The 64,042-nt window shown below is 45.0% G+C and overlaps 2 protein-coding genes across 2 annotated transcripts; one reads left to right on the forward strand and one right to left on the reverse strand.

Moving 5' to 3' along the window:
* Window positions 1-3,619: 3,619 nt before the first annotated feature.
* On the reverse strand, window positions 3,620-22,868 carry LOC149466170 (uncharacterized). Its single transcript, XM_089672808.1, has 8 exons — window positions 22,801-22,868; window positions 19,095-19,173; window positions 18,835-18,953; window positions 18,260-18,359; window positions 14,550-14,645; window positions 10,065-10,168; window positions 9,252-9,363; window positions 3,620-4,916 (listed from the first exon to the last, which is right to left on the reverse strand). The coding sequence occupies exons 2-8, from the start codon at window positions 19,123-19,125 to the stop codon at window positions 3,820-3,822; spliced, it is 1,659 nt and encodes a 552-aa protein (XP_089528934.1). The 5' UTR covers window positions 19,126-19,173; window positions 22,801-22,868; the 3' UTR covers window positions 3,620-3,819.
* A 1,154-nt stretch (window positions 22,869-24,022) lies between these two features.
* LOC149466171 (uncharacterized) lies at window positions 24,023-53,591 on the forward strand. Its single transcript, XM_089672739.1, has 10 exons — window positions 24,023-24,079; window positions 27,804-27,884; window positions 27,994-28,855; window positions 30,085-30,182; window positions 31,514-31,616; window positions 32,082-32,198; window positions 34,458-34,574; window positions 43,067-43,161; window positions 47,386-47,485; window positions 51,727-53,591. Exons 2-10 carry the CDS (start codon window positions 27,867-27,869, stop codon window positions 53,094-53,096), a joined length of 2,880 nt encoding a protein of 959 aa, XP_089528865.1. The 5' UTR covers window positions 24,023-24,079; window positions 27,804-27,866; the 3' UTR covers window positions 53,097-53,591.
* The last annotated feature ends 10,451 nt before the right edge of the window (window positions 53,592-64,042 follow it).

The following is a 64,042-nucleotide window of genomic DNA, read 5'->3' on the forward strand; positions in this document are numbered from 1 at the left end:
TGCAGTTGTCCTGTCCCCTTAGCAGAAAAACACCCCCAAAGCAGAATGTTTCCACCACCATGTTTGACAGTTGGGATGGTGTACTTGGGGTCATAGGCAGCATTCCTCCTCCTCCAAACACGGCGAGTTGAGTTGATGCCAAAGAGCTTGATTTTGGTCTCATCACTTCCAACCAGTCCTCCTCTGCTTCATTCAGATGTTCAGTGGCAAACTTCAGACGGGCCTGGACATGTGCTTTCTTGAGCAGAGGGACCTTGCGGGCACTGCAGGATTTCAATCCTTGTCGGCGTAGTGTGTTACCAATTGTATTCTTGGTGACTGTGGTCCCAGCTGCCTGGAGATCATTGACAAGATCCTCACCTGTAGTTCAGGGATGATTCCTCACTGTTCTCATGATCATTGATACTCCACGAGGTGAGATCTTCCATGGTGCACCAGACCTAGGCAGACTGACCGTTGTTTTGTGTTTCTTCCATTTGCGAATGATTGCACCAACTGTTGTCACCTTCTTACCAAGCTGCTTGGCGATAGTTTGGTAGCCCAGTCCAGCCTTGTGTAGGTCTACAATCTTGTCCCTGACATCCTTGGACAGCTCTTTGGTCTTTGCCATGGTGGAGAGTTTGGAATCTGATTGTTTGATTGCTCCTGTGGACAGGTGTCTTTTATACAGGTAACAAAATGAGATTAGCAGCACTCCCTTTAAGAGACTGCTTCTAATCTCAGCTTGTTACCTGTATGAAAGACACCTGGTAGCCAGAAATCCTGCTGAATGACAGGGGATCAAATACTTATTTCCCTCATGAACATGCAAATCAGTCATCATTTGTTAGACATGCATTTCTGCTGAATTTTTTGTTGCTATTCTGTCTCTCAGTGTTACAATACATCGAACATTCGATTTTTAGACCGATCATTTCTTTGTGAGTGGGCAAACATTCAAAATCAGCAGGGGATCAAATACGCATTTCCTTCACTGTAGGTATACATTTTTTATTTTTTTTGCTGAACTAAAAATCCTCTTTTTACAATCAAGTGATTGCAAAGAAATTTTCCTTTTTTTTTTTTTTTCTAAATAAGTTGCTGATCGCCGCCATTACTAGTATATAAAAAAAAAAAAGTCCAGTATCTATACTGCCATTTGTCAACACTATAACTTTCATGTAAACCAATTAATTTACACGTATTGGGATTTTTTTTTTAGCAAAGACACGGAGCAGAATACATTTTGGCCTAAATTTATGAAGAAATTAGAATTTTACAATTTTTTCATTCGATATGTTTTATAGCAAAAAGTCAAAAATATGTTTTTTTTTGTTTAAAAATTGTCTGTATTTTTGTTTATAGTGCAAAAAATAAAAACTGCAGAGGTGATCAAATACCACTGAAAGAAAGCTCTATTTGTGGGAGAAACAGGATGTAAATTTAATTTGGGTGCAGAGTTGCATGACTGCGCAATTGTCAGTTAAAATAACACAGCACCGTATCGCAAAAAATGGCCTGGTCAGGAACCCCCTTTCTGACCAGGCCATTTTTTTTTCGATACGGCGCTGTGTTACTTTAACTGACAATTGCGTGGTCATGCAACGCTGCACCCAAATTAAATTTACATCCTCTGGAGGGCAAGGGGTCAATAGCAAAAGTATATCAAAAATATATTTTTTTTCTCAAAATTGTTTATAGCGCAAAAAATTAAAAAACGCACAGGTGATCAAATAGCACAGCAAGTAATCTCTATTTGTGTGCAGCGTTGCATGACCGCGCAATTGTGAGTTACAGTAATGCAGCACCGTGTCGCAAACAATGGCCTGGTCATGGGGGGGGGAATCCTCTGGAGGGCGAGGGGTTAAAGTGTTTTTTGGGTTTTTTTTTTCTTACAAATAACAGATATGACATACTTACCTGCTCTGTGTAGTGGTTTTGCACAGAGCAGCCTGGACCCTCCTCTTCTTGGTTCCCCCGCCTAGTGCTCCTGGCCCCTCCCTCCTGTTGGGTGCCCCAACAGCAAACAGCTTGCTATGGGGGCACCGTGTGTCCGTGGCCCGGTACCGCCCCCTCCTAGTACAAGTTAGCACAAGAAATAAAACCAAAACCAGCGCTCAGGTCCATAAACTCCCCAGGGACACAGTCACAGTCACTCGCTGAGGTGCAGCCCTCTAAAGATCTAGAAATCTTGATAACACTTGAAAAAAGCAAAAAAGAACACACTCACCTCGTGCATTACCGTGATAAAAAAGAATTTAGTGAAAGTGACAAAAGTATATACTCCCAAAAGCAAGGAACCAACGTGACAGTCCCAGTAAATGGTTGTCATGCGACAGGGTACTCTAACGCGTTTTGGGAGACTTTGAGCTCTGAGGAAGGGAGTCCGTCTCCCAAAAATTTTTTTTTTTTTATTACGGTAATGCACAAGGAGAGTGCGCCCTTTTTTTCCCACCACCCCCTCCTGATTGGCTCACTGGCTGTGATTGACAGCAGCGGAAGCCCATCAGGAGGGAGAGTTCCTAGAGAACCAAGAGCTCTCCTGGACATCGCTGGATCAACAGGGGGCTCAGGTAAGTGTTAGGGGGGCTGCTGCACACAGGTTTTTTTTACCTTAGAATGCAGGAAGATAGAAAACCCTGAGACTTTAGAAACCATTTTAAAACACAAGTTTATTATTGGCGCACTTAGTTGGCGCCCCTTGTGTTCCTTTTCCAAATGTGTCAACAGAAATGACAGTTTGGGGGTCCTATACCGGCATTGTCAAGCTTTGTGATAATATGCTCCTCAACTGAACTGACAGGTGATTGGATACAGCACTCGGCCACTGCCCTCCCACATGGAAGAAAAATATATTTGAAATGCTACAGTTTTGGCCATATTCAATATATTTCAATAAATACACACACACTACATATACACATATATATATAGAAAATATAACAAAATAACACACACACACAATGTTGAAATGCGTTTTTATTACAGAATATATGAAAAATATTTTTAAAAATACATTTCAAATTTTCTCTGTCTTTAAAAATACAAATCTACATTTGTGAAATGCATTTATAAAATTACTTTTTTATAAGTTAAAAAAAAATCCAAAGAATATATTAAAAAAATATATATATTTTTTTAAAAATGTATATTTTTTAAATATATTCTTCAGATTTTTTGTAATATATAAAAAAAAGTCATTTTAACATATATTTTTACATATATTTGTAAATGCATTCCAAAAATGTATGTAAAAATTTGTCAAAATGACTTTTTTAGAAGTAAAAAAAAAAAAAATCTGAAGAATAGATTCAAAAAAATATATAATTGTAAAAATAAATATTTTTTTAAATCTATTCTTCAGATTTTTTTTTTAACAAATCATAAGGTAATTTTAAAATTTTTTTTACATAGATTTGTAAATGCATTCCAAAAATGTAGATTTGTATTTTTAAAGACATACAGTATATTTGAAATATATTTTTAAAAATATTTTTCATGTGTTTTGTAATAAAAATGCATTTCAACATGCAATATATATATATATAAAAAATTATATATATATATATATATATATATATATATATATATATATATATATATATATATATATATATATATATATATATATATACACACATACATATTTATTTAAATATATTGAATATGACCAAAATTGTAGCATTTAAAATATATTTTTCTTCCATGTGGGTTGTTCCTTTTCCTGACACATTGACACATCTCTGTCTGAATTATGAAGTAATAGGGTGCCAACAGCATGTTCTTCAGAGCCTGACCCTAGTCCGGATGGCTTTTATTAATCAGGCTGTCCAGGGTCACTCAACTGCCACACCCTGAGAGAGGAGCCGCTGTTCCATTGTGCGAGCCGAGATGGCAGATGAGCGAATATTTCTTGGAAAACTGTTTCCCACACTCAGAGCACGAATATGGCTTCTCCCCTGTGTGGACTCTCTCATGTCTCACCAAAGTGGCCCTATCAGTAAAACACCTCCCACACTCAGAACAGGAATAGGGCTTCTCCCCCGTGTGAATCCTTTCGTGCGTTACCAAAACCGATTTCTGCGTGAAGCACTTCCCGCACACGGAACATGCAAATGGTTTTTCCCCGGTGTGACTTGTCTTGTGTTTCACGAGGTGAGACTTTTGAGTGAAACACTTCCCGCACTCAGAGCAGGAGAAGGGGTGATCGCCCGTGTGAAGCCTCTGGTGCTCTACCAGATACGACTTTTGCGCAAAGCTTTTGCCGCACTCGGAACACGGATACGGACGGTCACCCGTGTGGGATCTCTGGTGTCTGACGAGATTTGTTCCAGAGGAGAAACACTTGCCGCATTCCGAACACGGATATGGTTTCTCCCCCGTGTGAATTTTTTCATGTTTGGTAAGAGTCACCTTCATGGAGAAACACTTCCCGCACACAGAACACGAAAACGGTTTTGCCCCCGTGTGAACACTCTCGTGTCTGATGAGACCCGATTTCTGAGTAAAACATTTCCCGCATTCAGGACAGGAGTACGGCTTCTCCCCTGTGTGGATTCTTTGGTGTCTGATGAGAATTTTCTTGCAAGAAAAGCATTTTCCGCACTCAGGACACGAAAAAGGCCTCTCCCCCGTGTGAGACCTCTGATGTGCGGTGAGAGTTCCTCTCCGGGTGAAACATTTCCCACACTCCGAACACTGGAATGTTTCTCCCCCTCCATAAGTGGTGTGTTGGTTACCCACAGACGAATGGTCATGAAAACTCCCCCCTTGTATGGAGGGATTGGATGGTGGATCTGCACGGCTAGGTATCGGATGGACCTTCACGGTAATTGGGTTATCTTCTGAAGACTCAGACGTGATGTCATCCTCTCCTACTTCACAGTCTGCAGACGTGATTGGTCCTTTTCCCATGTTGTACCTTCTGTATCGTCCATCTAGAGGAAACATGTTAAAGGCAATGTGAATATTTAACTGCTTCCCGTCCGCCCTATAGCAGAAATACTGCTACAGGGCGGCATGGGTACGCAAAATCACGAATATATACGTGATTTTGCATTTCCAGGTAGAGGGTGCGCGCGCTCTACCTGTGCCGCCATTCGCGGCCTTGGCTGTCAATCATTTTGACACGGAGCAGAATACATTTTGGCCTAAATTTATGACGAAATTTTACTGGACATGTTTAACCACAGCAATCGGTGAGGACACAGTGGGCACAGGATCGCGGTGCCGCGCGCTCCTAGGCAGCGCTCACAGGCAGTGAATGTGGAAGCCGTTTATAGACACCCACCCGCTCCTGCACTGCTCCCGTCTGGCCGTTTATGTACGTGGGACGGAAGGAAGCAGTGCAGGAGTGGGTGGCTGTTTCTAAACGGCCTCCGCATTCACTGCCTGGGAGCCCGTGGCACCACGATCCGGTGCTCGCTGTACGGGACCTCTATGTGATCCAATCAGTGATCACATGAACAGTAGTAAACAAGATGTCACTTCCTGACATCATTGCTTACTACGTGTAAAATCTGTGAATGATCACAGAGATCACATGGTACAGGGCTATTCACAACAGCCTTGTACCATGTGACAAGCTGTGACCAATCACAGCTCTCACAGTATTTCTCAATGGCTGCAAGAATGTAGCCAGAGAGAAGGAGAAATTAGTGCTTTTACAGGCTTTATGGCTGTAATAGCAATCAGTGTAAAAAAAGAAAACAAAATCTTCATCACCCCCCACAAGTAGTACAGTGTCACTATGGTGACACTGCACTGCTAGGGTGACGGTATGTTAAAAATAAATAAATAAATAATAAATAAAAAATTTAAAAAAAGTAAACTTTTTTTTGAAAAATTATAATTTTTGGTTCTGAACTAATTTGGGTTCTTTTTTTTTTACTAAAAAGATAGATGAATACATTTTGGCCAAGATTTATGAAGAAAAATTATTTATTTGCTAAATTTTACAAGAAAAACACTTTTTTTTTTCAAAATGTTTGGACCTTTTCATTTACAGTCAGGTCCATAAATATTGGGACATGGACACAATTCTAACATTTTTGGCTCTATACATCACCACAATGGATTTGAAATGAAAAAAACAAGATGTGCTTTAACTGCAGACTGTCAGCTTTAATTTGAGGGTATTTACATCCAAATCAGGTGAACGGTGTAGGAATTACAACAGTTTGCATATGTGCCTCCCACTTGTTAAGGGACCAAAAGTAATAGGACAGAATAATAATCATAAATCAAACTTTCACTTTTAATACTTGGTTGCAAATCCTTTGCAGTCAATTACAGCCTGAAGTGTGGAACGCATAGACATCACCAGACGCTGGGTTTCATCCCTGGTGATGCTCTGCCAGGCCTCTACTGCAACTGTCTTCAGTTCCTGCTTGTTCTTGGGGCATTTTCCCTTCAGTTTTGTCTTCAGCAAGTGAAATGCATGCTCAATCGGATTCAGGTCAGGTGATTGACTTGGCCATTGCATAACATTCCATTTCTTTCCCTTAAAAAACTCTTTGGTTGCTTTTGCAGTATGCTTTGGGTCATTGTCCATCTGCACTGTGAAGCAGCGTCCAATGAGTTGTGAAGCATTTGGCTGAATATGAGCAGATAATATTGCCCGAAACACTTCAGAATTCATCCTGCTGCTTTTGTCAGCAATCACATCATCAATAAATACAAGAGAACCAGTTCCATTGGCAGCCATACATGCCCACGCCATGACACTACCACCACCATGCTTCACTGATGAGGTGGTATGCTTAGGATCATGAGCAGTTCCTTTCCTTCTCCATACTCTTCTCTTCCCATCACTCTGGTACAAGTTGATCTTGGTCTCATCTGTCCATAGGATGTTGTTCCAGAACTGTGAAGGCTTTTTTACATGTCGTTTGGCAAACTCTAATCTGGCCTTCCTGTTTTTGAGGCTCACCAATGGTTTACATCTTGTGGTGAACCCTCTGTATTCACTCTGGTGAACTCTTCTCTTGATTGTTGACTTTGACACACATACTGAACAATATGGTAGTGTGACCAGAGCACCCCTACCGAAGAAAAGGAGGTTACTAAAGGATCCAAGCAGAGTAATATGGGTTCAAAAATTACAGACAATATTTTATTTGATCACATAGATCATAAGAAGGTTAAACATAAGCATGGTGAACATATCAAACAAATATGATATGTTCACCGTGCTTATGTTTAACCTCCTTATGATCTATGTGATCAAATAAAATATTGTCTGTAATTTTTGAACCCATATTACTTTGCTTGGATCCTTTAGTAACCTCCTTTTCTTCGGTAGGGGTGCTCTGGTCACACTACCATATTGTTCAATATGTATTTCTTGGGTTTATGGATCCACACTTACAAGTTAAGTGAGTTGGAGATATGATTATGACACTAATATTCGTGTCAATATAGGTGGCCCCTTTTTTCATTTTATTTTTTTGACACACATACACCTACCTCCTGGAGAGTGTTCTTGATCTGGCCAACTGTTGTGAAGGGTGTTTTCTTCTCCAGGGAAAGAATTCTTCGGTCATCCACCACAGTTGTTTTCCGTGGTCTTCCGGGTATTTTGGTGTTGCTGAGCTCACCGGTGCGTTCCTTCTTTTTAAGAATGTTCCAAACAGTTGTTTTGGCCACGCCTAATGTTTTTGCTATCTCTCTGATGGGTTTGTTTTGTTTTTTCAGCCTAATGATGGCTTGCATCACTGATAGTGACAGCTCTTTGGATCTCATCTTGAGAGTTGACAGCAACAGATTCCAAATGCAAATAGCACACTTGAAATGAACTCTGGACCTTTTATCTGCTCATTGTAATTGGGATAATGAAGGAATAACACACACCTGGCCATGGAACAGCTGAGAAGCCAATTGTCCCATTACTTTTGGTCCCTTAACAAGTGGTAGGCACATATGCAAACTGTTGTAATTCCTACACCGTTCAACCGATTTGGATGTAAATACCTTCAAATTAAAGCTGACAGTCTGCAGTTAAAGCACATCTTGTTCGTTTCATTTAAAGACCATTGTGGTGGTGTATAGAGCCAAAAATGTTAAAATTGTGTCGATGTCCCAATATTTATGGACCTGACTGTATATAGCAAAAAAATAAAGATCCCAGTGGTGAATAAATACCACCAAAATAAAGTTTTATCTGTCTCAAAAAAATGCAAAAAAATGCATATGGGTACAGTGTTGCATGACCGCACAATTGTCATTCAAAGTGTGATAGCACTGAAAGCTGAAAATTGGCCTCGACAGGAAGGGGGTGAAAGTCTCTGGACTTGAAGTGGTTAGTATATATATATATATATTTCAATATATTTGTAAATATATTATTTGTGTGTGTGTATGTATATATATATATATATATATACACATACATATATATATATATATATATATATATATACATACATACATACATACACACACACATATATACAAATAATAATATATTCACAAATATATTGGAATACACATATATATATATATATATATATATATATATATACACACATACATATATATATATATACACACATACATATATATATTTCAATATGTTTGTGAATATATTATTAAAAATATATTCAGAACACACGCTGTGATATATATCAAAGTGTAATTTGGAATGCATTTACAAGTATATTTAAAAATGTATTTTTTTTAGATGTTCAAAAATATCTGGAAAATTATTTTGAAAAATATATTTTTAAACATAAAATATATTTTAATTTACAATTTTGGAATACATGTGAAAATATATTCTCGTAGGCCAATATATTGTAAATATATGTTGCATGTTTAATTTTTTTTTTGAAATACATTGAAAATATATTTCTCTTCCATACGGGCAGGAAGGGGGGGAAATCCTCTAGAAGGCGAGGGGTTAAAGTGTATCTGCCAGTCCCCTATAAATACCCAAAGCATTGAGGATAGAGTAAAGCATGCCAACCACTGGGCTGAACACCACAAAAAAAACCCAGTGCCCTCATGCACAGAATCCTCCCCACTGAGTCATTGTATTCTGACAGCAGGGAGACTTCCTCGTCATCAGAATACACGGATCAGCTCTGCTGGCTATAGCCTGCAGTGCTGATCAGGCAGACAAATACATTCAAGGCTGGTCTCTCTCTACCGATCGACTTCTGCACAACCAGTCTTCCCATACATAGATCAAAATTTGGCTGAACCGGCTGAATTTCAATCCTTGTATGGCCGGCATAAGCAAGCTGAACCCCCCATTCTCCCTTCGTAGTCACCTGTGCCAATTTCTGAAGGACCTTCCTCCTTACACGGCTCATCCCCGGTCACGCAGGTCTCCTTTGCTTCTTCTGCTTCTTCTTTCACTTCCACTTTAACAAGATTTTCTTCCTGAGTAACAAAAAACAATCCAAACAGTCGATTCGACTAAGACCACACGGCGTGATAATGACTTTTCATTGCAGGGAAATAAAATCTACCAGATCGCCACTGACAGGACAGAACTCTGCTTTGTTTTCTGTGTCCAGTCACTCTTCTCGTTGATGAATGGGTGCTGGCACTTGTCCATTGACTGGTACTTGTTGATCGGCTTCTGCTGCATCCAATCACAGCAGAAGTGGCGCTCCAGAGGCACGCGTGCACCCCCTACAGCGGGAGTGCAAAACCACATTTATATATAGACGTGATATTACACAGGACGTTCACCCTGTAGCAGGAAATCTGCTATAGGGAGGACGGAAAGTGGTTAACTCAGAACTTTACCCATATCGACTCGATGTAAAAAAAAAATGTTCTTTAGCAAGGAACAGACATTCCACATGAATAATTCTGCTGACAAAATTAGTGTGCGCTGTAAATTGCCTTCAGCATGCTTCCGGCTTCTTCTTGCCATTTTGCTGAAGCCTAAAGCCCCTGAGCAGCAGTAAATCTTAAGGCTGCATGCAGATCGGACTCTAGTGGCTCTGATTTAAAGGACAGTGCCAAAAATAGGGAACACCTGAGAATGTGAGATAGTAGAGGTGCTAATTTATTATATTTCACATAGCTGTACCTGCAAAACGGGCCTCTCTACAAACTTCCATGCCAACTACCTGATAGTCCTGGAATGGCTCATGGTCCTTCTTCATGGATGCCCGGGAATACAAAGGACTGCTACATCCAGCTGCTTCACTGGGGTTTCTGTTATTATGTCCACCTGAAAGAAGCACACAGACAGACACGTGATATGTCATTACAGATTATGGGCTCAATCCACTAAGCTGCAGTCTAGGTTCACACGTAGGCATTTTTTCCGTTGCATTTTGTGGAAACGCACAGCAGTCCATTTACCATGAATTCCTATGGGACAGGTTCACATCTCTGCGTTTTCACCCAATGCGTTTTTTTGGAAAGGGTCGGGGACTTTTTTTAAATGCAAAATATTGCATTTTTGTTTCTATAGACTTCAATGGAGACGCTGCAGAACAGCACGGAGTAACTTTATCTGGGCCCAGAAACCTCCCAGGTTATCTCAGAAATTGTTGAGGCTCTCAAAGTTGCAACTTCTCTCTCCCTTTCTCCCTCTGTCTCCCCCCCCCACCCTCTCTCTGTCTTCCCTCTCTTCTCTCCCTCTCTCTCCTCCCCCCCCCCTCTCTGTCTTCCCTCTTCTCTCTCTCTCCCTTCCCTCTCCCTTTCTCCCTCTGTCTCTCCCCCACCCTCTCTCTGTCTTCCCTTTCTTCTCTCTCTCTCCCTGTCTCCCCCCCCCACCCTCTCTCTGTCTTCTCTCTCTCTCCCTTCCCTCTCCCTTTCTCCCTCTGTCTCCCCCCACCCTCTTTCTATCTTCACTCTCTTCTCTCTCTCTCCCTTTCTCCCTCTGTCTCTCCCCTTCCTGTCTTCCCTCTCTTTCCTCTCTCCCTTCCCCCCCTCTCTTCCCTCTTTCTCTTCCCTCTCTCGCTCTCTCTCGCTCTCTCTTCCTCCCTCTTGCTCTCTCTAGCTCCCTCTTGCTCTCTCTTCCCTCTCTCGCTCTCTCTTCCCTCTCTCGCTCTCTCTTCCCTCTCTCGCTCTCTCTTCCCTCTCTTTTTTGATGAAGCAGTCCATATTTTTGTTTTTGATGAAGCAGTCCATATTTCTATTTATTTTTAATTTTATTTATTTCAGGAACTTATATATTTAAATTTTTTTTTTTTTTTAATATTTTCTTTTTTTTTTACATATATATATTGTATACTCACACCAGTCCCCGCCCCCAAGGAACGTACAATCGAAGGTCACTAATTTACATTCATACATACACATACTAGGGTCATTTTAGCCAGGAGCTAATTCACCTCCCAGCATGTCTTTGTAGTGTTGGAGGAAACCGGAGTACCCGGAGGAAACCCACGCAGGCACATGGAGCACATGCAAACTTCAGGCAGGTGGTGCCATGGCTGGGATTTGAACCAACGACCCGAGTACTGTCAGGAGGAAGGGCTAACCACTCAGCCACTTTCCCCCCCTTCCAGTCTGGACACTTTCCCCCCCTTCCAGTCCGGACACTTACCCCCTGCTTCCAGTCCGGACACTTTCCCCCTGCTTCCAGTCCGGACACTTTCACCCCCTCCCTGTCCAGGCCAATTTTCAGCTTTCAGTGCTGTCACACTTTGAATGACAATTGCACGGTCATGCAACACTGTACCCATATGAATTGATTAGCATTTTTTTTTGAGACAGATAAAACTTTATTTTGGTGGTATTTATTCACCACTGGGATGTTTATTATTTTGACTATATAAATGAAAAAGTCCAAAAGTTTTGAAAAAAATTTTTTTCTTATAAAATGTTACAAATAATCTTTCTTCATAAATCTTGGCCAAAATGTATTCCATTATCTTTATAGTAAAAAAAAAATAAAAAAATAACCCAAATTAGTTTAGAGCGAAAAATTATAATTTTTCAAACAATTTTTTTAATTTTTATTATTTTTTATATTATTTATGTTTTTTTTTTTACAGACTGTCACCCTAGCAGTACAGTGTCAGCATAGTGACACTGTACTACTTGTGGGGGGGGGGGGGGGGGGGGGTGATGAAGATTTTTTTTACACGGATTGCTTTTACACCGATAAAGGCTGTAAAATCAATCATTTCTCCTTCTCTCTGGCTGCATTCCTGCAGCCATTGAGAAATACTGTGAGAGCTGCGATTGGTCACAGCTTGTCACATGGTACAAGGCTGTTGTGAATAGCCCTGTACCAGGTGACCACTGTGATCATTCACAGATTTCACACGTAGTAAGCAATGATGTCAGGAAGTGACATCTTGCTTACTACTGTACATGTGATCACTGATTGGCCAATCAGTGATCACATGATCGGGACCTCACATAGAGGTCCTGTAGAGCAATCTCTGTTCTGCTGTGTTGCGGTGCCCAGGAAGTGCGCACAGGCAGTGAATGTGGGGGACGTTTATAAAAGGAAATAAAGTTTCTTAACCCCACATATGCTGGAATTCACCCCCTGCACACAGTCCCACTATGCACAGTATGCCAAGGGGTCCCAGAAACAGTCCCTCCAGCCCTAATTGCATATCCCCCCTAGACAGGTATGTCCCACATTACCCATGGAGAAAATTAAATTACATAAACACAAGAAAACAATGGATTCCTTCCCGGCACCGAGCAGCCTGGACACTGGAGGTGATTAAACAAAGTGAGAGCTGATCACCTAAACCTAATTACAGCAAACAATAGTTGATGCCGGGAAACCTGGAACAGGAAATAAAGTTTCTTAACCCCACATATGCTGGAATCCCCCCCCCCCCTGCACATAACACATCACTACAGGACAATAGTCCCACTATGCACAGTATGCCAAGGGGTCCCAGAAACAGTCCTTCCAGCCCTAATGCCATGGAAAGGGTAGCTGGTATAATTCACGGCCAGCCAGGTACCCAGGAAAGTGATATAACCCTCTTGAGGGGGGGGGGGGGAGAGAGAAAGGGTTCCCCAACAGGAGGCCTCCTTAGTCCTGGGTCCAAAGTCCAAGTGGTAAGGAGGCTGGCCCCCAGGCCCCTCTGGGAGCCCAAGTCATGGTGGTTTTCGTGACAGTGTTGAACTTACAAGGTGCAGAGACACACCAGGAGCCCAGCAGTACAGCTTATTCGGACGTGAGCTATCACAAAGGGGACAGCCAATCACGGGCCATGGAGGCGTTTCCCACCCTGTGCGCACTCCCTGGAAGCGTGCGGCACCGCAATCCTCCGGACACAGAGGAACACCGATCGCTGTACGGGACCTTTGTGTGAAGTCCCGATCATGTGATCACTGATTGGCCAATCAGTGATCACATGAACAGTAGTAAGCAAGATGTCACGTCCTGACATCATTGCTTACTACGTGTGAAATCTGTGAATGATCACAGAGATCACATGGTACAGGGCCATTCACAACAGCCTTGTACCACGTGACAAGCTGTGACCAATCACAGCTCACACAGTAGTTCTCAATGGCTGCAAGAATGCAGCCAGAAAGAAGGTGAAATTATTGCTTTTACAGCCTTTATGGGTGTAACAGCAATCAGTGTAAATAAAAAAAAAATCTTCATCACCCCCCACAAGTAGTACAGTGTCACCATGGTGACACTGTACTGCTAGGGTGACGGTATGTTAAAAAAACAAACAAAAAAAAACACAAATAATATAAAAAAAATAAATAAAAATGTTTAAAAGAAATTTTGAAAAACTATAATTTATGGCTTTAAACCAATTTGTTTTTTTTTTTTTTTTACTAAAAAGATAACTGAATACATTTTGGCCAAAATTTATGAAGAAAGATTTGCAAAATTTTATGTAGGTAAAAAAAACCCAAAGAAACAAAAAAAATAAATAATAATATAAAAAATAAAATAAAAATGTTTAAAATTATTTTTGAAAAACTATAATTTTTGGCTGTAAACCAATTTGGGTTTTATTTTTTTTACTAAAAAGATAACTGAATACATTTTGGCCAAGTTTATGAAGTAAGATTATTTATTTGCAAAATTTTATAAGAAAAACACTTTTTTCTTTCAAAATGTTTGGACTTTTTCATTAATATAGCAAAAAAAAAAAAAAATCCCAGTGGTGAATAATGCCACCAAAAAAAAGTTTTATCTGTCTCAAAAAAATGCTAAAAAATTCATATGGGTACAGTGTTGCATGATCGTGCAATTGTCATTCAAAGTGTGATAGCGCTGAAAGCTGAAAATTGGCCTGGACTGGAAGGGGGTGAAAGTGTCCGGACTTGAAGTGGTTAAGGGGCGTGTATATGTGTAGCTGTGGGGTAGAGAACGCCGCCGCTTCCTATGATTAGCAGTCCGCTTTGACCGCTAGGGCGGATTCAAACCAACCTGAGTCCATCCCTGTCCAGCAGAACACAACGACAGCTGAAGGTATCCGATGTGTCCCTATGGCCAATCCCATCCAACTACTGAAGATGCAAACGTTCAATAATGATTGATTGAAAAAAAACACAGCAGAAGCCTGGCAGCCATGGAGGAATACAACCTGATCACAATGGTACAGAGCAACACAACCAATACTAGGAGAACCTGTCAATCATTTCTAGTGTTCATTCCTCACCTGTGCTGATCGCTATAGGAATTTCCTCCTCTTTAATCCTCACACGTCCTTCTTCCTTCTCCTTAACTCCGACGTCTCTTTGAGTGCCTTCAAGATCTGTGAATAAAGTTGAGAGTGAAGCCCCCTGTACTGAGATGTATGAGAGACCCCAGATCGTGTGTGTGGGAGGAGACTGGTCATATCTCAATGACATGATGTGAGGAGGAGAGCCGGAGTCTAATAGAGGCTGATGGCTCCTGACCCCCCCACTGGGCACATACTGTCCCCCCATTACTGTCTACTGACAGAGGAGGAGGGCAGAAGAAGAGATTGTTGTAGTGACTGAACGAGGAGGATCTGGGACTCTTCTCTGGATTTAGTGTTTTTTACACTGGGGCTCAACAAATTCCAGGCGACTGAAAATCGCATCCTGGCGCCTGGGCTTTTGTCAGTTCCCGCTGTGATCTCGCACAGGGGACGGTCGCCAGGCAGAGGACAGATCACGGCACTGTAGGAGAGGGGTATAGTCGGAGGAGGTGGGGCACGGCAGGATTGATGTAATCTTCTCATGGAATGGAGAAGGAGGAGGTGGCGGCGTGAGAGACTGGAGAAGCTGGGGGGGGGGGGGGAGGGGAGAACATCTCTGATGATACCCTGCCATACACTGGACATATAGACCTCCCTGGGACACTGGGGGGGGGGGGGGGGTAATGAGGGGCTCAGGTGTTGAAGGGATGCTGCTACTGGGAAATAGCAATAGCCAGATATCGGGGAATAGCATAGGTGTGTGTTGGATGGGGTGGGGGAGGTGTTAGGTTGGAGGCAGAGATGTGCTAGATGGGGCGGTTGAAAGTATAGATGTGCTAGAGGGGGGTGGGGGGTTCGGAATCGGAGGCATAGGTGTGCTGCATGAAGATGGGAGAAGGATTGGAGGCATAGGTGTGCTGCATGAAGATGGGAGAAGGATTGGAGGCATAGGTGTGCTGCATGAAGATGGGAGAAGGATTGGAGGCATAGGTGTGCTGCATGAAGATGGGGGGGGATTGAAGGCATAGGTGTGCTGCATGAAGATGGGGGAAGGATTGGAGGCATAGGTGTGCTGCATGAAGATGGGGGGGGGATTGAAGGCATAGGTGTGCTGCATGAAGATGGGGGGGGGGATTGGAGGCATAGGTATGCTGCATGAAGATGGGGGGGGGATTGAAGGCATAGGTGTGCTGCATGAAGATGGGGGGGGGGGGATTGGAGGCATAGGTATGCTGCATGAAGATGGGGGGGGGATTAAAGGCATAGGTGTGCTGCATGAAGATGGGGGGGGGGGGGATTAAAGGCATAGGTGTGCTGCATGAAGATGGGGCAGGATTGGAGGCATAGGTGTGCTGCATGAAAATGGGGGGGGGGATTGGAGGCATAGGTGTGCTGCATGAAGATGGGGGAAGGATTGCAGGCATATTATGTGTGCTGCATGAAGATAGTGGGGGGGGGGGGGGGAATTGGAGTCATAGGTGTGCTGCATGAAGATGGGGGAAGGATTGGAGGCATAGGTGTGCTGCATGAAGATGGGGGGGGGGGAGGGATTGGAGGCATAGGTGTGCTGCATGAAGATGGGGGAAGGATTGCAGGCATATTATGTGTGCTGCATGCAGATAGTGGGGGGGGGGGGGGGGGATTGGAGTCATAGGTGTGCTGCATGAAGATGGGGGAAGGATTGGAGGCATAGGTGTGCTGCATGAAGATGGGGGGGGGGAGGGATTGGAGGCATAGGTGTGCTGCATGAAGATGGGGGGGGGGATTGGAGGCATAGGTGTGCTGCATGAAGATGGGGGGGGTAATTGGAGGCATAGGTGTGCTGCATGAAGATGGGGGGGGGGGGGGGGATTGGAGGCATAGGTGTGCTGCATGAAGATGGGGGAAGGATTGGAGGCATAGGTGTGCTGCATGAAGATGGGGGGGGGGGGGGGGGAAATTGGAGGCATCGGTGTGCTGCATGAAGATGGGGGGGGGGGATTGGAGGCATAGGTGTGCTGCATGAAGATGGGGGGGGGATTGAAGGCATAGGTGTGCTGCATGAAGATGGGGGGGGATTTAAGGCATAGGTGTGCTGCATGAAGATGGGGGGGGGGGAAGATTGGATGCATAGGTGTGCTGGATGAAGGAGGGGGGACTGGAGGCATAGGTGTACTGGATGAAGGAGGGGGGGACTGGAGGCATAGGTGTGCTGGATGAAGGAGGGGGGACTGGAGGCATAGGTGTGCTGGATGAAGGAGGGGGGGACTGGAGGCATAGGTTTGCTGGATGAAGGAGGGGGGACTGGAGGCATAGGTGTGCTGAAGGAGGGGGGGGAATGGAGGAATAAGTGTGCTGGATAAAGGAGGGGGGGACTGGAGGCATAGGTGTGCTGGATGAAGGAGGGGGGACTGAAGGCATAGGTGTGCTGAAGGAGGGGGGGGGACTGGAGGCATAAGTGTGCTGGATGAAGGAGGGGGGGGACTGAAGGCATAGGTGTGCTGGATGAAGGAGGGGGGGGACTGGAGGCATAAGTGTGCTGGATGAAGGAGGGGGGGACTGGAGGCATAGGTGTGCTGGATGAAGGAGGGAGCTCAAGACAGTTTACCCCTTGGCGCCAGCACCTCCCGTCCTTTCAAGGGGTATGTGATGCCAGGAGGCACGGTTTAGGGTCATGTGACCACCATGATTGGCTGTCACGGCGGTCACACGACTAGAAAGCTCCTGACCACAAATAGCAAACCAGACCATTCCATGAGGTGCTGGTAAACGTGCCAGGAGTGTGCAGGGCGCGTGCTCTCAGCACATCTTCTGTTTACAATGAGTACACAAACATGCGTCCCCTTGGCGCCAAGGCCCAGCCGCCAAGAGACCGCATATCTTCGTACGCTCAGAGCCATGAGGTTAAGGGGGGCGGGGGGGGTTCAGAACAGTAATGGTAGGAAATGAGGACAGTTAGGGGGGCTCAGGACAGTATTGGTGGGACTGAGGTCAGTGATAGGGGGCTCAGGACAGTAATGGTTGGAGGAATTTGTGAAGAGTGGGGTATGGGGGAATTTGTGAAGAGTGGGGGGGAATTTGTGAAGAGTGGGGGAGGGGGGGAATTTGTGAAAAGTGGGGGGGAATTTGTGAGGAGTGGGGGATGGGGGAATTAGTGAAGAGTGGGGGGGAATTTGTGAAGATTGGGGGATGGGGGAATTTGTGAAGAGTGTGGGGGGGGGGGATTTGTGAAGAGTGGGGGATGGGGGAATTTGTGAAGAGTGGGGGATGGGGGAATTTGTGAAGAGTGGGGGATGGGGGAATTTGTGAAGAGTGGGGGATGGGGGAATTTGTGAAGAGTGGGCGGTGGGGGGAATTTGTGAAGAGTGGGCGGTGGGGGGAATTTGTGAAGAGTGGGCGGTGGGGGGAATTTGTGAAGAGTGGGGGTTGGGGGGGGAATTTGTGAAAATTAGTGAGTGTGCAATCTGCGTAACAATAAGGAGTTTTCCCCCCATAACAGGTCTTTATTGTCGTTCTTTCCAGCCGGCCTAGAACCCAGACATAATGGCGTTACATCGAGGTTATTGGCTGGTCGCTCTGCTGCAAGAAAATTAAGGTAAGGGGGCGCAAATTGCTTGCCTTGCCCAGTGAGCTGACAACCCAAGCTGAGCTTAAAAAAACCTGGCTCCTAACTTTTTTAGCTGGCTCTTAGATTCAAAAAATCTGTCAAGCCCAGTATTCCTCACCTGAGCTGATCTCTGGAGGGATCTTCTCCTCCTTACACGGATCATCACCCATCACACACGGCTCTGTATCTTCAACCTTCACCACGATTAGACCTTCATCCTGAAAAGGACACAATCAGTAACTACAGACAGAGAAGAATGAAATGCCATATTTAGTATAACAAAAAGCAAAACCTTTTTTTTTTTTAGCTTTGGATAGAGTAGAGAGGGATTTGAAGTCATTGTCAGGTTTTTATTGTTGTCTATGTCTTCATTGGGGAGATTTACCCTCTCCTTTGCCATGTTTACCAATATCATGGAAAGTGAAAGTAAAACAAAAATCCCAAATTCTGGGTTGTCCTCAGAACAGAGATAAAGAGGGGATCTTGCAATGGAGACACTAGCTCTGGTGAGCACCAGAGAATCTTTCACTTTGGCAGGATTTCCTCTCATTTCTTGTTTTGGCCTACAGGACGTCTCCTCAATGAGGAACAGATGGCAGAAAAAGCCTGAGAAGTTAGAACTCTCCCTTACTCCAACCAAAAAAAAAAAAAATATAGATCTATTTTACAGTTAAGACTACAAGTCCCATCTACCTGATCCTCCTGAGGGATCTCCTGATGTTCCTGAGGGATCTCCTGATGTTCCTGTGTGGAGTCCCGGGAATACAGAGGACGAGGACATCTCTCTGGTGGGTTCCCATTACTGGATCCATCTGTAGGAAACACACACACTGACTGAATACATCTGTAGGAAACACACACACTGACTGAATACATTGTTTCTATGTCTTTATATCAGAGGATGTGTGTATCTAGGTGGATCCTCAATACAAGAAATGAAAGTCTCCTCTTACCCGGTGATGTGAGGGGCGGCCGGTTCTCCATTATGACGTCCTCCTGTCCTAAATAGTCCTGCTCCTGCACAAGTAAATACTGCAATAAAAGAAACTGCACATAAGAAATAAAATGAAAGCAACGGAAGACTGTTTGAGACTATACACACTACAAGAGATGATCAGAGACTGCAGGCACCCTACAGGGGATGGTCAGAGTCTGCAGATGTCCTTCAAGAGGTAAGACCACAGACACCCTACAGGAGATGGTCAGGGACTGCAGACACTGTACATGAGATGGTCAGGGATTGCATATACCCCAAAACAGATGGTCATGGACTGCATACGCCCTACAAGAGATGGTCAGGGATGGCAGGCGCCCTACAAGAGATGGTAAGGGATGGCAGGCGCCCTACAAGAGATGGTCAGGGACGGCAAGCGGCCTACAAGAGATGGTCAGGGACGGCAGGCGCCCTACAAGAGATGGTCAGGGACGGCAGGCGCCCTACAAGAAATGGTCAGGGACGGCAGGCGCCCTACAAGAAATGGTCAGGGATGGCAGGCACCCTACAAGAAATGGTCAGGGACGGCAGGCGCCCTACAAGAGATGGTCAGGGAAGGCAGGCGCCCTACAAGAGATGGTCAGGGACGGCAGGCGCCCTACAAGAGATGGTCAGGGACGGCAGGCGCCCTACAAGAGATGGTCAGGGACGGCAGGCGCCCTAAAAGAGATGGTCAGGGACGGCAGGCGCCCTACAAGAGATGGTCAGGGACGGCAGGCGCCCTACAAGAGATGGTCAGGGACGGCAGGCGCCCTACAAGAGATGGTCAGGGACGGCAGGCGCCCTACAAGAGATGGTCAGGGACGGCAGACGCCCTACAAGAGATTGTCAGGGACGGCAGACGCCCTACAAGAGATTGTCAGGGACGGCAGACGCCCTACAAGAGATTGTCAGGGACGGCAGACGCCCTACAAGAGATTGTCAGGGACGGCAGACGCCCTACAAGAGATTGTCAGGGACGGCAGACGCCCTACAAGAGATGGTCAGGGACGGCAGACGCCCTACAAGAGATGGTCAGGGACGGCAGACACCCTACAAGAGATGGTCAGGGATGGCAGTCACCATACAAAAGATGGTCAATGAAGGAAGACACCCTACAAGAGATGGTCAGGGATGGCCAACAGCCTACAAGAGACGGTCAGGGACTGCAAACACGCTACAGGGGATGGTCAGGGACTGTAGACACCCTACATGGGATGGTCAGGGATGGCAGACACCCTACAAGAGATGGTCAGGGATGGCAGACACCCTACAAGAGATGGTCAGGGATGGCAGACACCCTACAAGAGATGGTCAGGGATGGCAGACACCCTACAAGAGATGGTCAGGGATGGCAGACGCCCTACAAGAGATGGTCATGGACTGCAGACACCCTACAAGAGATGGTCATGGACTGCAGACACCCTACAAGAGATGGTCATGGACTGCAGACACCCTACAAGAGATGGTCATGGACTGCAGACACCCTACAAGAGATGGTCATGGACTACAGACACCCTAAAAGAGATGGTCAGGGACTGCTGACACCCTACAAGAGATTGTCAGGGACTGCTGACACCCTACAAGAGATTGTCAGGGACTGCTGACACCCTACAAGAGATTGTCAGGGACTGCAGACACCCTACAAGAGATTGTCAGGGACTGCAGACACCCTACAAGAGATTGTCAGGGACTGCAGACACCCTACAAGAGATGGTCAGGTACTGCAGACACCCTACAAGAGATGGTCAGGGACTGCAGACACCCTACAAGAAATGGTCCGGGACGGCAGACACCCTACAAGAAATGGTCAGGGATGGCAGTCACCATACAAAAGATGGTCAATGAAGGAAGACACCCTACAAGAGATGGTCAGGGATGGCCAACAGCCTACAAGAGACGGTCAGGGACTGCAGACACGCTACAGGGGATGGTCAGGGACTGTAGACACCCTACATGGGATGGTCAGGGATGGCAGACACCCTACAAGAGATGGTCAGGGATGGCAGACACCCTACAAGAGATGGTCAGGGATGGCAGACACCCTACAAGAGATGGTCAGGGATGGCAGACACTCTACAAGAGATGGTCAGGGATGGAAGACATCCTTCAACAGATGGTCATGGACTGCAGACACCCTACAAGAGATGGTCATGGACTGCAGACACCCTACAAGAGATGGTCATGGACTGCAGACACCCTACAAGAGATGGTCATGGACTGCAGACACCCTACAAGAGATGGTCATGGACTGCAGACACCCTACAAGAGATGGTCATGGACTGCAGACACCCTACAAGAGATGGTCAGGGACTGCTGACACCCTACAAGAGATGGTCAGGGACTGCTGACACCCTACAAGAGATTGTCAGGGACTGCTGACACCCTACAAGAGATTGTCAGGGACTGCTGACACCCTACAAGAGACTGTCAGGGACTGCTGAGACCCTACAAGAGATTGTCAGGGACTGCAGACACCCTACAAGAGATTGTCAGGGACTGCAGACACCCTACAAGAGATTGTCAGGGACTGCAGACACCCTACAAGAGATTGTCAGGGACTGCAGACACCCTACAAGAGATGGTCAGGTACTGCAGACACCCTACAAGAGATGGTCAGGGACTGCAGACACCCTACAAGAAATGGTCCGGGACGGCAGACTTTCTACAAGAGATGGTCAGGGACGGCAGTCGCCCTACAAGAGATGGTCATGGACGGCAGACGCCCTACAAGAGATGGTCATGGACGGCAGACGCCCTACAAGAGATGGTCATGGACGGCAGACGCCCTACAAGAGATGGTCATGGACGGCAGACGCCCTACAAGAGATGGTCATGGACTGCAGACACCCTACAAAAGATGGTCAGAGAATGAGGCAGATACATAGAACTGCTAGAGCTTGGTGCCATTACAGTCCCTTTACAGATCAATGCTCCCCTTGACTGACCTCCTGACTTCCAGGGTCCCAAGGTGGCACAGCAAGTTCCAAGGGGCCACAGGTAGGCTCCGGGCCTCTACAACATAGCACAGGCATCTACATAAATGCCACCGAGGTTTTTGCCTGTCTGGCCCACCTTATAATAAGCAGTGAAGTCAGAGTTGCCAGATTGCATTGTGTATGGCCACTAGGATGGCGTCCTCCAGTCTCTATCTGGATCTCAACATCGCGCCATTTTTTTTGTAGTCCGATCATCTGTGGCCTGGGTCACTCGGCACCCCGCAGCACAGGTGAACGATTGTCATTGGCTAGATACAGGCATGTGTTCATTAAAGGCACTGACGTCACCAGGATCCCGCGTGCTGCAGGGCAGTGAATGATCCAGCCTGCAGATGATTGGACAACAACAACACAAAGAGAGCGTGACTAGGGGAGAGTTTAGACTACAGGATAGTCAAACTAATCTCCAATCATAACTGATTAACCCCTCCACCTAACCTCCTAAACCCAACCCCCTAACCATTATGGATCTTATGATTTTTTTTGGTTTTGCTTTCTTTTTAGACTTCCTAAACTGCAAAATCATTGATATGTGCATTTCAGAACAGTTGTGGCTTCCCAAGGAATACATCCCCATCCAATGTTCTCCCCATCAGAGGAAGATGTGTGGAGGTGACATGATCCCCCCCATCCAGTCCACACACAATGCTGGGACCCCCTTCTCTCAAAATAAGAAGACATTATTACCTCCTCACTGGGCACACACTCTCCAGCCTCACACCGCTACCGGGAAGAATATCTCACCCATCTCCAACTGTAGGCTACAGAAAAATGGCCGCCGACCCCATCTGCATTAGGGACAATTATCCTATTCAGTAAAGAATATATTTTAAAAAAAATCATAAAATGAATGAAAGAGGTCTAATTTGAGCACTGTGATGTTGATAATAATATTTATGTTACTATTTATAAAGAAAGACTTTAATGTGGTCTGCAAAAAAATGAAAGCTGACCTGTCTGCTTCAAACACAACTCTTTATTTCAGTAAAAAAAAAATAAATATATATATATATATATATATAATATCAAAATATGAATGGTGATTGACTATTATGAGCACTGTGATAATGATCATATTATTTCTCTTAATATTTATAAAGAAAGACTTCAATATGCTCTACAAAAAAATGGCCACAGACCCTTCTGACGAAAGACAACTCATTAGTTTGGGGAAAAAAATATATAAAATATCATAAAATGAATGGTGATGGGCTATCTTGAGCACTGTGATAATGATCATATTACTTCTCTTAATATATATAAAGAAAGATTTAATTATGGTCTACAAAAAAATGGCCACCGACCCTTCTGCACGAAAGACAACTCTTTAGTTTGGTAAGAAAAAAAAAAAATTAAAAAAAAAAAAATATATATATATATATATATATATATATATATATATTATCATAAAATGAATTATGATTGGCTATTTTGAACGCTGTGATAATGATCATATTATTTCTCTTAATATTTATAAAGATAGACTTCAATATGGTCTACAAAAAAATGGCCACTGACAATCCTCACTAAAGACAGCTCTTTAGTTTGTTAAAAAAAAATATATATAAATATCATAATATGAATGGTGATGGACTATTTTGAGCACTGTGATAATGATCTTGTTACTTCTTTAATATTTATATAGAAAGACTGTAAATCGGTCTACAAAAAAATGGTCACTTCTTTGCAGGTAGAATTTTACTTGAACGTTGCCCTCTAGCGGGCAACGAGCGTCTAAGCAGCTGCTTCCGCTCTGCGGCTCCAGTTGCTCTGTCCTCGGCGGCCCAGCTGTGCCTGGTTGCTGTGGAGACGCGCACGCGCAGAGTGAAGGAAACGTCAGGTAGGTTGGCTGCCATTTTGTTGCAGCTCAAGTTGGAGACCTAGAAAAAAAAAAAAATAGAAAACAAGGTTTTCTTCTGTTTTCCGATGATATGTGCCTGGAGAGTGTGTGCCCAGTGAGGAAGAGGTAATAATGTCTTCATTTTCCCATCTCAGAAATGCAGTCAAGGGGGAAGGGGGGGAGGGTATCATTTGACATTTTTGCTTATTACACACCTTCAGGACAAAAAGCTTGAAAAATTGTGAATCTCTGTACCCCCAGGGAGTGTAATCGTGAAAGCTGAACCCCAAGAATTTTAAGAGAAGTTTAAACCTAGGGCTGGCCGTGTTAGCTGCCGAGGGGTTTGCAGATTTGTCAAGCCAGTTCTGAGACATGCACAGCTCCGCTGGGTAGTAGGAATGAGCTCAGGTGGGTTCGGACTCAAGTCTAAACCCACCTGAGCTATCCCGTCAGTCAATCCTAGGCGGTGGAGGCAATCAGCATATGCAAGGAGAGTGTATACGTGGGGCAGGGAATGCGTCCACCACCTGTGATTGGCTGTCTTCTTTGACAGGTTCCAGGCGGTATAGAGCAGGTAGGGTCAGACTCGTGTCTGCACATGGATGAGCTCCTCCCTGCTAAAGTTGGCTATAAATGGAACTATACTGGAGGTGGATGGGGAATCCCCCCAAAGAACTACTGTATTCATGGTGGCTAAGTGGTTAGCACTTCCACCTTGCAGTACTATGGGCATTGGTTCAAATCCCAACCTTGGCACCACCTGCCTGGAGTTTGCATGTTCTCCCTGTGCCTGCATGGGTTTCCTCTGGGTACTCCAGTTTCCTCCCACACTCCAAATACATGCTGGTAGCTGAATTGGATCCTGTTTAAGTTGGCCCTAGTATATGTATATATGAATGCAAGCTAGGGACCCTAGATTGTACACCACTTGAGGGTTAGGGACTGATGTGAATGTACAATATATATGTAAATTGACAGTGCTAGATAAGTACCTGCAATCAATAAAAAAATAATAAAATAAATCCAGGTTGCAGGACTCTTCTGCTGCCAGAATACACAGATCAGCTCTGCAGCTGATTGGCTGCAAGCGCTGATCGAGCAAAAATTTACCAACCAGCCCATTTGGGAGGAGTTGATCGCTAGAGCAGCTCCTCTCAAATGGGAACGGCCAAAATGTGCCCGATCCATGTATGGCCAGCCTAAATAACAATTCCAGGGTATTCCTAACTAGGATTAAAGGGTAAATTCACCTTTTTAGGCAGAACTTCACTTTTCATAATAAAGAGAAACCTTTTCTAATGTCTTATCTGCCCCAGCCATCTCAGTGTGGTTATCTCTCACTTGCCTAGTCCATGGCAGTTTTGAATTTGCACCTCTCTGTTTGAAATGTTAAAAAATGCTTACTGATTCCATAACTTCCTGTAGACCATGTGACATTCCAGGAAGATTCATATCCCATCATGCACTGCTTTACTGTATCACAGAATAGGGCGTGTTTTAGCTGTCTGGGCCACACCTCCCTCATTACTATACCACCTCCTTTTTTTTATTTCCACCTACTTTCCTTCTTTCTTTAAGGCAGCCTTTCTCAACCTTTTTACCCCAAAGGAACCCTTGCAGTAATTTTCAGGTCTTAGGGAACCTCTGCTAAGATTAGTCTATTGGTGGTCATTAGGAAAGTGCCACTGACATTGGTGGAGGTAAGTGGCAAGAATGGCCCCCCCTTACAGTGATACCTATGGCTCTGCCAAATGATGTTGGGCCTAGAACTATGGGAGGTCAGTTAGCCACAGCTCAAGGAACCCTTAGCCACCTCTGGAGGAACCCGAGGGTTCCCTGGAACCCTGGTTGAGAATGGCTGCCCTAGAGGAACCCTTAAAATAATTTTCAGGTCTCTGGAAACCCCTGGGTATTCCTAACTAGGATTAAAGGGTAAGTTCACCTTTTCAGGCAGCATTTCACTTTTCATAATAAAGAGAAACCTTTTCTAATGTCTTATCTGCCCCAGCCATCCCAGTGTGGTTATCTCTCGCTTGCCTAGTCCATGGCAGCTTTGAATTTGCACCTCTCTGTTTGAAATTTTTAAAAATGCTTTCTGATACCATAACTTCCTGTAGACCATGTGACATTCCAAGAAGCTTCATATCCCATCATTCACTGCTTTACTGCATCACAGAATAGGGCGTGTTTTACCTTGTCTGGGCCACACCTCCCTCATTACCATACCACCTCTTCTTTTTTTTCATTTCCACCCACTTTTCTTCTTCCTTTAAGGCAGCCTTTCTCAACCTTTTTACCCCAAAGGAACCCTTGCAGTAATTTTGAGGTCTTAGGGAACCCTTGCTAAGATTAGTCTATTGGTGGTCACTAGGAAAGTGCCACTGACATTGGTGGAGGTAAGTGGCAAGAATGGCCCCCTTTACAGTTATTCCCATGGCTCTGCCAAATGATGTTGGGCCTAGAACTATGGGAGATCAGTTAGCCACAGCTCAAGGAACCCTTAGCCACCTCTGGAGGAACCCGAGGGTTTCCTGGAACCCTGGTTGAGAATGGCTGCCCTAGAGGAACCCTTAAAATAATTTTCAGGTCTCCGGAAACCCCTGATAAAATCAATTAATTGGGGTCATTTAGATAATGCCCCAAATGTTGATGGTCACTGGTAAGAATGCCCCTATTACAGTCATAGCTAAGGCTCTGCCAAATGATGTTGGACCGAAAACCATGCAGGCACCATCACATTGGAGGCCACTTAGCCACAGCTCAAGGAACCCCTAGTCACTTCTGGAGGAACCCTGGTTGAGGATGGCTGCTTTAAGGTGATAATACACCGTACAACCTATTTTAGATCTACCATCAGCTATGTAGTGCAAGGGCCTGTCTGATGAGATACAAATTGAATGGATTGTTCAGGTGGGTCCTCTCTCACTCAGCTGTCAGGCCCATTCACATCTCCACGAACATTCCCTCGCGTGTTTTCTTTGGGGCATTTTGGAGTGTTTCCGCTCCTCAAGCCTGAGGCAGCTCATTCACTTGAATGGGCTGTCCTATACCTGAAAATGCCCCAAAGAAGCTCCAGAACTTTTTTTGTTACGCTTTTTTTTACCGCGCTTTTTGAAGCGTTTGCAGTACGTTTCACGTACGGTGCCTGCTACCCGTGCATGGGGTGGTTAAAATTTAATGGCTACGCAAGTACATTGCATATTTCTAAAACACCTGGCAAAGCGCACATTTTCTGTACGTTTTGCAGTGCGTTCATTAGTGTGCAGATGTGAATGGAGCCTCATTGTTCACCAATTCCACTTTCAGGCCCCATTCACCCCCTACCGTAGTGGTAGCGCACGTTTTTTGGCTTGTTTTTCCCATGACACGCATAGGGCAGCCCACCACTTGCCTATCTTGAGGGTGCTTCAGTCTGGTCACTTAATCGGCTCCCAGCGGCGGCTTCAGGGGAGAGGAAGGAGATAGCCAATAACGGATGCGCCCATAGTAAGCCTAGGGTGACATCATCACCCAGGCATTTCAGCAGTTGTTGGTGATCTCTCCTCTACCTCTGAAACTGCTGCTGGGAGCTGATCATGTGACCAGACCAAAGCGCCCTTGGAATTCTAACTACCCCTTCTAAAGGGTGGTTAGAATAGGATTTAGAAAGGGGGTGAGAGCAGGTTTAAATATAGTTAGGAATACCCTGGAATTCCACTTTAAGCAGCACAGCCAGGTTGGTCACCTGACCTTTGATTAACTGCAGTAAAGAATAGTGCTTGGTCACCTCCCTGGCTTGTGATTTGGCAGCGAGGGAGCAGCAGCAGACTGATGAGCTTATCCTTCTCCTGTCTCCATCCATTCTCTGCAGAATTCAGGACTCTCCCCACCACCACAGTAGGAAGTTGACCCGTGATGTAACCTCACTAGACTGATGACCCCATTAAATAAGGTAGGTATAGGAAATAATATGCATTTTAGGTGGTTCTGCCTGGAAAAAACTGTTGGTGGGGGGTAAAAGTTGAATTTGGGCTTTAAATGTATTCCATTTCTATTTGTAGGCGTCAGCCATGCCATTTTGCATTGTGTCGGGCTGCTCCAGCAAGTCCAATAAAACCACATCCTGTAGGGGAATTATTTTGCATGTCTTCCCTCGCAGCCTTGACCGGATCAAATGTTGGCTGCGCCAAACAGGACAGGACTTTGGAAATCTCAACAAATTTGCCAAGAGAGTACTGGATGGCAAGAAAACCGATATTTTCAGATTATGCTCTGAGCATTTCACAACCGACTGCTACGTCACAAACATTTCCAAAAAGATCTTGAGAGACGATGCTTTGCCTACCATATTTCCAAACAAAGGGATCATCTTAACGCCACGTTCCAAAAGAGCAAGGCTGGAATTTGGAGTTAATAATGCCAGTTATCTGAACACAACATTGGGTGGTAACCTTGTAGCTTCTACTTCTATGAAGAATGTGAAATTTGGCACTGGAAATTTGGCTCAGGGTCTTGGAATTTTCGCCTCACAGCCATCAAATGTTCAAGACAGTTTTAGTGAGTTCATGAGTACCTCTGACCTGAATTCCGCTGATTCAGAAGAACCTAATCATATCCCTGAAGGAACATCAAGTCTCAGGGACACTCTTACAGCAGAGGAAAACTCCCGGAGATCCAATGAACTGGTTTCTGAACGAAGATTTATTGTGTTTGAGTCTTGCCTGGATAAAATTCTCAAGCAAGTGTCATGTTCTTGCGGAGAGAAGATATGTGCCCTTCACAAAGTGGTGCAAGGGATGTATCTACGCGTCACTGGGATGTGCCCTTGTGGACATAAAAGTCTTACGTGGGAGAACCAACCCATGAGGGCTCGGAAAAACCACGGAAATGTGCCATCTGCAGGGGGCTCGTTGTGTAATAAAGGTAAATACAACAACATTAAAGGGGTGGCCAATGCATTAACCTTCCAATCTTACCTAAATCGTCCTTCTACTTATCGCATAGAGAACCTGTTTGCCGTGTTAGATTACCCATGGCATCTATTGCGCCAAGTATCGTTCTTCCATGCTGTTGTAAAAAAGTAAAATGTAAAATTGTCTAGAAAGGGAGTTGGACAATGATTGCTGTGTTCACATCCCTGCCACAGACAAATACATTGTGTTTGAGTTTGGGTCCACTTTAATCCATGACTCAACTTTCCAGAGCATGATGGATATTGTAAAGGGAGCACTGCAAGGATTGCTTGCTTGTAGACACTCTGTCTCTCATTGACTCCTCAGATAAAGTCGTGACTCATTCTCTTCTGTGTGTCACTTTAAAGCAGAACTCCACCCAAAAGGGGAAGCCCTGTTTGTCCGCCTCCTCCCCCCCCCCCTTCACTAGTCCTGGGTTTTTTTCCAGCCAGAAAAAGACCCTGCCAAAAAAATGTTGATTCCAGTCTATGTGTACATGGACACATAGGATAACATGCTGAGAAAAAAACGTCAAAAGACAAAAACAGACGCTGTAAAAACGTCCAGTGTGCATGAGGACTTAGCAGCCCGTGTCTGCTCTGGCTCCTATCTGTTCTCCTGGATAGAGACCTCCTCCATCTGCTGGGGTGGAGCCCAGGACCCTAGTCAGGTCTCTCCTCAAAGCCAAGCACACAGCTGCCCAATTTGTGGGCTGGTGGCTCTCAGAATACAGACCCAGAATTGGAGATTTCAGCCCTCCGAGATTTATATGAAATCTCCAGGCTCCAGGTCCCACACCGGGTTTTACCAACTGATGGGGAACTGTCGGTTTTCTGCCTGTATTTGTCTGTGTGACCAACCTAAAGCTATTATTAGACTTGAAATGATCATCCCCCTGTCTACATGATTTGACCAAGTCTTATGCCCCATGGGGCAGCACCAGACATCCCTGTACAGCAATTTTTGGAAGAATGTAAGAGTCATTTGTTCAGAAAGATCATGGTTTCCACCAAGATAACGCAGGTTTGGTGAGGTCTGGCAGAAGTTCCTTCCAGCATAGACGCTAAGACAACCTAAGAAGGTACGTGTAAGGAGCCAGATCCGTTCAGATCATTTGGCCATGTTCATCCTCCATATCTATAGCTCCAGAATATGACATACAAATGCTATAATCAGCCAATGGATATGTGTTTTCAACAGATGGATCCAACAAGAAAAATATACCAGAGAGATATCCCAGTCCTACTTGTTCCAAGGATTTCATGCAGAAACATCAAAACTTCACCGAAAATTATCAAGTAAGTAAAAACCCTCTTCTATCCGGTGATACTACATTTACTGTAATAATTACATTTTTATTTGTTAAAGCGGAATTCCACTCAAAAGCCTAAGCCCCACTTATTTGCCTCCCCCCTCACTGCCATATTTGGCTGTGTGGAAAGAAACAAACAGAGGGCGCACAGGCCTAGTCATTACCTTCTAAAAATGGGATTTATTGAATTGAAAGTAGTATACTCACAAAAGAATAAAATCAAAGGCACATCACAAAAAAGACAGCATGGTCCAATCTCCCTAGACGGTGGCTGTCGGGGGACTGTAGGCCTCCAAATGACTGACGTGTTTCAAGGCAGAACCTCTTCCTCAGAGGAAGAGGTTCTTCCTGACGTGTTTCGAGGCAGAACCTCAGAGGAAGAGGTTCTTTCTGACGCATCTTGAGGCAGAACCTCTTCCTCAAAGGAAGAGGTTCTTTCTGAAGTGTTTCAAGGCAGAGCTTCTTCCTCAGAGGAAGAGGTTCTTCTGACGTGTTTCGAGGCAGAACCTCAGAGGAAGAGGTTCTGCCTCGAAAAGCATCAGTCATTTGGAGGCCTACAGTCCCACAACAGCCACCATCTAGGGAGATTGGACCATGCTGTCTTTTTTGTGATGTGCCTTTGATTTTATTCTTTTGTGCGTATACTACTTTCGATTCAATAAATCTCATTTTTAGAAGGTAATGCACTAGGCCCGTGCGCCCTCTGTTTGTTTCTTTGCACACAGCTTCTTTGGATTTCCCTGGTCCATTGAGGGCAGCAAGGCTTGCATTCCCGAAAAAGTACTCCATGTGGGGTTACTGACATTGTAGAGCTCATCGTCCAGCGCAGGAGTTTCAGCATTCATTTGCTCATGCTTTTTTTATCAGACTGCCATATTTGGCACCTATTGGGGGGAGGAGGGAGCAGGTACCTGGTTTTACCAGGTACCTGCTCCCACTTCCGGCCCAGTTCGCCCCTCTCCCGCAGTCTCCTGGGAACTTTCACAGGTCCCAGGAGACTGCTGGACCACTTAGGAAGCGCAGCGCGACTCATGCATGCGTAGTGGGCACCAGGCTGTGAAGCCGAAAGCTGTTACAGCCTGGTGCCCACAGTTGGGATGCCGGCACCGTGGAGGAGAGAAGGGGAGAAGGGACAGCACAGGTGAGAACATCGCTGGACTCTGAGACATTTAAGTGTGTTTATTAAAAGCAGCAACAAAAACTGTAGCTGTTGACTTTTAATAAACACAAAAATGGCTGGAGCTCCACTTTAAGTTTGTAGTGGTACAATCAGACTCTCTTTGTGGGGATATTGATGGTAATCTCTGTTTTATCTAGAGTGAAGGCCTGAACATTATTAAAGTTGAAAATGAGGAAGAGCTGGATGTGAGCGGTGATGAGTCATGTAAAGAGGAGGAAATCCCTCCAGAGATCAGCACAGGTGAGAATTAAACACTTAATCCAGAGAAGAGTCCCACATCCTCCTTATTCAGTCACTACAACAATCTCTTCTTCTCCCCCCTCCTCTGTCGGTAGACAGTAATGGGGAGACAATATGGTCTTCCTCCACCAGAGGAATATGTTATGCCTGTCCTGCCTGCAATATCAAATTTGGCCACTAGATGGACCTGGTATTAAATTCACTGTTTTACAGAAACTGGAGACTGTTCAGATACAGTTGAGAGTTAATAAAACAATTCCTATAATTCTGACAGAAAGGAAAAAGATGCTTCTTGGGAGCTCAGATGGTCAAATTTCCCCCAGTGGCGGAGTCAGGAGCTATTAGACTCCGGCTCTCCTCCTCACATCATGTCATTGAGATGTGACCAGTCTCCCCCCACACACACTATCTGGGGTCTCTCATACATCTCAGTACAGGGGGCTTCACTGTCATCTTTATTCACAGACCCCGAAGACACCAGAGAGACTCAGAGAGAGGTCAGTGATGATGAGGAGGAGGAGGAGGAGGAAGAAGGACAAATGACAATTAAAGAAGAGGAAGTACCCCTAGAGATTAGCACAGGTGAGGAATTAGACCAAAATAGTAATGAATTATTCTTAAAGGCACTATAAATCTTCCTACCGGCATAAGATGTGCATTGATCATGTAGTTTCATGGTGTCATTTGTTGCCCAGTACACTTAGCCTATAGTAGAGTAAATCTTCACATTCCTGTGTAAGAAGTTTGTTTTTGTTCAAAGCACATGGCTCTGCACAGGTTAATCCCTGACCTCTGTCCGTAGCCTAAGAACTGACACTTCTTGTTAAGAAACTATACATCCCACAATCCTTGGAAATCTGAGTCTAGTGCTCTTCAAGTGAGAGCTAAACAGTAATTAGATCTGACACAAACCAAGCTTGCAGATCAACACGTCTTTCAACACTGTGATGCAACACAGAAGAAATGGTGAGGCATGGATTTTGAACTGGAACAGTTGTCCTGTCACTTTAGTGAATAGGGACCAGCTAGGTGAATGAATACATGGACATAGGGGAGTTGATCAGCAAAGACACTATAAAATGCAGTCACAACATGTGAGCTCATCATTAGAAGGTAGGGAAAGCAAATGACACATGGAATACTCACTGGCCACCGGCCACTTTATTAGGCACACCTTGCTAGTACCGGGTCGGACCCTCTTTTGCCTTCTGAACTGCCCTAATTCTTCGTTCAACAAGGTGTTGGAAACACTCCTAAGATTTTGATCCATATTGACATGAGTTACTGTTGACTTTCTATCATCTTGAACCAGTCTGCCCATTCTCCTCTGACCCCTGACATCAACAACGCATTTTCCTCCACACAACTGCCACTCACTGGATATTTTCTCTTTTTTGGACCATTCTCTGTAAACTCTTGTGATGGTTGTGCGAGAAAATCCCAGTAGACCAGCAGTTTTTTTAAATACTCAGACCAGCCTGTTTGGCACCAACAACCATGCCACATTCAGAGTCACTTAAATCACCTTTATTCCCCATTCTGATGCTCTATTTGAACTTCAGCAAGCCGTCTAAATGCATTGAGTTGCTGCCATGTGATTGGCTGATTAGCAATTTGTGTTACCAAGCAATTTAACGGGTGTACCATAAAGTGGCCGGTGGGTGTAACTACACTAATACCTAAAACACTTGAAAGTGTACAATGCCTTTAAAAGAGAAGTAGGGCTTTTTTTTCCCTATTTATACCTACCTTGGTGGATGCAGCATTGGTCCAATGCTGCATATGTCCCCCGCTGGCTCTAAGGGGACAACTCAGCGATCACATTATCACGTACCTGGTGTTAGAGGCCAATGGAGAGAGGGCTTCCCTTGCGGCTGAGTTCCAGACTCCCCTGAGAGTGGGACAGCAGGAGTCAGGCCCAAAGTGGCACAGGTTGCCTGTAGGAGTGCTCGTTGGTGGTCCACCCAGGATCACAGCTGATGCACTGAGATGGGATCTGCAGACAGGTGGTGCCTGTGCGAGGTATGCAAGCCTTCCGGGAAACAGAGGATCACAGGATAGCCAGTTCAAAGCCGAGGTCAGGTACCAGGTGGAAATCAGAGCAGATGTAGTCAGATGGGATAGCCAAGGTCATACACAGAGGAGCAAGACAGAATATCCATTAGCCAAGCCGAGGTCAGATCAGGGGTTAAGCAGAGAAGACAGGTCCAAGAGCAAGCCGAATCAGTAACAGGAAATCACAGATCACAATAGCACAGGAACAAGGTACTGGGAAGCCAGAGATCAACCAGCACCTGAGAGTAGGGCAGGGCTTCCTTATAAAGGCTATTTGGAGCCAAATTTGAGCCAATGTGAACTTCTGCGGCCCTGCAAGGTACTGGCAGGGGTACCAGGTCTCCTAACACCTCTGCCGAGGACAGAACCCTGACACACATGATCGCTGAGTTCTCACAGCCACTCTGAGCAGAGAGCGGTGACTGTCAGTCTCTGCTCAGCGCTCACTGGAGCGCTGGGCTGTGGAGGGAGCGGCTGGCTTGGGCTCTCAGCTCTTCACTGAGACGCTGGGCCAGGTGATGCTCCAGACTCTGGGGTGGATCCCGACTTTGAAGTCAGGATCTTTCCCCAGCCTGGACCGGTTGAGTGACGTCAGCCGACAGCCGACAATGGGCTTCAGATCGCTGTCAGCTGAAAACGGGCCCAGGAGTGCATAAAGAACTGCACTCCTGTGATCCACTGGAGCAATAGAGCCAAAAAAGCTTTGGCTGTACTTCTCCTTTAAATCATTCTAACTATCTCATACATCTCAGTACTGGGGGCTTTCCTCTCATTTATATCCTTTAGATCCTGGAGATAACAAAGAGACTCAGACAGATCAGACAGATGTCAAATCTGAAGAGGAGGAGGAGGAAGAATGTGTGAGGATTAAAGAGGAAGAAATTCCTATAGAAATCAGCACAGGTGAGAAATAAACATGTCATTTGCACCATCTGTTTGTTCTATAGGGTTTGCACCGTCCATGATCTGGTTGGTGAAGTAGTCGGTATGCGTAGATTTAAATGTGGTGGCTACCAAGTTTCCACCACTGCTCTGAGTCAGGGTCCAAGCTGACCATGCAAGTATTACAAGAACGCCATTTATAAGGTGGTGTTTACTTGTCAGGGGAACCCACAGCAATAGTCTGCTGTCATGGAGCATTAAATCAAATAGGTCTCACTTAGTATATCACTCGCTAAGGTAGTCATAAGGGATGCAAAGATGCTAAGACAGCAGTAGATGGGAGCTCACCGGCACAAATCTCTTCACACCGTGCTTTTATATTGGCTGTGATTGGATAGCAGGCCTTGTTCCAGTCTGCTCATCTCTATGAATTATTATGTATATATCATGCAGCGCGCCCTAAAATTTACAATACCATGTCAAAATTCAGTGTTAGATCATCAATACATGTATACACACAAATAATAAAAAGTGATTAGCCAGCCGATTAATCTGTGCATATATCTTAACCCTTTTGCTGCCGGAGTTGTTTTTTGCATTTTTTTTGCACACATTTAAAAAATAATTTTTAGTTACATAGTTAGTCTGGCTGAAAAAAGACAAAAGTCCATCCAGTTTAACCATAAAAAAAAAAAGTTATAATCCTACACCCACAGTTTATCCAGAGGAAGAAAAAAAACTCAGCAAAGCATGATCCACTTTGCTCCTGCAGGGGAAAAATATTCCTTCCTGATCCCCAGAGAGGCAATATTCCCTGGATCAACTTTGCCTATAAATGTTAGTATCCAGTTATATTCTGTGTATCTAAGAAAGAATCCAGGACTTTTAGGCCTGAAAATTACATAAAACCCCCCAGGCATGATATATTTTCTGAAAGCTGAGACCCTAGAGAATAAAATGGTGGTGGTTCCAATTTGTTATGTCGCATGATATTACAACACTGGTCTAGGAAATATAAAATTTCAGTAAAAGAATTTTAGGGCAAACAAATGCAATAAATCACCCAAATGTTTGGTAAAATATAAAAGAAGAGGTTGCGCCAAGTAAATAGGTACTCAACGTGTCAAACCTTACGTTTGTGTGCGCCTCTGAAATGGCGGCAAACTTCAGTACCCCGTATTTTCTATAGGCAATGCTTCAGAAGCCCCTACAGGTCATCAGTTTAGTGTTACAGAGGAGGTCTTGTACTGGAACTATTGCTCTCACTGGCAGGAGCACAGGCCAGGGGTTTGGGGGCATGTTACCGGGGGCTGTGGAAGCAATCGGGTGGCAGCGCAGCCACTTCCAACTGGCAGGAGTCTGCCTGTCAGTTTTAGACACAATCTGGTGGCTGCAGCCACTGGGTTGTGTGTAAAACCCTGCGCTGTCGGGTCCATACAATGTACCTGGTAGCGAAAGGGTTAAATGAGTCCACAATCAATATTCGCCCCAAACAATATTATTCAGGCAATATCTTCCTCCACTCTGTGGTCAAGAGACACAGCAATCCACGCCAAACATGCAAGTGTACTCCAATCTTCTCACCTCCAATAGAGGACCTAACAACTTCGTGGTTAGGTCAAGTGGGCATTTTACCCATAGGGTATGAATATGTACCTAGGATTCCTCAATATGGATCTTCTCCCCTTTAGGTATGATACCTGGTATATGCCCCTTTACGAGACCACCGGTCTCCTTCTTGTCCACAGCCAATATACTCAAACAGATATGGGATGGACTCTTAAAGTGTAGTAAGTCACGTGACTTGTGATGTAATGTGTGAGAGGAGCCGGGTGACAGGCTCTTTTGGCCCCTCCCTCCTGTCGGGTGCTCCCACAGCAAGCAGCTTGCTATGGGGGCACCCGCTGCGCAGTGTGTCCGTTCACACACCCTCTCTCTCTTCTCATTGGCTCACTTGGTTGTGATTGACAGCAGTGGGAGCCAATGGCTCCCGCTTCTGTCTCAGCCAGTGAGAAGAGGGAGTCTCGAGATAGTCGAGACTCCACTGCACATCGCTGGATCGAGAGGGGTTTAGGTGAGTACTGGGGGGGCTGCTGCATAGAGAAGGTTTTTTACCTTCATGCATAGAATGCATGAAGGTAAACAACTTTAAGCCTTTAGAACCACTTTAAAGGAGTCCCGGATCAATATTTAATAGTCGCAAACCGTATTATTCAAGCAATATCTTCCTCCACTCCGTGCTCAAGAGACAGAGCAATCCACGCCAAACATGCAAGTAGATCCCACCAGCTGTACTACAATCTGCTCACCTCCAACACATTTGTTGTTAGGTCAAATGGGTATTTTACCCCCAAGGGGTTTGAATATGTAACTAGGATTCACCAATATGGATCTTCTCCCCTTTAGGTATGACACCTGGTATATGCCCCTTTAAGAGACCACCGGTCTCCACCTTGTCCACAGCCAATATACTCAAACAGATATGGGATGGACTCTCAAAGTGTAGTAAGTCACGTGACTTGTGACGTAACGCGTGGGAGGAGCCGGTTGATACTGATACTGCAGGGATGATGGACTAAAGACGCTTGGATTATATCTTGTAAGTGCAATTCTTTAAATATATGTTTATTACTGGTTTTACTACACTTTGAAAGTCCGTATCACCCGGTTCCTCCCACGCATTACGTCTCAAGTCACGTGACTTACTACACTTTGAGAGTCCATCCCATATCTGTTTGAGTACATTGCCAGTGGACAAGGTGGAGACCGGTGGTCTCTTAAAGGGGCATATACCAGGTGTCCTACCTAAAGGGGAGAAGATCCATATTGAGGATTCCCAGGAACATATTCATACCCCTTGGGGGTAAAATGCCCATTTGATCTAACAACGAATGTGTTAGGTCCTCTATTGAAGGTAAGCAGATTGGAGTATAGGTGGTAGGACCCAGTTGCATGTTTGGCGTGGATTGCTGTGTCTCTTGAGCACGTTGTTTGGGACTAAATAATATTGATCCTGGACTCATTTAAAGTGGTTGTAAAGGCAACCCGCAATACTCACCTAAACCCCTCTCAATCCAGCAATGTGCAGTGTAGTCTCGGCTATCCCAGGACTCCCTCTTCTCATTGGCTGAGACAGAAGTGGGAGCCATTGGCTCCCACTGCTGTCAATCATAACCAAGTGAGACAATGAGAAGAGAGAGAGGGTGGGGCGGTGAATGGACACACGGAGCAGAGGGTGCCCCCATAGCAAACTGCTTGTTGTGGGAGCACCCGACAGGAGGGTGGAGCCAGAACAGCCTTCGGAGGACCCGAGAAGAGGCAGATCCAGGCTAATCTGTGCAAAACCACCGCACACAGCAGGTAAGTATTTTTTCCTTAAATAAAATAAGTATTTACAATCACATTAAGTTATATGCACAGACTAATCGGCTGGTTTATCACTTTTTAATATTTGTGTGTATACATTATTATTATACAGTATTTATATAGCGCCAAAAAGTTTGATCAACGCTGTACAGAGTAGTGGGGGACAGTACATGAGACAATACAGTAACAAAACAGTATACGAGGGGTTCGAGGGCCCTGCTCTTTCGAGCTTACAATCTAGGAGGGAGGGGATAGTGGCACAGGAGGAAGTGGCTGTGGGGGATGGAGTGGTGGAGAATGGCTGTTAGGTGAGGGTGGGGTAGGCTTCCCTGAAGAGATGGGTTTTCAGGGTGCACCTGAAGGTGAGAAGGGTAGGTGACAGTCTGATGGATTGGGGTATTGAGTTCCAGAGGATGGGGGAAGCCCTGGAGAAGTCCTGCAGTCGGGCGTGGGAGGAGGGGACCAGGGAGCTAGAAAGTAGGAGGTCTTGTGAGGAGCGAAGAGTGCGGGTTGGGTGGTATTTGGGTATCAGGTCAGTGAGGTAGTTCGGGGCAGTGTTATGAATGGCTTTGTACATCAGTGTTAGTAGTTTGAATTTAACGCGTTGGGCAATCGGAGGCCAGTGGAGGGAATGACAGAGGGGGGTGGCAGAAGCGGAGCGGTTGGCAAGGTGGATGAGCCTGACCGCTGAGTTCAGGATAGACTGAAGCGGGGATAGTCTGCGATGAGGTAGGTCGGTGAGAAGGGAGTTGCAATAGTCGAGTCGTGTGATAATAAGGGAGTGTATGAGTTGTTTAGTAGTGTCTTGGGTTAGGAACAAACGTATTTTGGAGATGTTGCGGAGGTGGAGCCTGCATGAGTTTGCCAGCGATTGGACATGGGGTTGGAAGGACAGGTTTGAGTCTAGAGTGACACCTAGGACTTTGGCTTGCGGGGTGGGACTGATGGTAGCGTTGTTGGTCGTGATGGAGAGGGTGGGGGTGGGGGTACGGGCTGGGGGGAAAATTAGGGGCTCGGTTTTGAGCAGAGTCTCTGATGCCAATGGAGTGTAGTTTATTAAGGAGGAGGGGGTGGTCAACTGTGTCGAAGGGCGCGGACAGGTCGAGGAGTAGGAGGACTGAGTAGTGGCCATTAGCTTTGGCGGTTAGCAGGTCATTAGTGATTTTGAGTAGGGTGGTTTCGGTGGAGTATAGGGGACGGAAGCCAGACTGTAGTGGATCGAGGAGGTTGTTGGTGAGGTGGGAGCTTAGGCGATTGTAGACTAAGCGCTCAAGGAGCTTGGATGTAAATGGCAGCAGGGAGATGGGTCTAAGGTTGTTCAGGTCGGTGGGGTCCAGGGAGGGTTTTTTGAGTAGGGGGGTGATGTGCACGTGCTTTAGGGGGGAGGGGAATGCGCCAGTAGAGAGGGAGAGATTGAAGATGTGGGTGAGGGAGCGTAGGATGGAGGAGGAGGGTGACCGGAGGAGTTGTGTGGGGACAGGTTCAAAGGGGCAAGTGGTGAGGCGGGCTTCTGTGAAGACCTTAGTGACCTCTTCGGTGGTAACAGGGCTGAAGGAGTTGAGTGTTGGGGTGGCTTTAGTGTGCGGGATGTTAGGTGTGGTGGGGGTCAGGGCGATTGCTTGGTCAGAGGAGGGGAGAGTATACATGTATTCATTATCTAACACTGCATTTTGACACGGTATTGTAATTTTAGAGAGCGCTGCACGATACATACAGTTGTGTTCAAAATAATAGCAGTCAGACATCACTAACCTGATAAATCACTGTTTTTGGTAGAAATGATATTTCTACATGGCAAATAATTTACTAGCAGGTGTAGTAGAGTAATAGAAATCCAACAGACCCAACAGTCATGACATGCATGCTGCTGATTCTGTGTAATTGAATCACTAATTGAAGGGGGCATGTTCAAAATAATAGCAGTGTGGAGTTCTATTAGTGAGGTCATTCATTGTTTGAAAAACAGGTGGCAATTATTGCCCTTATTTAAGGAAGGAAGGCAGCAAATGTTGTACATGCTGGTTACAGTGCATTTCTCTCTGAAATTCTGAGAAAAATGGGTCGTTCCAGACATTGTTCAGAAGAACAGCGTACCTTGATTAAAAAGTTGATTGGAGAGGGGAAAACATATAAAGAAGTGCAGAAAATGATAGGCTGCTCAGCTAAAATGATCGCAAATGCTTTAAAATGGCAACCAAAACCTGAAAGACGTGGAAGAAAGCGAAAAACTACCATTGGAATGGATAGAAGAATAGCCAAAATGGCAAGGACTCAGCCAATAATCAGCTCCAGGAAGATCAAAGAAGGTCTAAAGTTACCTGTGAGTACTGTTACAATTAGAAGACGCCAATGTGAAGCCAAGCTATCTGCAAGATGCCCCCGCAGAGTCCCACTGTTGAAAAAAAGACATGTACTGAAGAGGTTACAATTTGCCAAAAAGGACACTGACTGGCCTAAAGAGAAATGGCGCAACATTTTGTGGACTGATGAAAGTAAGATTGTTCTTTTTGGGTCTAGTGGCCGGAGACAGTTTGTCAGATGACCCCCAAACACTGAATTCAAGCCACAGTACACTGTGAAGACAGTGAAGCATGGTTGCGCAAGCATCATGATATGGGGATGTTTCTCATACTACGGTGTTGGGCCAATTTATCGCATACCAGGGATCATGGATCAGTTTGAATACATCAGAATACTTGAAGAGGTCATGCTGCCTTATGCTGAAGAGGAAATGCCCTTGAAATGGGTGTTCCAACAAGACAACGACCCCAAACACACCAGTAAACGTGCAACATCTTGGTTCCAGACCAACAAGATTGACGTTATGGAGTGGCCAGCCCAATCCCCGGATCTTAATCCAATAGAAAACTTGTGGGGTGACATCAAAAATGCAGTTTCTGAAGCAAAACCAAGAAATAGAGAAGAAATGTGGAATGTAGTCCAATCATCCTGGGCTGGAATACCTGTTCACAGGTGCCAGACGTTGGTTGACTCCATGCAACACAGATGTACAGCAGTTCTCAGAAACAGTGCTTATACAACTAAATATTAATTAAGTGATTCCAAGGAAAGCAAAATCTTCAAACATTTTTCAGTTTATATAGTGAATGTTTGAGTTTGTAAAGAAGAATACAAACACTGCTATTTTTTTGAACAGTCTAATATTCACTTTTCTTCAATTTTTTTAGAGGAACAACACAAATGTGATATATTTTTCTTCATGTTTTGATTTGGAATAGAATGTGTAGTGTTCCCAATGCATTTATGTGTATGGAAATAAAAGCTATTAGAAGGATTTTCAGCTTTATTCGCTTTTTTCAACACACTGCTATTATTTTGAACACAACTGTACGTAATGGTTTTACTCTGTGGGAACACCTTTAAATGTGAGCAGCACACTTGGACTTAGAGTTTGTCAGGAGCACACACATTATTTATTTAATAATGTTGTTGTAATTTAATATTTATTTAATAGGTAGCATGGAAGTGTTATTTGTTTTTCACAATTTTACACCTCTTTATGAATTATTACGTTTAACTAGTGATGGGCCTTAAACCCCCCTCCCCCCCCCCATTTGTTTTGCGTTCAAACATTTGAACCTAACGAAAGTTTGACCACAAACTTCGAACCCAAGGGACAATTCACTAAGCAGCACCTTACCGCACCCGAGTATGTTGTAAGATACCGCCCGGCAAGAAAATGTTGACATTCACTAAAAAAAAATGCTACTAAAATTCCGCATGAGTTATTTTATTAAGTCATGTGGTATTTTAGTAGTGAAAACCATGCAGTAATGTATCAGCTATCAGAGGGGTTCCCCGATCTCAGCTGAATTTTAAAAAGGTAGAATTGCCAGCAATTAAAAAATATAAGCAAAAAAACAGTGTGGGTCCCCCCCAATGCATACCAAGCCCTTTGAGTCTGGTATGGGTTTTGAGGGGAACCCCCACACCAACATTTTTTTTGTTAAATGGCATGGGGTCCCCCCCAAAATCCATACCAGACCCTTATCTGAGCATGCAGGTCAGGAAAGTGGGGGGACAAGCAAGTGCCCCCCCCCCCTTAACCATACCAGGCCACATGCCTTCAACGTGCAGCACAGTGGCTAAATGGTTAGCACTTTCGCCTGGCAGTATTAGGATCGTTGGTTCGAATCTCAGCCACGGCACCACCTGCCTGGAGTTTGCATGTTCTCCCTGTGCCTGCGTGGGTTTCCTCCGGGTACTCCGGTTTCCTCCCACACTCCAAAGACGTGTTGGTAGGTTAATTGGATCCTGTCTAAATTGGCCCTAATATGTGTATGTATGAATGTGAGTTAGGGACCTTAGACTGTACACCCCTTGAGGGTTAGGGACTGATGTGAATGTATAATATATTGTGTAAAGCGCTGCATAAATTGACGGCGCTATATAAGTACCTGAAAAAAAAATAAACATGGGGGGGTACTTTGGGGCAGGGGGAACTCCCCCCAAAGTCCCTTATCACCATGTTGATGTAAACATGGGCCTCTTCCCCACAACCGTGGCCGGTGGTGGTGGAGCTTATCGGATCTAGAATCCCTCTGTAACAAGAGGGGCCCCCAGATCCCAGACCCCCCCATGTGAATGAGTATGGGATATATGGTACCACTACTTATTCACAAAAAAAAATGTAGTGTAAAAAATGACAGTAGACATCCTTTGACAAGTCCTTTATTAAAACAACAAAAAATTTAAAAAAATGCCCCCGAAGTAGATCCAACGTCAGTTGTGATGCCCGCTGTACCCAAAAAAATTTAAAAAAAGACTCCGCTCTTGATGCAGACTCCCGCCGCCAGACTGCTCCACCGGCCTGACAGTTCCTTTCTATGGGGCGGGGCCACCCGGTGATGTCTCTAGGTGACCCCGCCCCCTTGCGATGTCATCAACCAGGACATGCTGACTGTGCTGTGATTGTCCAAAGCATTGCACCTGACCTGTGGTCAGGTGCATTGCTTTGGCCAATCACAATACACTGTCAGAGTGCAGTGCATTGTGGGGCACAGCGGGCGAATAGCCCGCCGAACGTCCTTACCTTTCGTGTGCTCAAAGAAACATCAAGCCCATCACTATCTCTAACAGAGAAACACAACATCACTTACGTGATTATATATATGTATATCTTACAGGTGCACTGAGTGACAGAAATACACCAGAGAGTCACAGCCCTCCGAATTCTCCAAATTCCTCAGAGGAACATCACGAGATCCCACACCACCATCAGGTAGATGAGGCTAGGATCTTTTGGGGGGGGGGGGATTTAAGCAAAGCTACTATCTATTTCAAGTGGCAGGCGTGACTAAGTTATTTGTGTCTGTATATTCATTAGAAAATGAACCAATCCTTCTGAGGCATTTTTGTATACTTTTGCTAAAAAATGCATTTTTCAACACATTAGGTCTGGTCAGAGGCACATTTCAACCTGATTATGAAGAGTTAGGCTTCATGCACACACGACGTTTTCCTCCCCTGGATGACTTTGCATCTAGGTGCAATAAGGCTTCTCAAGCGTTTGGGTGTTCATTCCAGTGGCCAGAATGTTCATTTATTCTGGTCAATGAAACGCCTGAGTGCTCAAGCACTAAACGCATCTTGTGGTTTTCGTGCCAAAACATGTCTCTCCCGAACGCGCAAGCGATGGGGTTGGTTTCTGCCTCTAAACACTCTTAAATGCCTAAGTGTGCATGGACACATACAGTGGGGAAAATAATTATTTGGTCCCCTGAAGATTTTGTACGTTTGCCCACTTACAAGGAAATTAAAGGTCTAACATTTGTATCATAGTTGTATATTAAATGATAGAGACAGAATATCAGCCAAAAATCCAGAAAAAGCACATGGTACAAATGTTAAATATGGAGTTGCAGTTCCACAAGTAAAATAAGTATTTGATCCCCAAGCGAAACATGACTTAGTACTTGGTGGAGGATCCCTTGTTGGCAATCACAGAGGTAAGATGTTTCTTGTAGTTGGTTACCAGGTTTGCACACATCTCAGGAGGGATTTTGGTCCACTCTTCTTTACAGATCTTCTCTAAATCATTAAGGTTTCTTGGCTGTCACTTGGCAACTTGATGTTTCAGCTCCCTCCATAAATTTTCTACAGTATTAAGGTCTGGAGACTGGCTAGGCCACTCCATGACTTTAATGTGCTTCTTGAGCCACTCCTTTGTTGCTATGGCGGTATGTTTTGAGTCATTGTCATGCTGGAAGACCCATCCAACACCCATATTCAGTGTTCTGGCTGAGGGAAGAAGGTTCTCATCCAAGATTTTACAATACATGGCCCTGTCCATTGGCCCCTTAATGCGGCAAAGTCGGCCTGTACCTTTAGCAGAGAAGCAGCCCCAAGGCATAATGTTTACACCTCCGTGCTTGCCTAGAAGGATGGTGTTCTTAGAGTCATTGTCAACATTTTTTTTTTCTTCCAAACACAGCGAGTTGAGTTATTGCCAAAGAGCTGAATGTTGGTCTCATCTGACCACAACACTTTCTCCCAGTCCTTCTCTGAATCATTTAGATGTTCATTGGCAAACTTCAGACAGGCTTGTACATGTGTCTTCTTGGGGAGGGGGACCTTGTGGGCACTGCAGGATTTCAGTCCATAGTGGTGTATTGTGCTACCAATGGTTGGTTTGGTTACTGTGGTCCCAACTGCCTTGAGATCATTCACAAGCTCCTCCTGTGTAGTTCTGGGCTGATCCCTCACTTTTCTCATCATCATCCTTACCCCATGAGATGACATCTTGCATGGAGCTACAGATCAAGGGTGATTGATGTTATTTTGTATTTCTTCCATTTGCAAATAATCGCTCCAACAGTTGTCTCCTTCTCACCAAGCTTCTTGCTGATGGTCTTGTAGCCCATTCCAGACTTGTGCAGGTCTATAATCTTGTCCCTGATGTCCTTTGACAGCTCTTTGGTCCTGCCCATGATGGTGGTGAGGTTTGAATCGAAGAATGATATTCTGTGGACAGATGTATTTTTTTTTTTTATACACATAACGAGTTGTCGTTAGAAGCACCTTCTTACATTGACCGGACTAATCTGTGTACCACATGAGCACACAGCCAGTCTGTGGGAGCCAGAATTATTGTTGGCTGGTAGAGGAGCAAATACTTATTTTAATCACTGAACTGCAACTCAATTTATAACATTTGTATCGTGTGTTTTTCTGGATTTTTGGTTGATATTCTGTCTCTACCATTTAAAATACACCTATGATAAAAATTATAGACCCTTCATTTCTTTGTAAGTGGGCAAACTTACAAAATCTGCTGCAGCCTAACATAGAAGGTCATTTAGAGGCAGGAAAAAAATAACTAACCGCAATGTTTTTAATGCCTTGTGTGCATGAGGCCCAAGTCATTAGAAGTAAATACGTCTCAACTGATCACCCATAGCTTATACCAGTGTTTTTCAACCTTCTCTCAGTCAGGGCGCCCTTTAGAATCATGCACAATCCTGAGGCACACCAGTGTGAGGGCTCGTTTGCACCTGGAGGTATCTGACCACACACATTTTTTAGCATGTTCCCGTGCATCACATTTTTTTAATGAGCTGCTCTATGAAATGTGCAAAAGGGTGCGGCATGATTTTAAAATTGTGCAGCACCAAAACACATGGTACTGGGGTACCATGCATTTTAGCAGGCGCAAATGTATGCACATTTGCTAGATGTGTGAGGGTGTCATTTGAGAATTGATGGCACCCACAAGCATCTGCAAAAGGAAGCATGGGAAAACAAGCAATTTTGCACGTTACCCCACTGCACCTGGTGTGAACGAGCTCTAAAATGTAGTCAGTGAGGCAGAGTTCAGATGTCTGCAGGTTTTAAACTCCCTCCCTCCCCTCCTAGCACAACTAACTCAGCCAAATCCCCATCCCAGTACAACCCCCCAAAATCCCCCCTCTTCCTAGCACAAATTCTGTCCTTACAGCATTCTATCCCCACTAACAGCAGCAGCAAGGAAGAGAGAGCTCGCACCTCCCCTGATCTCTAGTCCTCTCTATACTCTTGCCGGCAAATCCTTAGCAACACATGACATCACTGGTTGGTAGGATGTGGTCAGGCGGCCAGCTTGGCTTTCTGTTTTGGCGGCAAGAGTACACAGGAGCAGAGAGCGGGGCGGTCCTCTTAGGTACACAGGACTTTACAGTGCTCTCACAGTAGCTAACAGAGGATTGCTCAGATCACGCTGTTGCTGCGGCACCCCTGAGGACTCCTTATGGCACCCCAGGTTGCTGCGGCACCCCTGAGGACTCCTTATGGCACCCCAGGTTGCTGCAGCACCCCTGAGGACTCCTTATGGCACCCCAGGTTGCTGCGGCACCCTTGAGGACTCCATATGGCACCCCAGGTTGCTGCGGCACCCCTGAGGACTCCTTATGGCACCACAGGTTGCTGCGGCACCCCTGAGGACTCCGTATGGCACCCCAGGTTGCTGCGGCACCCCTAAGAACTCCTTATGGCACCCCAGGTTGCTGCGGCACCCCTGAGGACTCCTTACGGCACCGCAGGTTGCTGCAGCACCCCTGAGGACTCCTTACGCCACCCCAGGTTGCTGCGGCACCCCTGAGGTCTCCTTACGGCACCCCAGGATGCTGCGGCACCCCTGAGGACTCCTTATGGCACCCCAGGTTGCTGCGGCACCCCTGAGGACTCCTTACGGCACCCCAGGTTGCTGCTTCACCCTGCTTGAGAAACACTGGCTTATACTCTCCACTGTCCTGTCCTTGTAAAGGTTCCCAAGTGAATCTTTACTGTGGGATCTGTTTAGGAATCAACAAGCATAAACAGGTCTGTCACTGCATTAGAGAGGTTTAGATTGAATGTTCTGGATCAGAAGTTGCTCTTTATTAGGTCCTTTGTTGATGGAGTGCAGTGGCTCTGTTTAGACTGCTCTCAGACACGGGACGGCCTGTATAGGAGTCTGGGAAGGAATCCAGGAAAATGAGGTGAAAAGGAACACCAAATCGGCAGATCAAGAGTCCAAAATTGTTTATACCATCATATGTATCTGGAGCAATAAGGCACCATGTTAGAGGAGCTTGTCTTTTTAGGGCTTCGACAGCTGTAGGAAGTAGAAGAAAAGCTGTCGACTAGAACACAGCTACATCTGATGGTTTGGAGTACATTCGCTTGCTTTGAATACATTAGATCAGATAGATCAACCTGAATGCAGGGCTTAGATTATTCTGGCTATACGGTACTAGTTGGAACCAGTTAGAAATCAGACACCGGAAATTATGCAATAATTTGTTTGTGTATTGTAGCCATTTTATAGCCTCACTTGCAATCCATGAATATGAACATTTTTTTAGATTGGTGATGGTACACGCCTAAACCTCTGATGTTGGGTAGGAATGGAGAGTCTTCCAGTGTAGATGCACATTCAGTGGTTCTTATAGTGATAGCATTCATTTGCCTTTCTTCTGTTATTATTCAGGATGAAAGTCCTATTAAAGTTGAAGTGAAGGAGGAAGATATGTACCCAAGGGGTGAGGAACCATGTAAAAAGGAGGAGAGACCTCCAGAGATCGGCACAGGTGAGTAATAAACCCTAAAGGTCTGATATACTTACGTAAAGTGAATTGATCCAATATATTGAGACATTTAAATAGACAAATAAACAAAGAGCCCCTGTGACCAAAATAACTTTTTTCAATAAAAGTTGATAAGTTTGGAAAAACATTCTATTACGTAAAAGGTTGGAGGCCAAAGTGACAAGAGGACTTCCCTTGCGGGTAAACTCTGAGCATTCTTGGAGGTGAGGACAGGGCGTGCAAGGTTCAAAGAAGAATGGGTTGCCTGCTGGAGGCTGCTTGTGGGGATGTCTGGCTGGAGAGTTACTGGACACGGTGTCAGCTGCGGTTCTGGAATCCCCAATGGTGAGGCAGGCCTGGAACAACAACACCAGGAGGTAGGTAGTACCCGTAGCAGGGCAGACTAGTAGAACTGAACTGAGGTCGAAGTTGTTTACAGAAGCCAGCCATGAGGACAAGAAAGTAGCCAGGGAGGCAGGCCAGGGTCATTCAAGGGTGATCAGAAGAAGTAGAGTCCATCAGAGCAGGCGTCTCCAAACTATTGCCCTCCAGCTGTTGAAGTACTACAAGTCCCATCATGCCTCTGCCTCTGGCAGTCTTGCCTGTGGCTGCCAGAGTCTTGCAAGGCCTCATGAGACTTGCAGTTCCTCAACACCTGGAGGGCCATAGTTTGGAGACCCCTGCTTTAGAGTAAGCTGATGCCAGAACCAGGAATCAGGCAGAAGACAAGGCCAGAAGCAAGCTGAGTCAGTATTGGGAAATCCAAGAAACACAGGAACAAGAGCACTGGGGAGCCAATGAACAGCATAAATCTCTGGAGGCTGCTCTCTTCCTTATAAAGGGCATTTGGCGTCGGTCCTGGACGAGGGCGTGCACCACTGCACATCCTTGCATCAGCTTGGGCCGGTGCATTCCTAACGCATCCTCAAGGAGTACAGCCATGCAAAATACAGGCAGTGATGCCAGGTCTTCGTTTTGGCGCATGCATGCCTCTGATTCGAGTAGCATCCTGACACTCATTTCAGTATATAGTTAGTCTGGCTGAAAAAAGACAAACGTCCATCCAGTTCAACCATTAAAAAAAAGTTATAATCCTATACCCACAGTTGATCCAGAGCAAGGCAAAAACCCAGCAAAGCATGATCCAATTTGCTCCTGCAGGGGAAAAAATTCCTTCTTGATCCCCCAAGAAGCAATCGGATATTCCCTGGATCAACTTTACCTATAAATGTTAGTATCCAATTATATTCTGTGTGTCCAAGAAAGAATACAGGCCTTTCCTACAGCAATCCACTGAGCTGGCCAGAACCAACTCTTGAGGGAGTCTATTCCACATTCTCACAGCTCTCACTGTGAAGAAACCTTTCTGTGCTTGGAGATGAAATTTCTTTTCCTCCAGACGTAAAGAGTGCCCCCTTGTCCTCCGTGATGACCTCAGGGTGAATATCTACACCGAGTTCACTATATGAACCACTGATGTATTTATACATGAAGATCATATCCCCCCCTTATGTATTATACATGGAGATCATATCCCCCCTTATGTATTATACATGGTGATCATATCCCCCTTATGTATTATATATGGAGATCATATCACCCCTTATGTATTATACATGGTGATCATATCCCCCCCTATGTATTATACAAGGAAATCATATCCCCCCCTTATGTATTATACATGGAGATAATATCCCCCCTTATGTATTATACATGGAGATCATATCTCCCCCTTATGTATTATACATGGAGATAATATCCCCCCTTATGTATTATACATGGAGATCATATCTCCCCCTTATGTATTATACATGGTGATCATATCCCCCCCTATGTATTATACATGGTGATCATATCACCCCCCCCCTTATGTATTATACATGGAGATAATATCCCCCCTTATGTATTATACATGGTGATCATATCCCCCCCTATGTATTATACATGGTGATCATATCCCCCCTTATGTATTATACATGGTGATCATATCCCCCTTATGTATTATACATGGAGATCATATCCCCCCTTATCTATTATACATGGATATCATATCCCCCCTTATCCCCCTTATGTATTATACATGGAGATCATATCCCCCCTTATGTATTATACATGGCGATCATATCGCCCCTTATGTATTATACATGGCGATCATATCCCCCCTTATGTATTATACATGGAGATCATATTCCCTCTTATGTATTATACATGGAGATCATATCTCCCCTTATGTATTATACATGGAGATTATATCCCCCCTTATGTATTATACATGGTGATCATATCCCCCTTATGTATTATACATGGAGATCATATCCCCCCTTATATAATATACATGGAGATCATATCCCCCCTTATGTATTATACATGGAGATCATATCCCCCTTATGTATTATACATGCAGATAATATCCCCCCTTATGTATTATACATGGAGATCATATCCCCCTTATGTATTATACATGCAGATAATATCCCCCCTTATGTACTATACATGGAGATCATATCCCCCTTATGTATTATACGTGGAAATCATATCCCCCCTTATATATTATACATGGAGATCATATTCCCCCTTATGTATTATACATGGAGATCATATCCCCCCTTATGTATTATACATGGATATCATACCCCCCTTATGTATTATACATGGAGATCATATCCCCCCTTATGTATTATACATGGAGATCATATCCCCCCTTATGTATTATACATGGAGATCATATCCCACCTTATGTATTATACATGGAGATCATATCCCCCTTATGTATTATACATGGAGATCATATCCCTCTTATGTATTATACATGGAGATAATATTCCCCCTTATGTATTATACATGGAGATCATATCCCCCCTTATGTATTATACATGGAGATCATATCCCCCCTTATGTACTATACATGGAGATCATATCCCCCCTTATGTATTATACATGGCGATCATATCGCCCCTTATGTATTATACATGGCGATCATATCCCCCCTTATGTATTATACATGGAGATCATATTCCCTCTTATGTATTATACATGGAGATCATATCTCCCCTTATGTATTATACATGGTGATCATATCCCCCCCTTATGTATTATACATGGTGATCATATCCCCCCTTATGTATTATACATGGAGATCATATCCCCCTTATGTATTATACATGGAGATCATATCCCCCCTTATGTATTATACATGGCGATCATATCCCCCCTTATGTATTATACATGGAGATCATATTCCCCCTTATGTATTATACATGGAGATCATATCCCCCCTTATGTATTATACATGGAGATCATATTCCTCCTTATGTATTATACATGGCGATCATATCCCCCCTTATGTATTATACATGGAGATCATATTCCCCCTTATGTATTATACATGGAGATCATATCCCCCCTTATGTATTATACATGGTGATCATATTCCCCCTTATGTATTATACATGGTGATCATATCCCCCTTTATGTATTATACATGGTGATCATATCCCCCCTTATGTATTATACATGGAGATCATATCCCCCCTCTTCTCAATCGCCTCTTCTCAAGAGAGTTATCCTCTTCAGTTCCTCTAATCTTTCCTCATAGCTGAGCTCCTCCATGCCACGTATCAGTTTGGTTGCCCTTCTCTGTACTTTCTCCAGTTCCCCAATGTTCTTTTTGTGAATTGGTGCCCAAAACTGAACTGCATATTCCAGATGAGGTCTTACTAATGATTTGTACTGGGGGGGAAATTATATCTCTCTCTCTGGAGTCTATACCTCTCCTAATACGAGAGAGGATTTTGCCAGTATGGCAGCCATGAGCAAACCGTATTTCAGCCTGCTCCTCTTCTGCCCTAGAAATCCACCTGTAAGTGGTCCACATGTCTGTTTTTCAGGTGGACCTGATCAGACCCTCTATTCATCTCTATGGAGTGGCAGATGTAAACGGAACCACTTTACACCCGCTTACCTTTAATCCGATTCACTGAAAACCAACGTAAGGGGGTCCGTTCCCCTCTGTCTGGGGGGGATCGGATCGGAGGGCAGTTGGGTGCAAACAGACAGTGGACAGGTGGAGCGGACATGGACCTGTGACCCACCTGTTCTTCACCAATCAGTGCGTGATCAGCAGACCGATCCCCCATTGAGCAAAGTGGAGTCCGCCGCATGTGGAAGGGGCCTAAAGCCCCATCTCTGCACAGTCCACACCGTCCATTGTTATAACAAAGAATTTTTTTTTTCCTCTTCTCCAGATGGAAGATACAGACGGTATGACGCAGAGCAATGTACCACAATATCTCCCGATGGTGAGACAGAAGATGATGACATTGCATCCGATTCTTCGGAGGATGATGACATCACGTCTGATTCTTCAGAAGAAAACTCCACCACTCAACCTCTCAATCCAGCCCTTCCTCCTACTAATCTTTCCTCCGATGGAGGGGGTTTACCCGATCATCCCCCTCCCGTCACCAATCGCACGTGTGCTGTCGATGGGGAAATGGTCTCGTGTTCCAAGTGTGGAAACTGTTTCACCCACAGGGCAGATCTTATTGAGCATCAGAGAAGTCACGGGGTGGTGAAGTCATTTTCATGTTCTGAGTGCGGAAAATGTTTTACAAAGAAGCGCTACTTAATTGAACATCAGAATATCCACACGGGCGAAAATCTCTTTTCGTGTTCGGAGTGTGGAAAATGTTTTACCAGGAAAGGAAAGCTTATCGTACACCAGAGATCCCACACAGGGGAGAAACCATTTTCATGCCCAGAGTGTGGGAAATGTTTTTCCCAGAAAGCAACGCTTGTCAAACACGAGAGAGTCCACACGGGAGAGAAGCCGTATTCCTGCTCGGAGTGCGGGAAATGTTTCACTGGGAAAGATATACTTATCACACACCAAAGAATCCACAGAGGGGAGAAGCCGTTTTCATGTCCAGAATGCGGTAAGGGCTTTAGGCAGAAGTCTGACCTCACCAGACATTGTAGGAACCACACAGCTGAGAAACAATACTCCTGTCCCACGTGTAGGAAAAGCTTTCCTGAAAAATCACTTCTGGTTATACATGAACGCGTTCACACCGGGGAGAAGCCGTTCGCTTGTTCTGAGTGCGGGAAATGTTTCTCCCAGAGAGGAAGCCTCATATCCCATGAGAGAATTCACGCTCCAGAAAAACCGTTCTCCTGCTCCGAGTGCGGAAAGAGCTTCACCCAGAAGCAAAACCTCATCGCGCATCAAAGGACACACACGGCCGAGAAACCATTTTCGTGCTCCGAATGCGGAAAGTGTTTTACCCAAAGGGTAAACCTGATCTCGCACCAAAGACTTCACACGGGAGAAAGGCCATTCTCGTGTTCCGAATGCGGGAAAAGCTATACTAACAGATCGCACCTTGCCACCCATCAGATTGTTCACATGACTGAAAACCCGTATTCCTGTCCTCAGTGCGGGAAATGTTTCACCCGCAGGGGAAGTCTCATCCAACACCAGAGGTCACACACTGGAGAGAAGCCATTTTCCTGTTTGGAATGTGGGAAAATGTTTACAAGGAAAACGTCGCTTATGTCCCATCTCGGTTCCCACAGGATGCAAGAGGTTCCCGTGGCGGAAGTGGCAGCCGAGTAGGCGCCTTTTATAAAGGTGCCAATTATCGCAGCATCCAATCGGCTCATTCTTCTTGTGTTTGCCCCATTTTTCCAGTTGAAGTAGGCTTAGCAGGACTTCTTGGTTTTGGGCTTCTGGAGGCAGCTGGAACAGAATGATTGAGGCTTTGATGTGAACCTGCATGCTATCAGAGAACCGTCCAGGAATGACATCTGTAGCCCCAGGAGATCCCATGCTGGCCCATTATGTTCATTCAAATCATAGACATTTCCTTCTCTGTGCTAAGAATTTCAGAACTCTATTAATACGACTGTGACAAACGAATTCACCTCTTTTGAAGGGAAACTCCACTTTCATGGGAAAAAGATGAGCATATAAAAAAAATAATAATAATGTAGCGTATACAATTGTGACACCAATCATATTGTCATTGAATGTTATTAACCACTTGCCTTACCGAGGATTTACCCCCCCCCCCCTTCCTGCCCAGGCCATTTTTCACATTAAAGCGCTGATCAGAAAAGATATTTAGCAGTTTACAGGTGAAACTCGAAAAATTAGAATATCGTTCAAAATTTCATTTATTTCAGTAATGCAACTTAAAAGGTGAAACTAATATATGAGATAGACTCATTACATGCAAAGAAGGATAGTTCAAGCCGTGATTTGTCATCATTGTGATGATTATGGCTTACAGCTCATGAAAACCCCAAATCCACAATCTCAGAAAATGAGAATATTGTGAAAAGCTGCAATATTCTCGGCTCAAAAGTGTCCCACTCTAATCAGATAATTAAGCCATAATACCTGCAAAGGGTTCCTGAGCCTTTAAATGGTCTCTCAGTCTGGTTCAGTAGGAATCACAATCATAGGAAAGACTGCTGACCTGACAGTTGTGCAGAAAACCATCACTGACACCCTCCATAAGGAGGGAAAGCCTCAAAAGGTAATTGCAAAAGAAGTTGGATGTTCCCAAAGTGCTGCATCAAAGCACATTAATAGAAAGTTATGTGGAAGGGAAACGTGTGGAAGAAAAAGGTGCACAAGCAGCAGGGATGACCGCAGCCTGGAGAGGATTGTCAGGAAAAGGCCATTCAAAAGTGTTGTGGACTTTCACAAGGAGTGGACTGAGGCTGGAGTCAGTGCATCAAGAGCCACCACACACAGATGGATTCTGGACGTGGGCTTCAAATGTCGTATTCCTCTTGTCAAGCCGCTCCTGAACAACAAACGTCAGAAGCGTCTTACCTGGGCTAAAGAAAAACAGACCTGGTCTGTTGCTCAGTGGTCCAAAGTCCTCTTTTCTGATGAGAGTAACTTTTGCATCTCATTTGGAAACCAAGGACCCAGAGTATGGAGGAAGAATGGAGAGGCACACACTGCAAGATGCTTGAAGTCCAGTGTGAAGTTTCCACAGTCTGTGTTGATTTGGGGATCCATGTCATCTGCTGGTGTTGGTCCACTGTGCTTCATTAAGTCCAGGATCAACGCAGCCGTCTACCAGGAGATTTTGGAGCACTTCATGCTTCCTTCTGCAGACGAGCTTTATGGGGATGCTGACTTCATTTTCCAGCAGGACTTGGCACCTGCCCACACTGCCAAAAGCACCAAAACCTGGTTCAATGACTGTGGGATTACTGTGCTTGATTGGCCAGCAAACTCACCTGACCTGAACCCCATAGAGAATCTATGGGGCATTGCCAAGAGAAAGATGAGAGACATGAGACCGAACAATGCAGAAGAGCTGAAGGCCGCTATTGAAGCATCCTGGTCTTCCATAACACCTCAGCAGTGCCACAGGCTGATAGCTTCCATGCCACGCCGTATTGAGGCAGTAATTGCTGCAAAAGGGGCCCAAGCCAAGTACTGAGTACATATGCATGCTTATACTTTTCAGAGGTCCGATATTGTTCTATGTACAATCCTTGTTTTATTGGTTGCATGTAATATTCTAATTTTCTGAGATTGTGGATTTGGGGTTTTCATGAGCTGTAAACCATAATCACCACAATTATGACAAATCACGGCTTGAACTATCTTGCTTTGCATGTAATGAGTCTATCTCATATATTAGTTTCACCTTTTAAAATGCATTACTGAAATAAATGAACTTTTGCACGATATTCTAATTTTTCGAGTTTCACCTGTATATACTGGAAAGTTTTTTTCTTTTTTTGTATACTAGTAATGGCGGCGATCAGCGACTTATAGCGGGACTGCAGCGGGCATTCTAACACTGGGGGGAACTGACTTGGTGTCACTGACATCCCCAGTGACACCAATACAGTGATCAGTGCTAATAAAAAGCACTGACACTGTACTAATCGCACTGGGCAGGAAGGGGTTAACATCTGGGGCTGTGTGTTTTTTACTAGGTTTTACACATGTGTGTGTATTTTACACATGCTGTGCAGAGCAATACAAAGCAGTATGTCAGTGCTGACAGGGGAGAGATCTGTGTTGTTTACACACAGACCTCTCCCCTGTCACTGTTTTTCGGCAATCGCTGAGTGCCACTGGGGAATCTCCAGCCAGGACTCAGTAATTGACAGCTGTAGGTGCCAATGGTGTGGGTAGGGCAGTGCACATGCGCGCCCCCTACCCGGAAATGCAAAATCACATGTGTATATATATACATGATTTTGCACAGCCATGCCGCCCTGTATCAGTAGTTCTGCTATAGGGTGGCAGGGAACCGGTTAAAAGAGACCTTTCCTCTTCAACCTGCGGTGCTTTAGTTTTCTCTAAAATCCAATATGGCGACCTGGAGGTGTTCTGTACACAGATGTTGTACAGAACGCCCCCTGAAAATTTAATTTCCTGCTTGTGTGATTGGCTTACTGAACTTCCCAGAAGCCTGCACTAAGATACAAGTCATATTTTTGGCATCCCCTGCAGCAAAGATATACTCCCAAAGGGAAATCAAATCTAAAGTGATGACCCTGCCACTTTCCTCATTAGAGCCCTGCAGGTGCAGCAGCTGATTGATAGTTATAAAACCACTCCCATACAGATTCCCTCTGCACATGGACACTGACAAACAAACAGCTATTTCTTCAAGAAAACAAAAAGTAGGAATCTGCAACAAAGTTTGCTATAATTCCTGCAATGTACTGTACATTGAGCACCTAGTGGGGAATGTTTTATTTTTCTCAACAAAAGTGGAGTTACTCTTTAAGTATATGACCCATGGGTCAACGATGTAAACCACAAAACGACTAGTCTGGGCTCCTCTTTTCCTAAAATTAATAAATTATTGTAATTTATTTAGGTTGTTCTGAAAATGGTTGTAACCCTGAAACATGAAAAATGAACGAAGCATATCCTTTTATAGTGTGTGTTTGTCTCAATCCAGAGCACTATGTGTCATTTCTGTCTGCTGCTTCGTTCCTCTGCTATCAGCATGAGTCACTTCTGACAAGTTTTCCTGACACCAAGAGAAAAAAAGGTGACGGGAGGAAGCTCCAGCACTGTGATTGACAGCTTGAGGTCTGTTCCTGTGGACTGTGTGAAGGTGGGGGAGTGTTTCTTCCCTCCAGTCATCTCTCAGTGTTCCCCGTCACTGAGCTCTGCATTGTGTATTATCAGCTCTTTGCTCCCTTTTTTTCCTGACAGCTCGAACAAGCTTTATAAATCCAGCACTTTGAACGGATTTAGAGAAGAGACGGCTACAGATAAACAGGTACAACTCGTATAGTAGGATTTATTTCATCTCTGTGTATGACCTGAGGACAGTCACTTCACTGGGGATATGGAATGGTTTACAACCACTTTAAATCCTACGACAGGCCTTCACTCCCTCTGATTTCCCTTCTTTTTCACTTAATACACCATTTTTACGTTTTACACACAGGTCTCTCCCGTCAGCTTTCCCTGACTATCACCAAGTGCCAGCGGGGAATTGCCGACCGAGGCCCGGAGATTGACATCTGTAGACGCCAATAGCGGTGCAGGTAGGGTGGCGTGCGCGCGCCTCCTTGCCGGAAATGCAAATTGAGTATAAATCCGTGATTTTGTGCAGCGCTGCTGCCCTGTAGCAGTACTTCCGCTATAGGGAGGAGGGTAACTGGTTAATAGGTATAGTATATGCACTGGTTTACCTGTGAAAAGATTTGTAATTCTGGTCAGACAGTTTTGTGATTTACACACCTGTTGACCAATGCACAGCCAGAGGAATGCCTGACTTCTTTCCTGGTTCAGTTTTGTAGCTTCCTATGTTCACGATGGCTACTGGACATTGAGCAATGAGAAGTACCAGCAAGTAAAAATTGTAAACCAGTAGCACAGTCCTACCTGCCTAGCAGAGCTAGATGAAATGGCCAGTCCTTTGGCAGGTAAAATAGAAAACTTGAATGTTAACTTAACTGCTTGCCATCCACCCACAGTAGTTGTACTGCGAGCGGCAGCTGCAGGCCGGGCGACATACCAGTATAATGCAGCCTCTCTCCCGGGCTTGAAGCGCGTATGCGCGCAGCGCCCCCTGCCAACCCATGCTATGACTGGACACAACACAGGTTTGGCTGAAGTCAGCTGATCGGCTGTGGCCAATCACATAGAGTTCTGTGTTTACAAAAACACATCACTCTGTGTACTGTGAACAGTGATCTGGCTGTTTCTTCTCCCTGCAAAACAGGAAGAAAAAACAGACAGATAACTAAGTAAAAGCAGAAGACATTACACATTGTTAGGCACACAGTTACCCCTTTGATCGCCCCAAGATCTCTGGGTAGGGAGCATGCGCGCCGCCCTACCCACACTGCCATTGGTGGCTAGGCATGTCAATCACCAGGTCCCGGGTGAAGAATCCCTGCCAGCACCTGATTGATCACTGTGCAAAGCAGACGGGAGAGACCTGTGTGTAAACAACACAAATCTCTCTCCTGCCAGCAAGGACATGCTGCTATGTATTTCTCTGCACAGCATGTCTCCCTAGTAAAACATATACAGCACACAGTTAACCCTTTGAGCGCCCCAGATGTTAACCCCTTCCTGCCCAGTGCAATTAGTACAGTGTCAGTGCTTTTTATTAGCACTGATAACTGTAGTGTCACTGGGAATGTCAGTGACACCAAGTCAGTCCCCCCAGTGTCAGAACGTCTGCCGCAATCCCGCTATAAGTCGCTGATTGTTGCCATTACTAGTATAAATAAATAAAAAAAGACCAGTATATATACCGCCATTTGTAAACACTATAACTTTCACGTATACCAATTAATTTACACGTATCGGTATTTTTTTTTTTGCAAAGACATGGAGCGGAATACATTTTGACCTAAATTTATGACAAAATTTTTACTGGACTTGTTTAATAGCAAAAAGTAAAAAATATTGTTTTTTTTTCTCAAAACTGTTGGCCTTTTTTTTCTTATAGCACAAAAAAAAGCAAAATGTAGAGGCAATCAAATACCACCGAAAACAAAAAGCTCCATTTGTGGGGAAAAAAAGGATGTAAATTTCATCTGGGTGCAGCGTTGCATGACCAGGCAATTGTTAGTTAAAGTAACACAGCGTGGTATCGCAAAAAATGGCCTGGTCAGGGAGAGGAGGTAAATCCTCTGGAGGGCAAGGGGTTAGTGCCCAACTCTGCTACATTTCTATTTAGCTCCAAGCAGCAGCATTTTTTGCTTTTTTTGTGTTAAAGTGCATGTTGTGGGAGAAATAAGAAAAACACATATGCAATACATTTCTGAAGTACAGAGGAAACATTCACTCCTAATTACCTGTTGTGCGCTGACAACACACAGCATTTTTGTGGACCGAGTGTTGTCAGTCTTGCCTCATTTGCTTTTGCTACACTACTCAGTTTCATCCTCCAGTTCTCCACAATTATTCAAGATAACAGCTTGGAAGGCTATACAAAACCCTGGGCCACACTCAAACTGTGACTGAACACCTGACACCCTGCCTGCTTCCTCTTCCCTGGAACACAGGAACAAGGTACTATAGCTGGGCATTGCACCCAAGAACTAGAAGACACTTGCTTAGGTGCAAACAGGAACTCTCTTTATTGAAAATTCACAGAGAATTTATACCACACAAAAATCAGATAAGATCTTGATCACATTATCCTAAACAATGCAAACTTTAAACAGTAATATCATCAGTTCATCTAACAGTACATCTAATGAATAGCTAATAGTGATCTAATTAATAGTAAGCTAATCAACAGGCAGGCACCCAGACCAGTCAGGGAGCCTACCCCAGATAGTCTGGCAACCACAACCCTGACTACACAAAGTACGTTACACATGCTGTCTTTCAGGTGTCTGGCTTTCACTTGTATAATCTGTTCACTAGAAAATCCATCATAAAACAAAACTCATAGAATGTTCCAGCAGTCTGAAAAAAGTAGAATAACTTATCCTCATAGATTTCCTGCAAGAGATTGTTGATAAATATTTCTGTCCCAAATGGAGGAGCTTCTCCAACCCAGTCTGCAGGAGGGCCACCGTATTTCCTCTGACCATTAACCGGTCAATATTACACCTTTCCATCCACTCCAGGAGGGAAGCTTTATTGTCTTTATTCAGAGAATTAATCCAAGCCTCTCTCTCAGTATTCATCACGTTATTATCCATCATCACAGACTGATCCATGTGATCAGGGGCTAAACTGAGCTCTTTTCCATGCTTTGACTGGAGAAGCAGACAAAATCACCAGTCCCCTCCATGGGCCATAATCAGTGGGTAGAAGGCTAGCCCCTACGCCCTCTCCAAAAGCCTCTGTCCCGGTTGGGTCTGTCACATTTCTCCCCCATCAAAAGTAGACTAACCAGGTCTCAGACCTCCACCTGTTTTGGACATGCGTTAGGCAGAGTGAACACATATAGTTGGTCAACACAATGCATTCTTGGCTGCAGGGAACAGTTGTCGTCGGTGTGGAGCAGAGGTTGTGGACCCTCTGTTCCAGGTGACAGTGCCTCCGCAAGGAGATCTTAACTGTTGCGGGGCTCAGTCTGCTGCTGGGGGGAGGGGACAACTGCTCTGACTCCCTGGAGCTATAAAGACTTATGAGGTGCTAGGCAGAGGCCAGTGGCGCTCTGCCCTGTTGTCAGCGCTTTATCTGGGCACCCCACATCCATCTTCTGTCTGACTGTTGGGGAGGATGGCTTCCTCCACTCTGTTCCAGGTGACAGTGCCTCCACGAGGAGATCTTTACTGTTGTGGGGCTCAGTCTCCTGCTGGGGAAAGGGGCTGCCTGCCCTGACTCCCTGGAGCTGTGAAGACACAAGAGGTGCCAGGCAGAGGCCAATGGCACTCTGCCCTGTTGTCAGTGCTTCTGCTCTGGCTGACTGCTGGGGAGGATAGCTTCCTCTGCTCCCAAACTGTGGATCTGCCGCTGGGGAGGGAGGGCGGTCACCTTCTCTCCCGATCTGTGGAACTGCTGCTGGTGAGATGAGTTGGTTGTCTCGATGCCAGCTCTTCCACTGGAGGCTCACTGTCCTGTTCCTCCTCAGCAGAATAGTGTATTAAATCCCCAGTCTCTGGAGCTGGTGGAGAGGGATAGAGGATCACTATCTCCTCTCTCTGGATCCTCAGAGCCGCTGAACGTGCTGGGCAGAGGCTGGCAATTCTCTGCCCCAATGCTAGCACTTCTGCTGGTGACTCATAATCCATAACATCTATGGGTGCTGGGGCATACTGTTGAGATTCATCGAACAGTCTTTTATGTGCTTGTTCCAGCTCCCGTTCTTGTGTGACTGTAAAGTCCAAGTCACTGATCAATCAGAGCTCACTGGGATGTTCCAACTAAATAAAAAATCTGGGAAGTCCTCCCTTCTCCAATCCGCTGCACTACCAAAATGTGGATCCTCCTGAAGTACCTCAAATATCAAACCTTGGCTGCCGAACTCATAGCCTTCTATGGGATTTCTGTTCTCCAGCCACGGACACACTTGGGTGGCATGCCATTGTAGTGCCTGATACCCATCACCCACCATCATTTCCGTCTGGATCAGCCTATCCCGCTCTGTCAGCCATTCTTCCCAAAGATGCTCTCCTAGGAACGGTATACACAATTCCAGCTGCAGCCAGTACAAATCCATGGGTATAGGGGGGACCTTTCCATAAAAGTCTTGTTCCACTTGGGGAGCCTCCCTCCAGAGCTCCCGGTGGATCGCGTCTCTCAATTGCAGCTTATCCCAGGCAGAACAGTGCTCTCCATGGTGGACGAACGTCTCTCTCATTTGCCACTGAAACTCCATTTCCATGGGGACCTGCTCCTAGAACACTTCTCTGATATCACCTGAGACTAGGTCCTGGTGGTGTTTTAGAACTGCTCCATAGGGAGGAAGCAGATCCCACTGCTGCCACCAAATTTGACGGACCACCTGGCACCCTGCCTGGGTGCTTCCATGAGAGAATCCTGGGCCACACTCAAACCAAGTCTCAAATCAAGTCAAGGTCAACTCAAGTCAAGGCTATACAAAATCCTGGGCCACACTCAAACCAACTCTCAACTAAAATCTAGGTCAACTCAAGTCAGGTCAAGATCAACTCAAGTCAAGGCTATACAAAACCCTGGGACACACACAAATCGAGTCAAAACTAAAATCAAAATCAAGTCAGGTCAAGGTCAACTCAAGGCAAGTCAAAGCTATACAAAACCCCGGACCACGCTCAAATCGAGTCAAAACCAATTCTCAAAGTGAAAGTAAAAGCTTAAGCTGCAGTCCTTGCCTGTTGGCCATGCCCCTCTGAAGTGAGGGCTTCAGCTGAAACTATTACTTTCACTTTGTGACTTGGTTTTAACTTGGTTTGAGTAAAGACTTGATTTAAGTGTGGCCCAGGGTTTTGTATAGCCTTAACTTAACTTGAGTTTAAAAGTTTTAAAGCCACACCTAGATACATTTTAGATATCATAGGTTTTTCACCATTTGTCAGGTGCATGCAGTTTTGAGACTTTGCTAAAAAAAAACCTGGATATTATATTGTGGTTTTGTGCACTAAAATTTATTTTAGTGTTTTTTTTTCCTGAAATGTTGTGTTTGATAAATGACTGCGCAAATATTGTGTGACATAAAAAAAAATTAAACTGCTACCAATTTATTCTACATGGTCTCTGCTTTCAGGTTCTACGCAATTATCTAGCAAAAAATGCCGATTTTATCATTTTATCATGTGTGTGCAAAATTACAAAATTGCCCCAGACAGCAAGTGATTGAGGACCCTATTAATAAATGACTGGAACTTTCTTCAAAGACCTTGTTCTCATTAGAAGGTTCTGCAGTGTATCCTGACCTGGTGGTAATACTTGTTTGCCAAACCTTAACTGGTTGGATTAAGGCCATAAGAAGGGATCCATCAGCTATGCAGTCTGACCTTGTTCTCTTGGAGAGTTTGGATCTTTTGCCTGCTGCCTTGGACTTTTGTGTAGACAGGCTGATTGATATTACCGATCTCATTTCCCATATGAGTGACCGCGAGAAGGACTTTTTGGTTGAAGTATTGCAGAACCAGCATGCAGGAGTGTCTGCATTGCATGTCCTTCAAGGGGCAACGTCTCTTCAGAGCTGCCCTAGACACAATCATTAAAGATGTCACTAAGGGTAAGAGTACCCATTTACCCCAGCAGAAGAAACCTAGGATCCAGCCTGAGAGAGCTTATCCTACCTCGAAAGCCAAGAAGTGTTCCTTTTCTTCCTGTTTACCAGGCCTCAACCTCAAAAGTCAGCACAAGCCTTGTCCCCTGAACTTCCAAGTCTCTCAAGCCCTCCAGTAATTCTTCCTCAGCTTAAGGGTCAACCCCCAGTTTCTGAAATTGGAGGAACTCTGTCACCACACATATTAACAGACCTCCATGCAGGCCTTGTGGGTTGTATCCCCAGCTCATACTGATTCAAGGAACTTTATTCCAACCTGTTCACATTTCATAAGTAGAAAGGGGGCATTCACCTTATGTTGAACCTCAGGGCCCTAAATGTTATCATTCAGGCCCACAAGTATTGCATTAAATCCACCAGGTCTGTCATAGCCTCTCCCCATCAGGGAGACTTTATAGTTTCTGTGGACATCATAGATGCATACTTACAGCACATGTCCCGATTTTTCCAGCACATCGGTGATTCTTTGGTTTGCTGTGGGTCCTCAGCAATTTCAGTTGGTGACCCTACCATTCAGCCTGTCCTCTGCACCCCAGGTATTCAACAAGGTTCTCGCCCCTGTACTATCCTTCATGTGCTTTAAGGCATCCTTACTGTGGGATATCTGCATGACCTCCTGCCAAGAGAAAAGTCAGCGCAGGTCCTGACCACCAATGTAGCCCAAGCTATCCAGACCTTGAAAAGGTCTGGCTGGATCCCAAGCTTTAAGAAATCAATGCTGGAACCAACTTATGGCTTGGAATATCTGGGTCTTACCATGGATAGATCCGAAGCAAGAGTTTTTTCAGTCCAGAAGTCAACCAACTTTTCACTTCTGCTTGTGAGTTCTGGAGCTGAAGGTAGCCTCCTTCGAGGCAATTGCACATGCCTAGCTCCACTCCAGACCTCTACAATGCAACATTGTGTCACCATGGAAAATGTTAGTGCAGACTCTGAGCAGACCAACTTGTCTATCACCAAACACCAGGTTTTCTCTGGCTTGGTGGGTCAGGAATCCTGGTCTAGAGCTTAGGAATTCCTACCTTTTTGTCTAATGGAAGATGTTTACGGGGGCTATACTGCCTTGATGAGACAGGGAACTTGGACGCCAGAGAAATCTCATTACCTGATCAATATCCTGGAGCTCTGAGTGATTAGGTTGTTTCTGCAATGTTGGAAACCCCATTTGGAAGGTCACCTAATCAGGATCAAGTTGGTCAATGCCACACCAGTGGCATGCACCAGCCATCAGGGAGGAACCAGTCTCAACGCTATCAACCTGCTTCTTGTTCCACCTTTTCTAGGTGGCCCTTTTCTTGCTTTTTATTTAGGCGGAAGTCACGTGAAAGGCTGGGTCCAAGTCTGCTTTCTTGTGGCATGCTTTCTT

This window comes from Staurois parvus, unplaced genomic scaffold (genome assembly GCF_062004578.1).
Source record: "Staurois parvus isolate SC_StPar_1 unplaced genomic scaffold, SC_StPar_1.0 ptg000132l, whole genome shotgun sequence".
NCBI classification, from domain to species: domain Eukaryota; kingdom Metazoa; phylum Chordata; class Amphibia; order Anura; family Ranidae; genus Staurois; species Staurois parvus.

What these genes read in the sequence shown, in the direction of transcription:
- LOC149466171 (XM_089672739.1), top strand. An exon ending in ACTTCACCGAAAATTATCAA is followed by an intron (nt 30,183 to 31,513) that starts GTAAGTAAAAAC and finishes TGTTTTATCTAG; the next exon opens with AGTGAAGGCCTGAACATTAT. An exon ending in TCCTATAGAAATCAGCACAG is followed by an intron (nt 34,575 to 43,066) that starts GTGAGAAATAAA and finishes TATATCTTACAG; the next exon opens with GTGCACTGAGTGACAGAAAT.
- LOC149466170 (XM_089672808.1), bottom strand. Translation starts at nt 19,125, where the DNA reads ATGGAGAACCGGCCGCCCCTCACATCACCGG. An exon ending in GCCGCCCCTCACATCACCGG is followed by an intron (nt 18,954 to 19,094) that starts GTAAGAGGAGAC and finishes TGTTTCCTACAG; the next exon opens with ATGGATCCAGTAATGGGAAC. An exon ending in TCCTTCAGAAATTGGCACAG is followed by an intron (nt 4,917 to 9,251) that starts GTGACTACGAAG and finishes TGTTTCCTCTAG; the next exon opens with ATGGACGATACAGAAGGTAC.